Source organism: Drosophila persimilis, unplaced genomic scaffold, assembly GCF_003286085.1.
Source record: "Drosophila persimilis strain 14011-0111.01,24,50 unplaced genomic scaffold, DperRS2 tig00000652-arrow-arrow-pilon, whole genome shotgun sequence".
NCBI lineage: Eukaryota > Metazoa > Arthropoda > Insecta > Diptera > Drosophilidae > Drosophila > Drosophila persimilis.
The window spans coordinates 1,718,596-1,790,684 of record NW_020825329.1 but is presented as its reverse complement, the minus strand read 5'-3'; the positions used below and the strand labels follow the sequence as shown (position 1 = coordinate 1,790,684).

The 72,089-nt window shown below is 40.9% G+C and overlaps 2 protein-coding genes across 4 annotated transcripts; both read right to left on the bottom strand.

Annotated features, from left to right (window-relative positions):
* Window positions 1-23,805: 23,805 nt before the first annotated feature.
* On the bottom strand, window positions 23,806-46,767 carry LOC6603491 (plexin-A2). Of its 2 annotated transcripts, none has more exons than XM_002028437.2 (9): window positions 46,545-46,767; window positions 43,915-45,430; window positions 38,529-39,774; window positions 36,135-38,468; window positions 25,280-25,475; window positions 24,824-25,210; window positions 24,615-24,745; window positions 24,411-24,556; window positions 23,806-24,339 (listed from the first exon to the last, which is right to left on the bottom strand). In XM_002028437.2, exons 2-9 carry the CDS (start codon window positions 45,145-45,147, stop codon window positions 24,172-24,174), a joined length of 5,841 nt encoding a protein of 1,946 aa, XP_002028473.2. In that variant the 5' UTR covers window positions 45,148-45,430; window positions 46,545-46,767; the 3' UTR covers window positions 23,806-24,171. The 2 variants fall into 2 exon arrangements, with proteins under 2 accessions (XP_002028473.2, XP_026846757.1); XM_026990956.1 differs by having other exon boundaries at window positions 24,824-25,159.
* A 4,479-nt stretch (window positions 46,768-51,246) lies between these two features.
* On the bottom strand, window positions 51,247-71,535 carry LOC6603490 (paired box protein Pax-6). 2 transcript variants are annotated; one of them, XM_002028436.2, is made up of 9 exons: window positions 70,706-71,535; window positions 70,126-70,306; window positions 61,659-61,893; window positions 59,347-59,517; window positions 59,203-59,285; window positions 53,793-54,056; window positions 53,586-53,734; window positions 52,063-52,271; window positions 51,247-51,988 (listed from the first exon to the last, which is right to left on the bottom strand). In XM_002028436.2, exons 1-9 carry the CDS (start codon window positions 70,957-70,959, stop codon window positions 51,894-51,896), a joined length of 1,641 nt encoding a protein of 546 aa, XP_002028472.1. In that variant the 5' UTR covers window positions 70,960-71,535; the 3' UTR covers window positions 51,247-51,893. The 2 variants fall into 2 exon arrangements, with proteins under 2 accessions (XP_002028472.1, XP_026846830.1); XM_026991029.1 differs by having other exon boundaries at window positions 59,215-59,285.
* Window positions 71,536-72,089: the final 554 nt, after the last annotated feature.

The window sequence follows — 72,089 nt, the reverse complement described above, 5'->3', positions numbered from 1 at the left end:
GTAGAGGCAGTCTACGAGAGGGCATGCAAAAGGTACTCGGAACAAATGAGATCACACCACAACATAGAGGCAGCCAAAGTGGTCAATGACCCCTACGTACCGCACCGAATCACAAGACCCCGGTACTCCGAGTACCTTAGCAAACACCTTCCCAAGGAACTCGCGAAACAACAATGGAACCGTATTGAGATTATCCCTAACCAGCGCCCGTACACGGAGGAGGACCAAATCAGCCACGACAGGAACCTTGACGAAATGCGGAGGATGCTAATCAGGATGGATCGCCCAGTGTCGCCACCACAAGAGTTTAACTACTACACCGAAGTTATACTGCCAAGACGGAGGTTACTGGAGCCTGCTCCCATAGCCACGATAGATCTGACGGTCAGCAGCAGAAGGCAGCGACTTGAACGATTGGGACTGGCATTGGATGCAGCAATGAACGAGATAGCTGACACACGTTCGCGGCACAGCGATAACGGCCAAGGCAATGGAAGCTCACACACACACACCAACACAAATGCCCATGAGAACCAACCACCGCCAGCAACAGGAATAAGTGCAGAAAATAGCAGCCGAAATGATCAGCAGCAATGAAGACTCACCGCCAGCAAAGTCCCGTACAGCCCCTAAGATTGCAACAACCATGGCTGCCACATTTGCACACAGAATTCACAAACGCACGAAAGAAACCACAAATATATGTGAGCGCGACGAATGCCACGGACAAAGAAGACACCGAAATGGCCGTTATGGAATGAACACACTGATTAACATCTTCCTAAACCGAGCAACTAACGACATAGTAATGGACAACTGCGAATATAAAAAAAAAGAGTAGAAGACTCATGCGACCGACTGCCAAAAACGCGTCCGACCAAGGCGCCGCTGTTCAAAACTGTGAGCGTTAGCATTTCTGCTGCGCATTTTCTGTTTCCTCCTTCTCCTACAGATCTCGATTTGCCGCCAGTGAAGTCCCTGAGAGGAAGAGAGAAGGCAACAACAACTACTGGAAGGTGGTGGATTTCTGCCATCTCCACTGCCGAGACAACTGTCTGCTGCGCACAACCTCATACACATACATACACACATCCATACAGACACTCAACCCAATGCTGGCCGCCCCGGACCAGAGGGCGGAACAACAAGGAAAGAAGAAACGAAGAAGTAAACAAAAGAAGCAATAGCTCTGGCTGCCCCGGACCAGTGGGCAGAGGAGATACAAAAACAAGACAAAAAGGAATAAGACAATAATTAGAATAAATAACATATATACATTATCGCCCTCTCTGCCAATGTAAGGCAACCAGAATGTTTCCCCTTAATTATAGTCTATATATATAAACCTAGTCTAAGTCAAGAGTGTTATGCTTTAACTCTACCCACTCCCCCTCCCCCCTTTGGCAAACGGACTGTTTACCAAGGCGGAGAGATTTACACAAAAGATGATTGCGCCGGCAGAACTGCCGGCAGAGGAGAATTCGCGCTGTGTAAAGCAATGTATTCGCTGCCTACGGCTGCTAAATAGCAGTCTGTAGACAGCTATATACATATTTTTAAGATACAGCCCCAACAAATTGTACCCAAAATGCTAATATGTAGTATTAGTACAATAAAGTCCACATAGCGTAACGTAGCCCTGGCTCCCCTAACCTGCTGGACAGGCCAAGGCTCGAGCCGGGTTACGTTACGTTATGTTAGTTACGTATCGCCTCCGCTGCATACGACACATCAAAATCAGCAGGCCACACTCCTCCTCTCGTGGGCATCAGCAACAGCAGCGAGAGTCACAGAAGCACGCCCCCCAACCACAGCTATACCAGCAGCCTGGGGCCCCATATGTGAATGACCAGCTAATGCAGGTAGTGCACCAAAATCTTCTCCTTGTAAGTGAAATGGGCAAAAAAATGGATGCCCTTATAGATCTATTGCATACTTTTATTATCTCAAATAAAGGACAAACTATTTCCACCGCTAATGACATTGTAAATGAATAATTACGCCGAAATACCGTATACTACAAACACTATTTCGGCCAACAATACAGCCAATTCTCTAGCTACTACCACCATAAATGTAAATACAAATAACTTAGCTCATACCACTACTGCTACTACAGGCGCCCAGTACAACAGCTCTCTCAAAATCGTTTATTGGAACGCCTGTGGTCTAAAAAACAAAATTTTGGAGTTAGAACTATTTATGCAGCGTAATAACGTGGACATAATGATGGTTATTGAAACCCGCATAACCACAAATGACCTACTACCACAATAACAGACAATCTAACCATAAAAGACTACGTACTGTATACTGCCTCACACCCTTCCTCCAGAAGGAAAGGTGGAGTAGCCATTTATGTCAAAACTGGTCTCAAGCACATTGCACTTGAACCAATTACAGAAAATTTCTTGCAGTGTGCTCCCATCGCATTAACCACTAACAATAATGAGGTCATTGCTCTAGCGCCAATATATTGCCCGCCAACTATCACCTGGACGGAGCAGCACTTCAAAAGGTTATTCAAGTACATGAGCGAACTCTGTTATGGCTCCAAATTTATAGTTTGCGGGGACTGGAACGCTAAGCACCCATGGTGGGGAAATGTGCGATCCTGTAAAAGAGGCAGAGTTTTAATGAACACGATCCATGCAAACACCTGCTTAAATGTGTTGGCCACTGGGGGAGCCACACACTACCCATTTGATCAAAGAAAAAGGCCCTCCGCTATCGATTTGGCAGTATATGCTGGCATAAACTATGACAGAATTCACACCTATTCAGCAGTTGACCTGCAATCAGACCATCTTCCTATCTTCATTAACCTGGGCATCAATGGCTCAACGACAGTCCCGGTAACAAAGCGCCGACTTCTACCAAGCAAAGCAAATGTCAAAAAATTCCAAGATTTCCTATCGCAGCGTATCAATCTCAACATGGAAATAAACTCAGGAGAAGACATTGAGGATGCGATCGACATTCTAAATCAAAACATCTACAATGCAGCGGCGGCTGCAACTTCACTAATAAATCCGCGTTCTCACCCACGCACAGGGCAACTACCACTAGATAGGAAAACACAGAAACTATTAAGGCTCAAATGGCAGCATAAAAGGGAGCACATGCGCAGACCCACCTTGGAGACGCGAAGGTTATACAACGCAGCAAATCATCGGCTAAAAAAGGCCCTTCGTAAGGCTATAAATAACCAGATCAATAACCTTTTCAAAAAAGTAGACGCTCAAGATCGTTACAGAATGCAAAAACTATGGCGCTTAACAAACACTTTAAAGAGGCAGCCAGAACCAAACTGGCCATTGAAAATTCCCAGCAGTAGTGGTAGTAGAGAAGGCTATAGGTGGACAAAGAGTAGCGAGGAGAAAGCTGAAGCTTTTGTTTCACATTTAGAAGAAAGATTCACACCAAAACTCATAAACTCTGACGAATTTAGAAATAGCGTAGTTATGGAGTGTAATGAAATAGCGCAGCTCAAACGCTTAACAACTAAACCTGCCTGGCTTCAGAGGCAACAATTTGGGCGGGAATACGATGTAAATAGACTCCCGTTCAGGCCTATTTCCCCCAATGAAGTTATGATGGAAATCAAATCTCTGCAAAACAAAAAGGCTCCTGGCATGGACCAAATAAACAACAGAGTCATTAAAGCGCTACCTCAAAAGGTAATTATTCATTTGACAAATATTTACAATTGCATCTTGAGACATGGCCATTTCCCCAAACAATGGAAATGTGCTGCTATTACAATGATTAAAAAACCGAGCAAAAATGCAAATGAAGTTGGCTCTTATCGACCGATTAGCCTTTTGGCTGGCTTCTCTAAAATCTTTGAAACCTTGCTCATGGAAAGGATGTTTGAATGCGAAGACTTTGAGAAGGCTATTCCCTCTCATCAGTTTGGATTCAGGAGAGAGCACAGCACGGAGCAACAACTGGCACGCGTTACACAGTATATTCTTGATGCATATGAGAAACAGTTATTTTGTTCTGCTGTATTTATCGACGTGAGCGAAGCCTTTGACCGAGTTTGGCATAATGGTCTACTACTTAAGCTAGCGAAGCTACTCCCGTTTACATATTACAACGTTTTAAAAAGTTACTTAGCAGATAGAACATTTATTGTAAACGGAAACAATGGAATACGCTCGAGACCTGGAAGGATTTGCGCAGGAGTGCCCCAGGGTAGCGTCCTCGGCCCTGTACTCTACACAGTCTTCACGTCGGATATGCCGCTACCGCACCTGTCAGAACAAAATGAAAGAATTGAGTCGAATATATACAACAACATGATGCTTTCTACTTACGCAGATGACACAATCATCCTATGTGCTAAAAAAGAAGCCAGTACAGCGGTTAGAACAAATCAGTGCTATCTTGAACACTTCACTGCCTGGGCTTCCAAATGGTGCATCAGCCTTAATACCAGCAAAACGGTCCATGTCCTCTACACAAGGCGATCGATTGCAAATGGCATAGGTGAGCTATCGCCAAAAATGTACAACGAAGCAATCAAAAGTAAGCCAAGGCATCGCTATCTAGGCTTGATAATGGACAGGAAACTTGTGCTACATGCCCATACCACCCAGTTAGCAATTCGAGTGAGAGCAGCAGCCATAAGACTGAACTGGATCATTGGTCATCAGAGCCGGCTATCTAAAAGATGCAAAATGGTTATATATAAGCAATTAATCGCCCCAATATGGCAATATGCCTTACCTGTATGGGGAGCATTGGTATGCGAATCACAATTTTGCAGGGTAGAAAGCGCACAGAACCAACTCCTACGGAAAATCGTGAAGGCTAGCAGGTACACAAGAAATCAAGTTATCCGAGATGCACACAACATTGACTCTGCAGAAGAAACCTTTGATAAAGCCAGCGGCAGACTAGCAGCTTCACTATTTCGCCATCCAAATCTGGAAGCAAAAAGACTCATCATGCAGCCATTCATTCCTCAAAGGCTTGACCGGCCAAGATACACAAAGCAGCTGGAAACTCACTTTCGGCCTCTCCAACAACAACTCCTGCAGCAGGCAGCACAACAACAACTACTGCTGCCAACTTTAATCAGGCACGAGCAGCTTGAAATTGAACAACAGCGCCAACTCCGGGAGTCCCAAGCCAAGGAAGCACTTGTCGAACGGAAACGCCTTGAACAAGAGCGTTGCATAGCCCTTGGTATCCCGCAGGAGAGACCCTCAATAATCTGGGTTAATTGTATGGCGCAATGTCTCAGAAGAGGAGAAATGAATCGATTAGAAATGGCACAGAAGATTCGTTTTGAACCTGAATACATACAAAGGCTCATAATGACTCCGCTTGAACCGCACGAACTCCCTCCGCCTACTCCAGAGCAGCTTCTCGAAGAGCAGATGAAGTCCCTGCAGCAGCAACTTGAGAAGGAACTCGACGACGAGATGGACGCAGCATTTGCCGCCGAAGAAAGCCGAGCCCGCACAAATCCGCACCAGGAAGCCTCATCTGTGTGTGTAGAAGCTGCACAACCAAAAGCTATGGCCACTCCAAAACCTGAAAGAAGACAAAATATCATCAATGCCAACCTGGATGGCAATAATTCTGCTTACCTTTATTTACAGGCAAATATCACAGCTACTGACGGCCTCTTGGTGCATCCAAGGCAAATCTGGCGCCCAGCAGTCCATCCGTTGGCCTGCCGTCCTGCTGTAATTCCTATGGCTGCCTGCAGCGAGCGGCCTCCCACGCCATCTTCTATAAGGGCCTCGCCTACTGCCGGGATTGACCTGCGTATCCGGAATGACTCTCTGGCAACTTCTCCGAATCCGCTTCGCAGCCTGCAGCAGCCTATCTCTACTCCAAAACCTGAAAGAAGACGACAAATCATCAATGCCAATCTGGATGGCAATAACTCTGCTTACTTCTATCTACAGGCAAACGGCACAGCTACTGACGGCCTCCTGGTGAATCCACGACGAAAGCGGAGGCGAGTAGTCCATCCGGTGGCCAGCTATCCTGTTGCGAATCCTCTGGCTGGGCGCAGCGAGCCGGCTGCAATGCTCCCTTCTGCACGGGCCTCGTCCATTGCCGGTGCACACTTCCGTCCCTGGAATCGCCTTTTGACTGGCTCGCCAAATCCGCACCGCAGTATATCCAGCATCCAACGAAGGCCTGTCCGACAGTTACAGCAGCCACTGGTGAATCTTCTTCTCATTGGCCTAATGCTCGATCCATGGCAGTTGCAGCAGTCCAATGACGTCACGGGGCATCTACTCAGACCGCTCCCAGGTCACCTGAAATTTCACCGCCGTCCAGTGCGCCAATGGTGGAAAGGCGCACACCGAAAGACACGCCCTCTGGAAGCATATAAGCGAAGCAATCTATAAAAATCAAATGCTTACTCACTTACGGTGCGGCTTTATACTTCCCCTGAGGTTGCAGCAGCCTGATGAAATCACCGGGTCCATTGTTTTGACACCTGCTCAAGCCAACTTGTACAGACCCAATTCCATCCAGTGAGCTGATGATAGAGGTCCATACCTATATACATATACGTCCGCTGTAATTAAATGGGCAAAGAAATTATAATTAATATAGCTTATATTTGTTAAATTTATAATTTTTAATACTTACAATGCAATTTCCAAATGTAAACAAATGCACGTTGTTGCCGGAGTGTCTTGATTTCTTGTAATGTAAAGTTAAATGTCCCAACCATGTGTAATTAGTGGTTCAGCTGTTAAATAACAGCCGTTAAAAAATATTTGTAAATGCGTTCAAATGTAAATTGCGAAAACAAATAAAATTAGCTGAGGGTCACTGTGGCCAATCAGTCTTATTGTGCTCGCGCCGTCGACACACAACCACAAAAGTGCACGCGCATCTAATTACATCGAAAAAAAAGTGACTTGTGTTTTTTGTTGTTTTATGTGGAACTTTAAATGTATTAAAATACATGTTTAAACCGGGACTAAATTAAATGGAAACTAAATAAACAATATGTGCCAAATAATTGCAAATAATGCAATATAATCATCTGTGATCGCGCTGTAATAGTGAAGCCAATAAACCCAACTGAGGAAAGAGGAAGGAAAAGCAAGCTACTGAGTACCTGGACCAGGCCACCAAATGGACGCACTTGCTCCAAATCTGACGACCAACAAAATGGATGTTATGGATGATATGGACAACTCGGCAAGAGCCGAAGCGGGTGGTGAGTGCGTTACTCAAATAAGTTCTGCCGTCATATCGACCAGGCCCCTGGGAGGGAACCCCTCCGCAAATGCTTCCCTCTTCGAACCAATGTTCGACTCAGAGGGGGATGCGGATCTGGCTGAGTTGGAGACGGACTCGCCAGAGAGTACCCTGAGCTCCTTGGGAGCTACGGTGCTGGAGTTCGAGCGTCGTTTCGTGGACAGGGGTTTATATGTTAGAAAATACCCGCCAATCCCACCAAAAACAGACGCCAACATACAAGAAAAACCGCCATCAAATACACGTACAAACACGCAGACAAAAATAGCCCCCAGCGAAAGTGCAACGGGTTCCAAAAATAGCGGCGCTTTCGCTCTTACCAAAGAGCATTTAAGTGCACATAAACAAAACAAGAACAAATGTTATGCCCATATGTTTTCGCGCCAAAACATTAGCGAAAACAAAAACAAGCAAACAACTCACACAAGCATCAGAGAGAGCGACGCTTGCGCTCTCTCGGCAGCCGAACCCTCGGCGCACAATCAAAACGGAGGCTCGTCACATCAAGCCCCAAAGCGTTTGCCGCCAAACATGCACTCACACACTTATGACAAAAAGAGAGATGCTTGCTCTCTCCCGCCGAACCAAAACACAAACACATACAAGAACGAAGCTAGCCTGACCTACGCCAATAACAAAACAAAGACAAACACACTGACTTATGCCGAAACTGTAAACGGCATAAAGAAAAACAATGACCAGCAACAGCAACAAAGTTTGACGACAGCTGAACGCAATAATTCTAGCAGAAGCAGAAAATGCTTGCTGCCCACTCTGACTCAGGCGGACGAGCATAATACTCAGACAAGGCCTAGTACCAGAACACAACTGGTAAAGGAATGGCTAATTAGCGTTCCCCCGCTACTGGCCAATGATATGCCCTCGCCCCTGCCCCTTACCCCTATAGCAAAGGATAAATTGACTACAAATTCGTTTCGCTCGCCGCTCAAAAGAAGATGCGCGGCGATCGAAACGGATACAGATGACGATGACTTCACCTGCCTCACTCTGGACACGCCCATGTTCAAGAGCCAATTCGCGAAAAGGCTGCATCATGAGACCCGGCAGATGGAGTCAGATGCTGGGCAAATAAGCACACCGCCAAACACTGAGGTTCCGGTCCCACCAAGTGAGGTCCAACATAGGGAGCCTCAAAGGGAGGAGTCTGAACGCAACATCAGCCGCAACATCAGCCATCAGACACAACATCAGCCAGCCATTAGTATAAATTTAACGCCAGTCCAACCGTCATTACGCAGCACCAAGGTCCCAACAATCTTCCTGCCCCTGGTGCCTGCAATTGTACCCCTGATAAATAAATTGACAACAAATCCAAATGTGGGGAAATTCACAACGAAATCGATGGCCAACAGTGGACTTAGAGTCCACTGCGACGACATTTTAACATACAACGCCATCCAGAACGCCCTAGCTGAAGACAGCACCCAATTGCACACACACCAGCCGCGCAGCGAAAGGGGATATCGTGTAATAGTGCGACACTTACACCACACCACGCCCAGCAGCTGGATCTCTGAGGAGCTTGAACGACTCGGATACACTACCCGGTTTATCCGAGGATTAAAACACCGTTTTAATGGGAGGCCTCTAAATATTTTTGAGGTTGAAATTCAGCCCAAGGCGGATGGCGGCCATGAGGCAATACTCGACATTAAAAACCTGGCCAATCAATGCATCTCCATAGTGAGACAGGCCAAGCCACGCGATCCAGCTCAATGCCATCGGTGCCAGGAGTTTGGGCACACAAAAAACTACTGCAGACGGCCATACAAGTGCATGAAATGCGCAGGAGATCACCCCACAACAGCATGCAGGAAACCCAGGCAGGAGGATCCCAAATGCGCCAATTGTAGCGGCAAGCACGTGAGCTGCTACAAGGGATGTGCCGCCTACAAAAAGGCTCGCAGCCAGTTAAGGGCAAACAGGCTCATCGCTGAGCAGCAAAGGCAGCAGTACCAACAGCAACGCCAGCAGCCACAGCAGCCAGCTGACCAACAACGCCCACAAACTCAGCAGCCGAGTCGCCAATCTCAATCCCAGCAACAACAGCAGACAGCAAACACAGGCACCAGAGGCAATGGCAGGCCTTCCTACAGCAGGGTGTTGCGGTCCGGGAATGCTGAGCAGCAGCAGCAGCCACGAGCGGCAGAACGGCAACAGCCGACGAGCAGTTGTCGTCCTTCCCAACAACAGCAGCCTCATATCCCCGCCCCCAAGCAACAGCAGTCATCTCAAAAGAAGCGGCCACAACACCAACAACAACAGCAGCACTCAAGCGGCAGACAGGGGGCCAAAGCAGCACCAACACCAGCTGCAGCAGCAGCAGCAACGCCCAACACCCGCAGGCCCTTGTATAGCCGAGGTGCGCAAGCCAATCCGGCCGAAAATCATTTGGCCAAGTTCCAGAAAAAGCTAAGGGAAGAGCAGCAGCAACAAAAACATCAGCAGCGCGGTCACAATTTGGGTCGGCAGCACCAGCAGCAGCACCAGCATCGCGGCCATCATTCCCAGCCACAGGCCAAGGGGCGCCAATGCCAGCGCGATCAACGGGTGCAGCCAACTCCAAAACGTTTCCAGACGCCGAGAAATCCCCAGCATAAGCAGCAGCCAGCCATCCAATGCGATGGCAAGTGTGTGGGACTCCTAAAAGAGTATGCAGTTAAAATAGAAAACTTGGAGAAAAAACTTCAAGAGCTTACCATACTAATTGCAAGCCTGACGGAGGCAAAGGGCAGTGGCTCAGCAGCGGCCAATCCTCCAACACAGACTCCAGCAGCAGCACCAGAAGCAGCACCAACACCTACAAGGCCCGCCGCCAATTCACAACCTGACGCCGCAGCCGTATCGGAGGATTCTGATATGGACTGCGAAGCACTCAGCGACGATGGCGACGCCCAGTGGACGGACGACGATTCAGTTGACGACGAGATAGCGGATATCCTAGACGACTACGATAGCTACTACTCTGACTACTTTTGATGAGCCCAAAAGTCGGTCCTGAGGCAGCCACTAAAATAGATGGAAATCATTAACTCACATAACCAATACGTACTCACCTGCCACGCCATCGACAGAGCTGCCCCACCAGCAGATGCCACGACAAATAGACCAAACTTTTGCTGCTAATTTGACGACATTCCTGGAATTCATTGACGACGCTCCTGACAATCCACCGCACGGGTCCAGAGCAGCCACTGAAACAAACCAAAAATGACGTCAATTCGCATACCAACAAAATATGGACAAAACTCAAAATAATCACACGTACCTGCCACGCCTCCGACAGATCTGCCCCTCCAGCAGCTGCCCCGTCATCAACACCACACATCTGATGCCAATTGGACGACATTTTGGGATTTATTGACGACGCTCCTGACAATCCACCGCACAGGTCCAGAGCAGCCACTGTAAATAAACCAAAATGACGTCAATATACACATCAACACAAAAGGTCCAAACTCACGCAAAACATACGTACCTGCCATGCCTCCGATAGAGCTGCCTCTCCAGCAGCTGCCACACCAATTTCGCCATCCAATTCCTGCCAAATGGGCGAAATTTGAGGCCGCTATCGCCGTCGCCATCAACATCCAGACCACAGGCTGCCGCTAAAAGGAGAAAAAACATCAATACACACTTCAACACAAAATGGACCAAACACACATAAAACATACGTACCTGCCATGCCTCCGATAGAGCTGCCTCTCCAGCAGCTGCCACATCAATTTCGCCATCCAATTCCTGCCAAATGGGCGAAATTTGAAGGCCCTATCGTCGTCGCCATCAACATCCAGACTGCCGCTAAAAAGAAGAAAAACATCAATTCACGCATCAACACAAAATAGCCAATACTTTTACTAATCACACTTACCTGTCAATACACTCACAGATCAGCCTCTCCAGTACCTGCCTCGCCACCAACTGCAACATTTTGTTGCAAGTTGGGCTCAATTTGGACGCCCCTCCGACAACGCTGCCAGCAACCGATGGCCGTGACGTCACGCCACCACCATCACAAAACAGCAGCGGCAATCCAACGACGAGGCCAGCCAATACAGACGACAATGGCCAGCGCTCCATCTCCATCCACATCGACAGTGCATCCTGGGTGGCCGGACCAGAGCCACTCGGATGCAGCCAATCCGCACTCATATGCGGCCATCTCCACTGCGGCCATTTCCACTGGTCAACACCCTGATTGGCCGGACCAGTGCCAATCCCCAGATCTCCAGGTAGAGGCGGCGTGGGCGGCCGGAACAGAGTCGCTCGCCAAACACCATCACCATCACCATCCACGTCAACTCCTGGATCCAGCCTCTACCAATTCTGATGCCGCAGATGCGTGATCTGCAGCATCACACACACGTGCACATCCAGCGCTGAGGCGGATGCCCCTGTGCCATCCACACTGCTCCAGACGACGATGATGATCCTCCAGTACCTGAAATAGAAAATAAATAGAATTAAATTAGTCTATAAATGTCATTAATGTTGCAATTTGTTCAATACTTATCTCTTTGTGACCACCTGTTTGTATAAATGTACGTCAATTATTGCGAATGCCAAAATAGGGCTGCCAGACTGTAATACTAATAGAATGTAAACATGTCTGTAGATGTTAATGTTAATGTAATGTTAATGTCAATTGCCCGCCAATTTTAAAAATCACATCATTGTTGTAAGTTAAGCTTAAATGTAAATTGCCGAAGTTATGGTAATAAGAAAAGCTGGAAATAAACTCCGCCAGTAGCAAAGCTGGCGGGCGAGTGTGCGCATCGTAGGCGTGCACGCGCATCTAATTACATCGAAAAAAAAAATGCAAAAGGTACTCGGAACAAATGAGATCACACCACAATATTGAGGCAGCCAAAGTGGTCAATGACCCTTATGTACCGCACAGAATCACAAGACCCCGGTACTCCGAGTACCTTAGCAAACACCTTCCCAAGGAACTCGCGAAACAACAATGGAACCGTATTGAGATTATCCCTAACCAGCGCCCGTACACGGAGGAGGACCAAATCAGCCACGACAGGAACCTTGACGAAATGCGGAGGATGCTAATCAGGATGGATCGCCCAGTGTCGCCACCACAAGAGTTTAACTACTACACCGAAGTTATACTGCCAAGACGGAGGTTACTGGAGCCTGCTCCCATAGCCACGATAGATCTGACGGTCAGCAGCAGAAGGCAGCGACTTGAACGATTGGGACTGGCATTGGATGCAGCAATGAACGAGATAGCTGACACACGTTCGCGGCACAGCGATAACGGCCAAGGCAATGGAAGCTCACACACACACACCAACACAAATGCCCATGAGAACCAACCACCGCCAGCAACAGGAATAAGTGCAGAAAATAGCAGCCGAAATGATCAGCAGCAATGAAGACTCACCGCCAGCAAAGTCCCGTACAGCCCCTAAGATTGCAACAACCATGGCTGCCACATTTGCACACAGAATTCACAAACGCACGAAAGAAACCACAAATATATGTGAGCGCGACGAATGCCACGGACAAAGAAGACACCGAAATGGCCGTTATGGAATGAACACACTGATTAACATCTTCCTAAACCGAGCAACTAACGACATAGTAATGGACAACTGCGAATATAAAAAAAAAGAGTAGAAGACTCATGCGACCGACTGCCAAAAACGCGTCCGACCAAGGCGCCGCTGTTCAAAACTGTGAGCGTTAGCATTTCTGCTGCGCATTTTCTGTTTCCTCCTTCTCCTACAGATCTCGATTTGCCGCCAGTGAAGTCCCTGAGAGGAAGAGAGAAGGCAACAACAACTACTGGAAGGTGGTGGATTTCTGCCATCTCCACTGCCGAGACAACTGTCTGCTGCGCACAACCTCATACACATACATACACACATCCATACAGCACTCAACCCAATGCTGGCCGCCCCGGACCAGAGGGCGGAACAACAATGAAAGAAAAACGAAGAAGTAAACAAAAGAAGCAATAGCTCTGGCTGCCCCGGACCAGTGGGCAGAGGAGTATCGAAAACAAACAAAAAACGAATAGAAGACTAGATATAAATAAGATAAACATGTACACATATATATAAACGCCCTTCCCGCCAATGTAAGGCAACCAATATGTTCCCCTTAATTATAGTCTACATTTAAATCTAAACTAAGTCTAGAGTATTATGCTTTAACTCTACCCACTCCCCCTCCCCCCTTTGGCAAACGGACTGTTTACCAAGGCGGAGAGATTTACACAACAAGATGATTGCGCCGGCAGAACTGCTGGCAGAAGAGATTTCTTGCTGGAAAAAAAAAGCATTGTATTTGCTGCCTACGGCTGCTAACAGCAGCCTGTAGACAGCTGTATACAAACATTTATATATTAACAGCCCCAATAGATTGTACCTTAAATGCTATTTTAAAAGTATCTGTACAATAAAGTCCACATAACGTAACGTAGCCCTGGCTCCCCTAACCTGCTGGAGCAGGCCAAGGCTCGAGCCGGGTTACGTTACGTTATGTTAGTTACGTATCGCCTCCGCTGCATACGACACATCAAAAAAAAAAAAAAAAAGTTTTCGTGATTCTGGCTGTAATAATTATACGATCTGGTTCAGATTTTGCACTCTAGAAGATATAGTCATCTTCTACGATTCTGCGTTTTTAGTTTTCTCGTATCGTCAAAATTGTGGATGCCACAGATTTTCGCCCTTTGTGGGGGCGGAAGTGGGCGGGGCAAAGTTTTGAAATATTTTTGGAGCAGTGACATATCACAGAAGTCTGGATCCAAAACATCGTTGCTCTAGCTCTTATAGTCTTTGAGCATTAGGCGCTGAAGGGGACGGACAGACGGACAGACGGACGGACGGACAGACGGACAGACAGACATGGCTCAATCGACTCGGCTATTGATGCTGATCAAGAATATATATACTTTATGGGGTCGGAAACGATTCCTTCTGGACGTTACACACATCCACTTTTACCACAAATCTAATATACCCCAATACTCATTTTGAGTATCGGGTATAAAAAAGGAATAAGAAGACAATAATTAGAATAAATAACATGTACATATATATAATCTCCCTTTCTGCCAATGCAAGGCAACCAAAATGTTTCCCCTTATTTGATAATCTACATTTAAATCTAAGATAAGTCAAGAGTATTATGCTTTACCCACTCCCCCTCCCCCCTCTGGCAAACGGACTGTTTACCAAAGCGGAGAGATTTTCTCACAAGATGATTGCGCCAGCAGCACTGCCGGCAGAGGAGATTTCGTGCTGTCCAAAGCATGGTATTTGCTGCCTACGGCTGCTATTTACATATATTTATAAGTTACAGCCCCAACAATTTGTACTAAAAATGCTCTATAGTATAGGTACAATAAAGTCCCCATAGCGCAACGTAACTCTGGCTCCCCTAACCTGCTGGATCAGGCCAAGGCGTGAGCTGGGTTACGTTGCGTTATGTTAATTAAAAAAAAAAAAAAAAAAAAAAAAAAAAAAAAAAATGCCTACCTTACCCGCCACTCAGGGTTTGCGGCGTCCCCGCCAGCCACCCGTCATGAACCAGCAGGGCTTTCCAGCACTGCAGCAGCCAAGCCGCCGGCGAGCGCGCTCAGGCGCAAGACCTCCTGCTCCTCCAGCTCAGATGAGCAGCTATGCCGATGCACCCCGCACAAGGCAGCCAGCGAGTCATCCCCAGACCCTTCCAGGGAGGCAAGTATGGCAGACAACTCCAACCACAGCGACCGCAGCTGGACTCCAGCCCACGGTGAGCAACCAGAACGCCCGTCCTAGCGACGAACTCAGCCAGAAGCTGGACTACCTCATAACGCTGCTGACACAGGAGCGGATCCAGCATGCGGCCGCTGCTGCTGAATCCGCTCAGAAACTGGAAGGAAAGATGGACGTACTAATTGCGCAGATGACTAGGCTGACGGATTGCCTATATGCTAGCATCCAGGCGAGTTCTTCTGCCAGTAATGTATAGTACTGGTACTAATTTCTTCAATCGACAACCAATAGCTCTGGCTGCCCCGGACCAGTGGGCGGAAGAGAGACGAAAACAAGACAAAAGCAAATAAAAAGACGAGGGGGAACGTTGTGAGTTGCTGCGGACACCGCAACTCTACGGTTATACCCGATACTAAGTCAGTATGGCTCTCCTCCGGCAGACGCCGCTAATATTTAACGACACGACAAAGAGTGCGTGCGAGAGAGACAGAAAATCAGTCTGAGCGTGACGTCGGGCGCTGCGTAGCCACTGCAAATTGATTTGTTCCTTTTGGCTATAAAAATGATCTGATCTGATCTGATCCAGATTCAGCAATCTAATAGATATGGTCATTATCTATGATTCTGCGTTTTTAGTTTTCTCAAATCTGCAATATTGTGGATGCAACAGATTTTCGTTCTTTGTGGGGGCGGAAGGGGGTGGGGCGAGATTCTGAGATATACGTTTTATAGTGACATCTTAATGGAGTGTGTGTACCAAATTTGGTTACTCTAGCCTTAATAGTCTCTGAGATTTGTGGTTGCCTCAGATTTTCGTCCTTTGCGGGGGCGGAAGGGGGTGTGGCGAAATTTGGACAGGAAACGGTCAAGGTCCGATATCACAGGAGTGTGGATACCAAATTTGGTTGCTCTGGCTTTTATAGGTTCTGAGATCCTTGAACTCATATTTTGCAATTGGAAAAACCGACCATGAAACCTGTGTGTTAGAGTGAGACAGAGCGAGAAAGAGTGAAATTGTTTTCGTGATTCTGGCTGTAATAATTATACGATCTGGTTGAGATTTTGCACTCTAGAAGACATAGTCATCTTCTACGATTCTGCGTTTTTAGTTTTCTCGTATCGTCGAAATTGTGGATGCCACAGATTTTCGCCCTTTGTGGGGGCGGAAGTGGGCGGGGCAAAGTTTTGAAATATTTTTGGAGCAGTGACATATCACAGAAGTCTGGATCCAAAACATCGTTGCTCTAGCTCTTATAGTCTTTGAGCATTAGGCGCTGAAGGGGACGGACAGACGGACAGACGGACGGACGGACAGACAGACAGGGCTCAATCGACTCGGCTATTGATGCTGATCAAGAATATATATACTTTATAGGGTCGGAAACGATTCCTTCTGGACGTTACACACATCCACTTTTACCACAAATCTAATATACCCCAATACTCATTTTGAGTATCGGGTATAACAAGAATTAGAATAGAAAATATACATATATAATCTCCCTTTTCTGCCAAAATGTTTCCCCTTAGTCGATAATGTAAACTTAAGCTTAATTTAAAGTCAGGAGTATTTTGTGCTTTAGCTCTACCCACTCCCTCTCCCCCCCCTCTGGCTAACGGACTGTTGCCAAGGTGGAGAGATCTCCCCACAATGATGACTGCGCCGGCAGCACTGCCGGCAGAGGAGATTTCGTGCTGTCTAAAGCATCGTATTTGTTGCCTACGGCTGCTAACAGCAGCTCGTAGACGGCTATTTACGGAAATTTATAATAAACTACAGCCCCAATAATTTGTACATAATATGCTATAATAGTATAAGTACAATAAAGTCCCCATAGCGCAACGTAACTCTGGCTACCCTAACCTGCTGGATCAGGCCAAGGCGCGAGCTGGGTTACGTTGCGTTATGTTAATTGCGTATTGCCACCGTTGCATACGACAAACAAAGTTGACAAACTCACAGGGGATTGCAAATCAAATTTTAAGTTAGGGAGAATTACAAAGAAGAGACAGCATACTTTTGAGCGTGGCCCCACTTTACTTTCTTGACTCACACCACACACACACACACTTGACACCCTCTTGATAATTCGTACTTTTGGAGCCTTTTGCCCCGATCGTGGAGTGGTCTCGAGTTTGGGTCTCTGTCCAAACGAGAAAAAGTCGTGTCGTGAACGTTGTGGAGTCGAGTCGTGTTTGAGGTTTAGTCCCTCCGTCAAAGTGCCGAATATTTTGTCTCTCTCTTTTTCTCTTTTTCCCTTGACCCCCCTGCTGACTGCGGGCCTAGTCGAGGTTACAAGTGTTTCGTTGTTGCAGTTTATATGTTTGTAAATTATTGTGCCATTAAATGTACCAGTGTGTTTGAGTGCCGTTTAAAAGTTAAATTGTAAAAACAAACAAAAAAATGTACATATACTAAATTAAGACATATACTGCCCACAAACTGAAATTAATAAAGCAACGCGCTTGGTTGCTGGCGGCTCACACCCCAGCCTCTCAGTCCCTCCCCTGTATGGAGCACTGAGAGCCCTCAACCCAAAGCGGGTATATATTGGAAAAAAAGGTTATACGGGAGCAGGCACTTATCCCCTTCCCATCCCATCCCATCCTTGACAACAGAGCAGCCAATACAAACGAAACAGAGAACATTAGACATGAGCCATTGCCCAACAACACACACAGCCAATACAGCAAACAGCCATTGCAATTTTCCATTGCCTACTTGTCGGTGCTGCTGCCCTCGGAACACTTTCATCTCACTCAATATTGGGGTGAGTGAAAGTGGAACCGGGGGTGAGAGCACCGGTAAATGACGATCGCCGATCGGACCCTTTCGAGTGGAGAGTATGGGAGTTGGCGGACATGTGAGTGTTCCACCATGAACCTCGTCCAGGTCACTCTCATCTCGTCCGCCCGCTCGAGAGGTCGCGATCGTCGGACGTGCCATCACCGTTTTTCGTGTCGTTTTGCCGTGTCGCCATTTCCGTTTTCTTTTTGTGCTGTCTGTCGTGTGCCGTGCCGTGCTGTGCCGTGCCCCCGCTGACATGACAAAAAGTCCCTTCCCCCCCACCGCCACTACTACTACCGACAAGCTTTCTGCTCCCCAATAAATGTCATTAATTTTAAACGCCAACAAATAACATAAATGTTTAAAACACAAACACAAACCTAATGATAAAAATTGATTATCGGTTTCAAATCGACTTTCAACCCAGCATCAGTTGCCGCCACACCCCACCACTACGGCCTAAATTGAGCCAAAAATGCTAGTCTTCGCATAAAACAACTACGTCCCCTATAAACTGCCCGCCCACATGTACATGTTACATTCCTAGTCGTCTGCCCTCAGCAGGCGGCAAGGGTAGTAGAGGGGACTGAAGACCACATACCGCATTACAGCCAACAAAACATCAAGTTGACAAACTCACAGGGGATTGCAAATCAAATTTTAAGTTAGGGAGAATTACAAAGAAGAGACAGCATACTTTTGAGCGTGGCCCCACTTTACTTTCTTGACTCACACCACACACACACACTTGACACCCTCTTGACAATTCGTACTTTTGGAGCCTTTTGCCCCGATCGTGGAGTGGTCTCGAGTCTGGATCTCTATCCAAGTGAAAAAGTCGTGTCGTGAACGTTGTGGAGTCGAGTCGTGTCCGAGGTTTAGTCCCTCCGTCAAAGTGCCGAATATTTTGTCTCTCTCTTTTTCTCTTTTTCCCTTGCCCCCCCTGCTGACTGCGGGCCTAGTCGAGGTTACAAGTGTTTAACGTTGCTGCAGTTTATATGTTTGTAAATTAATGTGCCATCAATATGTACCAGTGTGTTTGAGTGTCGTTTAAAAGTTGAATTGTAAAAACAAACAAAAAAAAAAGTACATAAATTAATATTAAGACATATACTGCCCACAAACTGAAATTAATAAAGCAACGCGCTTGGTTGCTGGCGGCTCACACCCCAGCCTCTCAGTCCCTCCCCTGTTGGAGCACTGAGAGCCCTCAACCCAAAGCGGGTATATATTGGAAAAAAAAAACTGAAATTAATAAAGCAACGCGCTTGGTTGCTGGCGGCTCACACCCCAGCCTCTCAGCCCCTCCCCTGTTGGAGCACTGAGAGCCCTCAACCCAAAGCGGGTATATATTGGAAAAATCAAAAAAACATTCCACTTGCTATTTCTTCCGAACAGAATTTAAAACACAACCAAAAGAAATTTACTAAGCTAATTACACTAATGACACTATAACATAAAATAGGAATCAGCGGTTACACTGATGGATATAAAAAAAACGACAGTCGTTGCCGCCGGCTTCACATCTGGGCACTCCTCGGCACTTCGTATGGGGAAACGAAAATAGGTCTAGACCCAGATCTATATTTCGGGTAGAAATTGGTTGACCGTTTACATAGCTTTAATAATTTCCGCAGAATTGGACGGCCTCCAATATATCGCGGGTCCGTGACCCATAAGTGGCTCGCGCCCGCAAAGCGACTGATGAGCCGATCTTTTACGCCTCCCGCTTTGTGCTGCTCGGCCTAGCGCTGGGAATTTTTGGTACGGAGCTGTAGTTGGGCGAGGAGCATAAGTCCCTTGTCGCGGGCGGAGGCCCTAATATCGAGGAAATTGTTGTTGCGAGCTTTCGTATTGGGGTTCAGACAGGTACCCAAACGATTGCCCGAAGTTTAGGCCGGTACTAACCGCCAATCTGAAAAATTAATTTCCTACAATAAAAAAAGCACTACCCTACGCCACGAGTGTATGTGGTGTATATTAGCGACGCTGAAATACATACCAATTGAAATTGGCACTTAACACACTTTTACTTTATAAACGCACAATATTTCTTTCTTTTTGCTGTATTCAGCTGTTAAGATCTTTTCCCGGTTTTTATTCCTCTTTTTTTTTTCTTTATACTTGGACTGGACAAAAATAGCACGTTTGTCTTCGCCAACAGTTTTTCTTCCAAGAGACCGAGGCTAGATCTGCACAGTCTGAGACCCCCCAATACAGCGTTAAACTTGAGAATCCTCCATTTTCGAATTGACGCCGTAATTATTTTACAAGTTTCAACTCAAAAAACAGAAGAAAAAAAACCGCTCTCTTTCGTTTACCTTTTAACTTGAATTGAGGCGACAAAGTTGAGTAACATAGGGAGACCAATATCCCTTCTTGGTACTTTTCCAAATGTTTCCTTTTTGTGGATCCCAGTGTTTATACCTTTTTTTTTTACGTTACTCTTTCAAACCACTTCAGAGCATTATACAAATCAAAAGTCTACATGATGTTAATGCCAGAAAAAAAGTGCCTTTAAACTCGTTATATTTTATTTTCGCTTACCCTACTTACTCTTTGGCAGCAAATCTCCAGTAGCTTTTCTTGTTTCAGATGTTTAAAAACAGTTTTTTAGTTTAAATTTGTATATTTTAAAATATTTTACACGCACGTATACACACATAGATTCAAATACTGTAATCATCATTATACATGTTTTATAGGATACAACGGGCGCATCATATGTAATTTCCAGTGTTTATCAGAAAATCAATTGATTACCGAACCAAGCTATATCTCCTATGCATGTGTGTATATACAATAACGCTTTCGTATTTTGCATCGACTTAGCTATACCCTTGCAAATGACATAGTACAGATTTAGCAATAAAACAAATGAACAGTCTAACGTTGACAAACTGACCGATATACTTGCATATACTATGTACCTGTCCTGTTTTGCAAAGATACATAAAGTTCAGATTGACGAACTAAATGCCTCGTAATCAGTGATGTTATTCGCTGAATTTAGGTTGCATGTCTAGGGAAACTAATCAACAATTTTGCCTGATTCCGACCATTTCATTTCTATGTTTCCGTTCTGTGTATTTCCATATTTTTAATGTGGATAAAAGAGCAAACCGATATTTTCCGAATCAAATGTCACCGTCTAATCATGGAGTAATGCAGAATACATTATCCTTAGAGATCCTCCTAATGCAATTCTTAAGGTGTTTTTATAAATTTACAAATAATTGGTAATACATTACATGGTTCAGTTTTTGAAAGATATGTTTTTAAAAGGTAAGGCTTAAAGATAATTAAATAAGGATTTTTACACTGCATATACTATTGCTTTGAGTTTAATAGTATTCTTACGCACAACCACAAATATAGTATACAATTTTAGTTGTATCAAATTGATTTTAAAAGAATTTTCCTGCAAATAAAAAATAAATAGAATCCGAATCTTTAAGAATTATACATTAAGTCATATGCCAGTGCAAGTCTATCTCGAATGTTTTCATGTATAGAATTCTGCTATAATGGTACTTGGTTCGGTGACCGGTGTTTCAAAGCATTAGTAAGAGTGTTTTAAGAGAAACCCCGACAACTAAAAATTTAATTGAAAATTAAAAGAATTCAAAAAGCTTTTGATGCAAATCTATCAATGTTCATTTTAAGAAAGTTGTATCATTATCCGATCGTTATTTCATTTCAGTCTTTAGTCATTGTTTCAAAAATCTACGAATCATGTGATCAGTTCTATTGCATACGAGTATACCCCTGCAAAGGGTGTTGTATCATTTCAACTAAAATTTTATTATACGTAGCAATAGCAATAAGCAACGTAACTAATAACTGCTAATAACTGTATGTATTAGCTATTTATTTCTCATAAATATTGACTGAAGTCTGGATTAATATTGTCTTTTTTCAAACCGCAGTTTTATCAGTACATATTAACCTAAGTCGGAGTTTTATAAATCATACCTTCGGATATCAAACTTTGGATTAGTACTACACATGTATATGCTGTCATAAGACATTTAGAGAACAATTCAGCCGTTTTAATGTGAAACATATATATTTGCAAGGGTATTTCAGCTTCGGCTTGCCGAACTGAGATGTTTTTTTTACATAACTATATTGGGATATTGATTTGGTGGGCAATTTTTCAAATAATCCATTTGTCCTAGTTATGGTAGCACTTTTGATTATTAATGTGCATAATGCATAATGTGCATTTGATTCGGTTTCTTTTCTGTATAGTGATTGCGTGTCCTTGAATTTCTTTACGGCTTAGGCAGCCTAACATAATAACTCTGTTCTGATTCCTATATTATATTATATGATAGCGGACCGCCGCACGCATATAAGGAATCCAATAAATATATACATCATATATTTTAAATATTATTATTATGCACACAGAAATATTTTGTTTCTCTTATTAATTGAAAATGCTAATTTTTACATACATACATACACAGATACATCAAATATAGAGTACTATAACATTTACGTATTACAATTGTATCATCTGGCTATATATTTATAATTATTAAGGGTGTGTTGTTCAATTGACCTGTTTGAAATATCAATTAAAGGATAGCATAAAAAACAGATGTAGAAGCACTGCTGATAAGACATATATTTACTCCTATTAGTTTTTTTACAATGGTTAAATTAAATAAATTACATCACCTATTGTTAAAAGACACAAAAGACATGAACTAATAAAACAAAGACAGAATGCAAATATTTGTTGAGTCTGTTTTAATATTAAAAAATGCTATCTTATGCCCTGGTGCTGAAGGTCGTCCTGTCCTAATGGCTTTATGACTTATAACGGACTTTTTACAGATGCGTTGTGCTTACAGTTATCCGCTGATTGTTTGTTTCAGCAAAAAAAAAATCACTATGTAAAAAAAACACCACAATTTGTTAAACAAAATTTAATATTTTGACTCTCCCGAGGGAACATGCGTTTGAACAGACCCGTTTGAAAAATTATAGCAAACGTTTCTACGTTTGTTTACAAAAAGAATAATAAACCGAGTGTTTCATTAACTTAATCTGTACATGAATTTTAAAATCGCGATAGTCAATTATTACTAACGACAGACAGCGCATCATATGGTTTCCTTCCACATATAATGTATACTGTAAGATATCACAACGCATAAAGTATAAAACTCTGGAGCATTTTACAAACCCTGGGAACCAGGTAACATAGTATTCATTTGTGAACATAGGTGTTTTTGTGTGTGTTACGAGTTGCAGATCTTAGAGATAGTATAAATTACACAAATAATAGAATATTTAGCAGGTGAGCGACATCATATTCCAGTGCTATTTTTCAGTACTATTACATTCAACTAACACCAACTTTGACATCATGTGGGTTTATAAGTTGGGACTGTAAAGTCACAAAATCTGATGATCTGTTGCTTAGATATCTTGTCCAAATGGAATGTGACTTGTTACCATTAAATGCAAATGCAGAAAACTAACAGAAAAGTATATAATAATCGATCATCACCAACGTCAGCTAATTAAAAACAAATTATAAATACAAATTATCTTTATATTTAATTAAAATTAAAATCAGTCGATTTTTGCATTTGGGTTACTTTATGTCGAATATCCGATATCTGATCTTACACAATAATGTTACTTATATCCATACGTACATAAAATACAGTTATAATTATTGGTTTTAATGAGCAACGACGACATATACAAATGATGTTTTATAGATTCTTCTTTCCACTGACATGAAAACTAAAGCAAGGTTTAGTGGGTTTTTTTTATTGTTTCATAGGCGAGTAGCGAACGAGTCAATATCGGATCGAAAAGCTGGTAGTCGATACCTATGGTTTGTATTTGTTTTTGTCTTCATGTGAATATATACTATACATATATATATATATATCAGTTTGTATAGTATGAGTCTGAATATGTTTGGCAGTTTTCTTTTTGGGGAAAGGATTTTACAATTTTCGCATTGCTCAGATGGTCAGTCGACAATAAAAGGGAAAATTGTACCTATAGCATATATTTATTTATGTAAAAATATATGAATCGAATAAAGTATTCGTATATTCGTATGTTAATACACGTTCATATATGTATACATCCACAATAGACACAAATTATATAGTAAATACCATCTAAACATACAGCTTAAAGCACGCTAGCTCACATTCGCATGGGATACACACACAGCACACATAAATACATACACATGCATATATATTTCTAAATTGCGTTGGTATATAGGGAAAGCCACTCCTTCCTTTTTAATGATTCATGATTCTATCAACTAGAAGCTTATAGACAAGCTAATTCATAAATCATTTGCATCGCTTTGAGACATAGCTTTTAGGAGACCCTCTTAGGACTCTCTTATTCAGCTGACATTATATTATGAACTTGCTCCAACTTAAAAGCCAATCGCTGCTTCTGTGAAAACTCATCTTCCTCCAGAGTAACAGTGAGCTGTTCATTGTATTTTACAGCGTAAGTGTACAACTCATGCAGAGCACAATTGGTATTAAACTCTGTCGTATGCAGCTGAAATTAAATGATCGAAATTAATTTTTTTAAATGAATTAATATTGCTAGATTAGAAATAAGCTACTAACCCTTGATTCTTCAGCAAGCATAGCATTCATATCTTGATCTGATATGGGTGACATATCTCGAATATCTCTATAGTAGCGATCTACCCACTTACGATACTCTGGAATATCCTTTGCATATAGTAGTTTCGAGCTTGGAGAGTCTTTGCCTGTAACAAAACAGAGTAGTAAAGAAGAGTTTCTCTCGAAAACTTTACCATTTCATACCCAAACGATGATCTGAAGTAGAGCAAGAGTCCATGAATGTTTGAGCCACAACTGATAGGCAGGAGTCTACAATATTCGACTTGTGTATGTCGAAGACAAAGTTTGGATTTTTGATTAGGTTCACCCAAAAACTAAAAGAATACCAAGGAGACTCAATGTCAATATCTACCTCTATTAAAGTTTTTTAGTTAATAGGATAGGATACGTACCGCAAGGGTAGACTGTTGCTCTTCCACGTATGCACAACCTCAGGATCAGTTATCCCATGCAATTGGGCTTGATCGTCCAGAAAATCGAACATGTATTTAATTGCCAGTGGCAGGGCCGACCCGCGATGTGCAGTGCTGAATATTGTCTCAAACAGATCGTCCACAAACTTCTGCAGCGTGCCCTTAGTCGCTAACAGTCTGGTTAGATAGATCTCGGACACCAGTTTATTGACTCGTTCGCCTTCTTTCTGCATATCACTGTCGTGATGTTTTACCAAATGCCAGTACCTTATACCACTATCCTGCATATCGTTGTTCAGGGGGCTGCCGGCGCGGCTAAATGTCGGAGAGGAGGAGGTGTACTTCGATATATTAAGAGTTTCATACCTAAGATTGACAATAATATGTTAAAATAAATGCATTTGCTGAACGATGTTAAAAAGTTGTTGTGTTTACTTGTGAGATTTTTCATTTTTATCCGATAATATACTGAAGTTATAGATTGAGCTCTGCTTCGGCACCAAGCTCAATCCAGCCCCATCTGGCACGTTGTAGTGCTGCAATGTGTTCAGCTTTTTCCATTCGCTCTCTGTCTTGGAAGTGACGTCTTCATCGTACAAAATGACTCGTCCGGTAGCACCTGTGCGCCACTCTTTTGCAGCAAAATAAATAGATTTAAAATGATAGATATCGCTTAAATTGACATGGACAATCCTTAACTGAAAAAGTTATAATAATAATACCGACTTTTACCAAATCTTACTCATTAATTTTTTCAGAATTATTTTTGTTGTTGTTGTTGTTGCTGTTGCTTTTACGGCAGTACGCGCAGAAGAAAGTCGAAACGACAAGATAGTTCACAACCATAGAAATAAGTACGACGACAAAATACACTAAATGGTTAATTACGATTGATGCGAATTTAGATTGTAGCTGCAGCTGTAGGCTTGATTCTTATAATCAAACCAAACGACAGTCAATAAACCTTGCGTAAAAAAAAAAAAACGAGGGGGAACGTTGTAAGTTGCTTCGGAGACTGCAACTCTACATTTATACCTGATACTTCCTTTTGGCTATAAAAATGATCCGATCTGATCCAGATTCAGCAACCGGATAGATATGGTCATTCTCTATGATTGTGCGTTTTTAGTTTCTCGAATCTGCAATATTGTGGATGCAACAGATTTTCGTCCTTTGTGGGGGCGGAAGGAGGAGGTTTTATAGTGAGATCTAACAGAAGCGCGGATACCAAATTTGGTTACTCTAGCCTTAATAGTCTCTGAGATTTGTGGATGGCCCAAAAATGTAGAATAAACTAGCGGACACGGCGAAAACTCCACAGTGATAATAAAACCCAACCTCTGATTGAAACGTATACAATTAAGACGCTCAGTTTCGAACTTTACGGATATGTCAACGCAGTCTACCTGTAAAAACTGAACAGATGATTCTCATAATCTAAATCATAAATCTGAAATAATTGTAGAATGAAAACGAGGGGAACGTTGCTGCGACCGCAACTCTACATTTATACCCGATACAAACGCTTCCTTCTGGACGTTACACACGTCCATTTTCACGCTCTGATAATGATTTCGAGCTCGTCAGAATACATTGTATCCATTGAGTTTTTGAACAATCTGACCAATTCCTTATGTTAATGCAGGAGAACTTGCAATTGTTCTATCATTTCACGTTTCGTTGCAGTACAAATTTCACAACGCTTATCTATTTAAATTTCGGAATCACCAAAGAAATAGATCTGAAGTAACATATAATATTCGTTTAGTGGTGGTAACAAAGCGCCCTCTTGAATGTGAATATAACCTTGAATCAGAATTTTTGGTAGCAATTTCGACAACTAATTAAAAGAATTTTTAATTTTGATAACCCGGATTGTTGCCGCGTGGCCGGAAGAGTTAAAACGGGAAATTTCGCCTCGAAACCGAGTGCTGTCAATTACGCTTTTTTCGCGTCAGATCTGGCTTGACCTTTTTTCGTCAAAAAAATCTTGTTCGCTGAGAAACATGGAATTAGCACAATTTTGGATTACTTTTAAGTTTAAAATATTCAGAAATTGAATGTAAATATAGCGATATTCAAAAATAAACAGAGAAAATACCATCGACATCACTATTAAGCCAGGATAATCTGGTTAAGACAAAACTAAGGAATTCCATAGAACTAAAAAGGACCAATAGCAGTCTGTGCATAAGGTAAAGTTTTCTTGTCAGTAAAAGGATATTACTAGGTTTTATTTAAATATACAGGTATGGCTTGCGAAGAATTGGAAAATGCTGTTTTGACTACGAAGTGCCATGTGTGCCAGTGGCTACGACCATGTCGTACGAATGCAAATCAGAAGCTAGCCCCACAGAGCTGGATGACTTAATAAAAAATATATATAAAATAGATATTTACTAACATTTTAATACAAAATTCTTAGCACTATTATTTACTCTTTTTGTATTTTGGTTGAAAATTTTCCGCTTTTTTTCCAAGTAGAAACAGCTTTTTTTCTGATAAAAAATTGGCAGCACTGGCCGGGGGTTTCCGACTGCAACTTCAATGCGTTGCAATGCTGGCATATGAAAGACAATGAACAGATATCAAAGCAGCGAAGATCTTTGTATATTCTTTATTTTTGGACTCTTGTGCTTATTCGGATACAGTGACACTCAAATACATATACACAACTGGCCAAAATAATAAGTACACGCTTATGAACTTTCTTTCACGTCCTATAAAACTCAAATATATATTTTATGACCGACTTAAAAACTTTAAAAACAAACAAGGGCTGGCCAAAATAATAAGTACAGCAATTCTCCAAATCGAAAATCTAAAAGCATATAAAAATTTGTCCACTTTTTTCTTATAATTTATAATCTTTTACTAGTATCCTATATAGCAACACTTATTTTGGATGACTTCGGCCATTCTTTTTGGCATACTAGCAATAAGTTTGCGGCAAGTCTCCACTGGAATCTCACACCACGTTTTTTGCACAAATTCTCCACAATTCTTTTTCTTTGCGAAAAGCATTTTTACCAATTTGACGTTTCAAGTCACCCCAAAGGCTTTCAAATGGGTTTAAATCAGGAGACTGACTTAGCCAAGCCATAACGTTTACATTTTTTCCCGTAAACCAAGCCCTGACCACCTTTGAGGTGTGCTTTGGGTCATGTTCCTGTAGAAAGACCGATCTCAAGACCGAATTGGTTCACAGGATCTGTTATGCGATGTACCGGCTCAACGCCATGCCAAGAACAATAGCCTCAGATACCTTCATATACATCGGCCTCCGTTCTTAACCATTTTATTTTTGTCGTTGTAAGGAATGTGCCGAAAAGAAACTGCACACTTTGTTTTTCTTATAACTTCGATGTTTTCGTTCCGATTTCAATTTTTATTTTTTTTAATTTTAGAGAAAAACATTAACTTTCAATTTTGTTAATAAATTTAAAAAAATGTCTAGCCTTTTATTTTTGATTGAATTGTTTGCTTAACACCGCTCATTAAGTTCTGCACACACTCTTTGGAAATCCTACGGGTCGCACGCATCCAGTTTTTTTTTATATCTTCCATGTTTTCGGAGAGACTACCATCCTTCTTTAAATTTCTTTTAACTAATGCCCAATATCGCTCTATTGGCCGGAGCTCTGGGCAATTTGGTGGGTTCTCCTCTTTTGACACGAAATTGATGCCTTTTGAGTCAAGTAGCGCTAACGTTGAGCGGGCATAGTGCGCGGACGCCAGATCTGGCCAAAATATTCTTGACACATTGTGTTTTTCATAAAAAGGTATAATACGCTTTTTCAAACACTCCTTCATGTACACATCGGCGTTGATTGTCTCCTTTGTGAAAAAAGCACTGCTTCTTAGGCCACAGGTGCAAATGGTCTGCCATATTAGCACTTTCTCCCCAAATTTATCGACTTGAATTGTTGACACCGACTCGTCAACAGTTCCACCTTTAACTTTTGTATAAAACTGAGGGCCGGGTAAAGTTTTCGAGTCCAATTTGACATACGTTTCGTCGTCCATAATAACGCATTGAACTGCATCATTGAGCAAGCGATCATAAAGCTTTCGCACTCTCGTTTTGCCGACTTCTACTTGTCGCAGACTTTTTTTCGGAACTTTTTGTTTTTTGTATGTCTTTAAATTATGGCGTTGCTTTTTTTTTTAACCATACTCATACTTGTTCGCGCTTTTTTTGCCAATTCTCGAACGAACATCGTGTTATGTTTGTGGATTAAGGCTAATGCTTTTTTATCAATATTTTGATCCCTTGGACCCTTTTTTCTCCCAGTTTTTGGTAAATCTTTTAAAGAACATGTCTCTTCAAACTTAATTATAATATTTTAAACACTATTAACACTAACTTTGTAGCGTTTAGCTAATTGTCTGTAAGACACACCTTTTTCTGTGCAATAATTGTGCAAAATTTTTTTGCGAACTTGCTCTTTAAATCGAGGCATCCTTGAAACTGATAAGTGAATAGTGAAAAATGAACATGCAAACAAGGCAGAATTTCTCAAGCTTTCTAACGGTGCATCGAACGGCATGATCGAAAGCTCGCACTGCGAGAAATTGACGATTGTAAGTGTGCAGTTTCTTTTCGGCACATTCCTTATACATCTTCTGGAGTCATTATCAAAAAGATTTATTTTTTTTTCGTCTCTCAATAATATATTATTCCAATTCTCTCAATAATATATTATTCCACTTTTAAGACCCATCTGACCCAGACCATGCCAAATGATTTTCAACAACTTTTTGCCCCATCTTTTTACTCGGAGTAAGAGAATTTTTTGGACTATACGTCCTGTTAGGTCTGTATATTGAAGTCTCCGACGAACCATCAGACCTGATGGTTGACCGTTGTTTGTAAAGATTTCTTCTTCCATCCTCGATTTGCAATAAGCACTTTAGATATTAAAGCATTCTTAAAATAAAAAAAACCGAGCGTCCAGGACTTTTCGCGATTTCCCGGAGAATTTTCCTTTCTTTTTGAAGAATTATGGAAAACTTATTTTATTCAGCAGTATGGCCTATCTAAAGAATTTTTTTAACTCTCATGTACTTAAATATGAAAGAACTAAATAAAAACCACCATCCCTTTGACCAAATCGTTATCAAATTCTTTAAAATTTACAAATAACACCAGTGTACTTATTATTGTGGCCAGACCAAAAATGCCCATTCAGCAAAAATTTAAGCATAGAATTTTATAAAGATGGCTCCCCACTTTATTATACCCGATACTCAAAATGAGTATTGGGGTATATTAGATTTGTGGTAAAAGTGGATGTGTGTAACGTCCAGAAGGAATCGTTTCCGACCCTATAAAGTATATATATTCTTGATCAGCATCAATAGCCGAGTCGATTGAGCCCTGTCTGTCTGTCCGTCCGTCCGTCTGTCCGTCTGTCCGTCCCCTTCAGCGCCTAATGCTCAAAGACTATAAGAGCTAGAGCAACGATGTTTTGGATCCAGACTTCTGTAATATGTCACTGCTCCAAAAATATTTCAAAACTTTGCCCCGCCCACTTCCGCCCCCATAAAGGGCGAAAATCTGTGGCATCCACAATTTCGACGATACGAGAAAACTAAAAACGCAGAATCGTAGAAGATGACTATATCTTCTAGAGTGCAAAATCTGAACCAGATCGTATAATTATTACAGCCAGAATCACGAAAACAATTTCACTTTTTCTCGCTCTGTCTCACTCTAACACACAGGTTTCATAGTCGGTTTTGCCAATTGCAAAATATGAGTTCAAGGATCTCAGAACCTATAAAAGCCAGAGCAACCAAATTTGGTATCCACACTCCTGTGATATCGGACCTTGACCGTTTCCTGTCCAAATTTCGCCACACCCCCTTCCGCCCCCGCAAAGGACGAAAATCTGAGGCAACCACAAATCTCAGAGACTATTAAGGCTAGAGTAACCAAATTTGGTACACACACTCCTTTAAGATGTCACTATAAAGCGTATATCTCAGAATTTCGCCCCACCCCCATCCGCCCCCACAAAGGACGAAAATCTGTTGCATCCACAATATTGCAGATTTGAGAAAACTAAAAACGCAGAATCATAGATAATGACCATATCTATCAGATTGCTGAATCTGGATCAGATCAGATAATTTTTGTAGCCAAAAGGAACAAATCAATTTGCATTGGCTACGCAGCGCCCGACGTCACGCTCAGACTGATTTTCTGTCTCTCTCGCACGCACTCTTTGTCGTGTCGTTAAATATTAGCGGCGTCTGCCGGAGGAGAGCCATACTGCCTTAGTATCGGGTATAACCGTAGAGTTGCGGTGTCCGCAGCAACTCACAACGTTCCCCCTCGTTTTTGATTTAAATATTTGGCAATATTTGTAACCTTTCCAAATATAAACAATTGGCATTTACAAAAATTCGAGCTATTCCATAGCAAACTAGCACGATACCGATGTCCTTATTTTGTTGGCCAGTAGTGTAAATACTCCAACCTTTTCCGGACAACCAGACAACGTAATTTTTGTTGTGCTGTGTAAGTGGATAGTTCCATAATTTCCCTTTTAATTCTTTCCGGGGTTCCCTGGGCTTTGGACGTTTACTTCGGTACTCTCAGCAATTTCAACCGAACAAGATTGCAAAAGATTGCAAAAAGCCTTCCTAAAAAAAATTCTCTGTCTTCATTTCTCAATCCGGAATACGAATCGTCGAATCAGAATGCTTAAATACGGAGAGCTCAAAGTTGAGCAGTTTAAGAAAGAATTGGCTGACCGGGGCTTACCGACAAGCGGTTTGAAAGCCGAAATGCAACTAAAAGCTGCATTGAAGATATCTGTTCTCAATGGAAATGGAAATGATGCAACAAGTGATGCAACAAGCAGCAAATGATGCTGCAGATGAAGGGTAAAGGCTACCAGCAGCAACAAGTTAGGCTGAAGTAACAAGATCATGGCGAGATGCTTAAGGGTCAGGACGAACAATAACAATAGGTTATGTTTCAGATAAAAGATAAAGGTGAAGCCAAGTCACAGATGTTGGAAGCTTTGGTAAAACAGATAAACGAAAAATTGGGCAACGTTGACAAGAAACTCCACGAAAACGTTTAGCGTCTGGAAAAGTCCGTCTCTGGGAATAATTGACGGAAGCCAATCCCGGGCGGCCGCTTTGATGCCTTTCTTGAAGTGTCAACGGATTCCCGACGCAGACAGACTGAATTACGAAGCCGTTAAGCGCACTCTGGAGAGTCGATATGGAGATGCCCAAATGCTGGAAGTTCTTTGCCTGGAGCTAAAAGACAGGGTACAATGTTACGGAGACTCTCTTTAAGAGTTCGCGACAGATATAGAGAAACTATCACGCCTGGCTTACAACGATGCACCAAACGACTTACTGGGGAGATACAAGATCAATGGTTTTATTGACAGTATCAGAGATATGGACACACCCCGCAGTCAGTCAGGCTCTTAATGTGTATCTTTTACGGACTGAGTTGAGTGATGGTAAACGACTGATAAGCAACCAGGGACATAGAGTATTCATAGCAAGTTGCTTCGTCTGCAGAAAGCATTTCCAGAGAAAGTAATGGACTCGAAATTTGGTAATCTCACTAAAACTAAAGGTTGAGATGCGCAGATAATGGGCAAAATTACAAAGAAGCTTGGTATTGCGAAGACAATCCAAGAGCACGATTTCATTTCAGCTGACGTCATGGAAGACATCAGATGTAGATTTTATGACCCGCAATGGTTTTACACTTGACTTGAGATATGGGAATTCACAATGGCCTATATGTAAAAACGGTGACAACGGGTACGGCAGAAAGATCTATGCATCGTACAAGGAAATGACAAAGCAAAAGATTGACGCTGCAGGTCAAACCGAAACTGCATTATAATTCCGGGCTATTCACTTGCCTCGTGCTTTGAGGAAGAAAGGTGCCAACCGGGTTAGAAATACAGAATAATTGTCTTCCACGCACAAGACCAGTGCGACGAGCGAAAACATCAAATGTAAACTCTCTGCAACGAAAAGCTAAAAATAATGAGAGGTTGATGGAAGCAATTATCAACGACGTGAATGCTTCGGAAACGTAACAATACAATTTGTCAGAACCACTTTAAAAATGACTTCTAACGTGCGAAATCTCTTATTTAAGAGTACACAATGTGATCCCAGCCAATTAATTTTGGGTACAGAGCTATCGGGCAAGGCAACGGCAGTGCGATAGACTTTTGAGTTTTACCCCTGCAATAGGGTATTTGAAGTGAGAGGCAGCTCCACTACGTCTGACGACCACGTTATAGAAGATCTAAAAACTTAGCTATAGGCAGCGTACTAAGGGCAACATTGTCTGTCCTATACACAGCGGATATCCCCACAAATGGACGGCTAATAACTTATATGTTTGCTGGCCATGCTGCGTTCACAAGTCGCTTCAGATGTCCAGTTCAAGCTACAACTAAACTGGCTAGAGTACGGGCGTATTTATATAAACGAACAAAAAGGCAAACATATGACACTTACTCTTAACAGGTAAAGCTATACTTCGCAACCTTAAAGCCACATTGAAGCTAAACATTCTATCCATTATAATAAGAAATTCTGCTTTACCATAGCTTCGAATCGCTTGATCAAAACGGACCGGATGAAGCGATTCCTGTAATTTGTACTGTGTCAAATCAGAATCGATTCGTTTTTTCTGACTCGTTCTCTACTCGATTTTGTGGTAGAGTGAACGGTTTTTTGCTTCGCGATGACGAATGTCATCTACAATGTCATCTAGGCGTTGACGCCAGCCAAATCGAACCCTTTGTTTTTTCTTTTGTTTCTTTCTTTTCCGCGCGTGCCGAACTTAATTCGGTTCTGCCGATCGTGCGCAGTAGCAGAGAACTTCGTTTTATCTTTTCGTCTCCTTTGCGCCTGCGTCGACAGAACTCCTTTGGTTTGATCTTTGCTATTTGCAAGCATCAAACGAAGTTTTAATAAGTGAAATTAAGTAATCTGTGATTATTATTAATATCAGGTAAGTGCAGTTTTTAAATATTTAATAATATGTGTTGTGCGCGTGTTAAATAAAGAAAATTCAATTGTATAAAAGGTTGAATTTATAAAAAAAAACTGCGTTAAAATTATATTAATGTTTCGCTGCATTCAAATTTTATATATCTTTATTCTACTCTTATGCTCGGGAATAAAAGAAGAATAAAGAAACAGAATGTAGGTTTAAAAAAATAATGTAAAAAAAAAAAATAATTAATTAATTAACATATCCATATTATTTCAGCGGCGGTGAAGATGAAAATACCCAACGAGCCAGCAGATAAAGTGATTAGGAAGGCTATTCACAATATTAAGAATAGCTATTTTCAAAAGGGCGCAAGGGGAAAAAAATACAAAGCTCTGGCATCCTTAGACAATAATTAATAATTTTTAATAAATAAAACTAATTAAAAAAATAAACAATTGAATGTATTACTTTTTTATGTGAAAAATCATCACTTATAAAATGCATGATTTTTCGGTTAAAATCATCGCTTATTAAGTGCATGATTTTTCGGCAATGCTCGATGACAATGTCATCGATTATGCCCTAGGACATCTCCATGTTAAACTAAACAGCTGAGCGTATGGCCGGTCATCAACTATGTCATCGGGGGTAGTGAAACAGTCACCGACGTGTCAGCATCTGAGTCATCGATGTCCCGTACTGCAGGGACTCTACAAATTTCCATGTGTGTAATAATTTTGTACATGAATGCTATACATGTTTACGCATACACAAGAGGAATTCTTCGTAGTATGTGCCGAAAGTTTAGCTTGAGCAACCAAATTTGGTATCCACACTCCTAATATATCGGACCGAGACGAGTTTGTTTCAAAATTTCGCCCCCTTCCGCCCCCACAAAGGACGAAAAACTGTTGCATACACAATATTGAGTATACGAGAAAACTAAAAACGCAGAATCATAGATAATGATCATATCTATCAGATTGCTGAATCTGGATCAGATCATTTTTATAGCCAAAAGGACAAATCAATTTGCAGTGGCTACGCAGCGCCCGACGTCACGCTCAGACTGATTTTCTGTCTCTCTCGCACGCACTCTTCGTCGTGTCGTTCAATATTAGCGGCGTCTGCCGGAGGAGAGCCATACTGACTAAGTATCGGGTATAAATGTAGAGTTGCGGTGTACCCAGCAACTCACAACGTTCACCCTCGTTGATTTTGAGATTTTGGTTTTCTTGTATCTTCAAAATTGTGGATGCCATAGATTTCTTCCCTTTTTGGGGACTGGGCGAAATTATGAAATACACTGGTAACAGAGTGATGTCACAGAAGTCTGGATACACAATTCGGTTGCTCTAGCTCTTATAGCCTCTGAGATCTAGGCGCTCATCGGAACGGACAGACGGGCAAGGCTATATCGACTTGGCTATTGATGCTGGTCCAGAATTGAAAGCCGCGAAGGTGAACAGCTACATGCGAGGGGTAAATGCAACATACAGGTTGTGCGGACCATCTCGGACGTCGCAGCGCTAGTCATCACCGGGATAGTTCCGCTCAGGGAGCAGATAAGGGAGAGGAAGCGAATTCACTATGCCACGCAGGATAGTGTAGCGCAAGTACGCACCAACGCCAAGTTAAATTACGCCGTCAGAAAAAAGTATAATTGACAGATGGCAGACCCGGTGGGACAACTCACCCAAAGGGCGTTGGACCCAAACCCTCATCCTACGGATGGCATGCTGGGTTGGAAGGAAGTACGGCCAGGTAGACTTCTACTTCACCCAAGGTATTTCTATAAGATTGTAACGACGGTATATCTAAGAATAAAGACGCGCTTTTGATTTTGAACCGGTAGCGAGACAAGGGTCCTCCCCGGGAGAGCAAAAAATAATAATCTATATTCTTACAAAATTATATATCGACAATTTCACCCACGGACCCGTGAAACCCAATCTGGGTGATTTTGTGTGCAGAACTACATGCGATCATTTCGTACAGCGGCGTTTATTCACGTGCGTACGCTCCTGCACATACCACGCACATACGTACAATTGCGTACAGTTCTATGCGACTGCAGAGGTGACTAAGACTTGTAAGGCGCGCTAAGACTTTTAACCGAAAACCCTCGGCACGACGGATTAACAAACTAAGAAGGATTTCTAGAGAGAAATGAGGAAATCTTTTAGTGAAAAGGAAGAAAGCATATGGAAATAAGTTTCTATTAGCTTTTTGGCTTATTAATTATTTGGTCTATTTGGTTTCGTCGAATACGCATGCCGGTAATCTACTTACCTAGATCTAAATCTTCTTTCCGAGGTCTCTGGCTGGAGGGTATGTTTCTGTAGATTGTCTCCAAGCATTTTTCCTTGACTTGGCCAATTGTATCGCAGTCCAAAACTTTTACGGACACATTCTCTGTGTGGGAAGGCAACATGTCGAGGTTGTTGCAGAAGATTGGCTGCTGTATAATGCTGGCGTAAACATTCATTGGCCGAAAATCGATAGACTGTCGTATGAGTTTCTCCTCACTAAGGGAGTATCTGGCCTCGTGAGTGCAAGCATCAACTGGCCCTTTGTCCACTTGCCCCTTCACAGCACGGAAGAGCATATATAGAGGCTCTCCTGCGCACTCCTTCAAGAATTTGTACAGCAGAAACGTAAACCAAGCACTCAACATTTTCTCAGCCACACTTTCGGTTCGCCGTAGTAGCAATTTCGGATGACTTTTCCCCTCTATGCACTTCTCGATCAGGTCGCCCAACAAGGTCTTCAGAATATCTGTGCAGTATTCCAACTTTGACTGTAATGTAACCATTATTAATGAGGCCACATTGACCCGTTCTCGCATCGAGAAGTATCGATTCGACTCCAGTGTACGTATGAAGAGAAGTAGGAACGTTTTGTTCATTATAAGTTGGCCAAATATACGTAGGCCCTTCTCCTTGCGCAGGAGTTCTGGTCTTTCCCACTGCAACACAACGTGATCTTCGTGGTTGGGAAAGAGAATCTTCATAGCATACGATCGGTAATCCAGGAAGGGAATGCCTCCAGAAGTAAGGTCGCCCGTGAGGTCAGTCATTTCCGTCTGGAGTTCAGCAAAGGCTTCTTTGCATTCGGCAGCCACTCGCAACTCCAGTATGTCCATCTGCTCCTGCATGTTGCGCAACACTCGGTTCGACTCGGAACTCTTTTTCTTATAGGCCACCAGCAAGGCCACGAAGACGAGCAGCAGGATCACAATGCTGGCTATTACCGCAACTATGACGTTCTCTCCCCAATCCAATATGATGTTCGACGACTCATAGCTCAGTATCCCAATGCGGTACTCCAGCGAGGATCCGATGCGAACAATCACTTCGGGGCCGTTGGGGCTCTTAGTTGCGGTGGATTCGGGCGGAGGTCGACATGTGAGTTGCTGGCGGGAAAGTGACGTGATGTTGCAGAAACCGTTTCCTATTCTCACCTCCACATCGCTCTCCTTGCATGCACGGTCTAAATTGCGACCGTTTATGGTTAGGTACTCGCTCTTAAAGTACTTGACCCTCTCTTCAAACACGAAGTACTCTGGGTTCGGATACAGCTCAAAGTGGTTGTTATGTATCTTCGACAGATTCTGAACACCCAGCACATTGTCCATAAGAAATCCGTACTCGAGGAGCATTGGGCTCTCTGCGTCCAAATACTTGCTGTCTGTCTCAATAATAGGTGATGCACACTCCATTTCCAAGTCCGACTGAACTCGGCACTGGCTTGCATACATCTCCGTATTGTACACCACATAAATGCTGGGAGACTGTATGCTCGTGAATTGGGTGCCAATCACCGAGATTCGAATACCCCCGGCCGGTATGCCCTTGGGAACTTTGATCTGGCCAGTAGGTCCGGAGCTGACGTGCTCAACGGTGGGGTCAAGCACATATTTGAAATTGTAATCGTTAAACTCGCGGGGGCCGTTGTCAAACGACATCTTCAGTCGCCCCTCGATGATCCCTGGCGACGGGGAGGTGCGACATATGGCTTGCGAGGTATCTGCACTCAGAATTTTGCAGGGCAAATGGTCGTTGATGGAAGCTTGGATGCGGGAGCCGGCATTCAAATGCTTTCCAGAAATGTGCACTTCGGTGCCACCGGATGTCGGGCCAAACTTTGGATTAAAGTCTAATATTTTCGGATCAACAAACTCGTAATCCTCTTTTGACTCGCCGCGGTAGTCCCCTATTTGGACCACTATTCTTCCGTTTCTATACATCTGTTCGCCTGGACTATCCACCGTGCACACAATTTGCTTTGTGTCGATGTAGAACTGCGGGAATGGCATACAGTTAATGCCAGCTATGCGAACTCCCGAGTAGATGTCGTTGTAGTTCTTGCCCAGATTGATTCCTCGTATCGTTATGTTCGTGCCGCCTTCCCAGGGACCCGTCTTCGGGTCAAATGTGTGAATCTCCGGGTTGGGACAAATCTCGCTCCGATTCAGCCAATCCGTTTTGCCCTCATTGTTCTTATTGCACTGCTCTTCCACCTCACACGTATTGGTGGACGAGCACCAGCCGCAGTTGTACTTGTCCGCCAGGGCCAAGCAAATGCCACAGCTGTCGGCCATGTCCCGGCACCGATAAATTACAACTGAAATATTATATATAATTTTAATACATTGGAAATACACCGCATTCGTTGGACACTTACCATGGATATTGTGCGGATTATCAAGGGGCTTCGACCCGCCCCAAATAACAGCGAAGGTAGCCGTCAGATTAGGCGATCTAGAGGTATACTGAAACTCCATGCTGTCACAGTAGATGGTGTCGCCAAGCAACTGAGCATTCAGGCTGGTAACACGGCCCTCGATATTGAACTGGCACACGAATCGGGTCTGCACAATAAACTGACCGATGATATGCACCTTGACCTTGATAGATTTACTCGTGCCCGCAGCCACAAGCACTTCGCTTCCGTCGCCTGTTGCATTGATCGTGGGACAGAATCCAGGGCCCGATCTATAGCTAGGGCCTATCCGGCTCACCCCTGTCACCAGTATGTCGTTCCGGCAGTTCTCAGCGGTGTCATGCGTGCACCGATGTGCCTCCACGCACCAATCACATGGGAACTCTGAGGACACACAGCGCGTGCACGAAGAGTGGGTACTGCAGTCAAAAAAGGTGAAGTCAGTGGACACCAAGTCCGGTCCGTTCCTGGTGCGCACAGATAACTTAGCTGTGAAATGGTGTTTTCCCTGCTCAATTTGTGGCAGCATGTCTGTGCGGGGTGTGGTGCAGTTTACTCCGTTGCGTTTCTTGGTGGCGTTGGTGAAGAGCGCCTTATCCTCGGTGGTAAAGGCACATATTAGATTCTCCTTCAGCTGCGGCAAGTGATCGATGATTAGCTCCAGGGTGCGAGCTGTAGTGCGTTGCAGCTGGTGCGGGACAACACTCGTTATTGTCGTGCACTTTCCAGTCTTGTAGCTGACCCAGTACAGCGGGTCGTTGGCATCATCCTGGCAATTGGAGCGCGGACTGCACTTGTTCTCCAAGGAGCACCAGCCACAGTACGGATCTCTGGCGCCCAAGCACTCTCCACAGGTCTTATAGTCGGAGCAGTCGAAGACCTTTACCTTGCTCACTCTGCTCTCAGACATGGCATAGATGTAGAGATTCTGGTTGTCAAACTTCATGTCTTGATTGATAGCCGAGCCCACATCCACGGGAAAGCTTGCATATTCGTTTGCAACGGACGACGATTCGACCACAACCTTCTTAAGGTATCCGTCCACTGTTCCAACAAAGACAACCGTGTATCCGCTGGTGCTAGTGGCCGCCACTGAGGTGAGTCTTGTGCTAAACATAGCCACGGGTACGGATGTGATGGGGTTCTCTCCTCCCAGCGGAGAATTTACGTCTAATCCACAGAAATCCTCGCCAATAGTTTGCAGTTTCTGGAATTGCGAAACAAAAAGATGTAAAATATTTAGTAATTATTTTAATTATAATACGGTTGGTACGGCCGTACCCGTATTTACACCGGGTTTCACAATTCGTATTCGTTGCTCTCTCGATATTTTGCGCACTATTCGAAGCCTCGCTTGTATTTGGGCACTGGCAATTCGGCCCGCATGACTATGTATAGTCTGGATCTTGCAGTTGAGTATTGCATATCGAATAGGTCTTCAATCTGACACAGTCGTCAACCACCCGTATTTAATCTGCCCCGACTTAAATCGATTTAAACAAATTCAGTTATTCTTTAAACGGAGCTGAGTTTATTCGATTTTCCGAATATGTTCAGACCTTTTCTGTCTTCTTCTGAGCTGTCACAAAAATAATATGGAGGGAACATTATATGCGTATAAACCTTATAATAAATTCGGTAAACAGTCGTATCATTGATAAAGAGATCTTTATTGACCCCTGTGGCCATACAGGCGATTCTGGATTTACGGGAGGAAAACAACGGTTTCAAGGGGCACGGAAAGACTTACCCATATACATAATATTGGCAGAAAATTTTAGGAATTTGCTCTTTCGCATTCCGAAATAAAAAATTTAATTGAGAGTACAATTTTTCAATGGGTTGATGTTTTAAATTTGGTTCCTATCCGTATTAGCATCAAAACACAAATCAGCTGTTTTTATAACGCTATAAGCAATAACTCAACTATATTCCACTTGAAACTATCATTCTGCGTTATTCAGGCAGGCTCCGTTTTTCACTTACTTTAGCGTTTTCGGTTCTCAGCCAAAATGGTCCTTTTTTCATATGCTTAATTATACCCGATACTCAAAATGAGTATAGGTATATTAGATTTCTGATGAAAATGGATGTGTGTAACGTCCAGAAGGAAGTGTTTCCGACCCCATAAAGTATACATATTCTTGATCATGTCTGCCTGGCCGTCCCTATGAGCGCCTAGTGCTCAGAGACTATAAGAGCTAGAGCAACGACATTTTGTATTCAGACTTTTGTAATGTCACTGTTACAAGCGTATTTCAAAATTTGGCCCCACCGCCCAAATTCGTGCTGTTACGCGCAAAACATTTTTGCCAACGTTCCGATAACCGAATCGGGCAGCATCAGCTATTAGCTCGAACACGAAAAGTATTGCTGCCAATTATCTCAGAGCCAAATTTAAGATTTAAGAATTTAAGCAAAATTACCCTGGTAATAGTGTAAAATTTATGTTAATGCATCAAGTGTAACCCGCAGGCTGACTGACTGATTTTTTCTGCGCGGCAGCAAACATGCGTTGTTGTAAATTAGTTAAGAAATAAATAAATAATGGCCCCGAACCGCCATTGGAAATGGATCAGCGATCAAATATGTTTGTTCTGATAATAAATAATACGTCTATAACATATGTATATAACATCTATAACGACCACATGTGGATACATGTTTATCATTTTTCACTTTAAGCGCCTGTAAAATCTTTAAAAATGAATCAATTCTTTTGATTTCAATTAATTTCAATTCAAAGAGATCCTTTTCCTTAAGAAATTTTAATTTGTTCAAAAAAAGAGCATGTATCCACTTTAATTTTTTAAATATATTTGTTCCAAAGGGCCTTAGCTTTTATCATATTCCGAATAAGTATTGGCATACTCTCGACTAAATATAGTAGCTGCTGGCAAGGTATCATGCGCTACTCCGACCACTCGCGCTCCCAAAAACTCACCCAATCCCTTTGGTGCAGACTCGTACTTTTCCAATGTTTTTTATACAGAGCCCATCGATTTTCAATGGGATTTAGATCTGGGCTATTGAGCAGGCCACTGGATTAAGTGAAAACTCGAGTTATTCGGACGATTTTTCACGAATTTAGCCTTGTGCGTCGGGCTACCATCTTGCTATAAAGTGATCTCGGATGGGGGGGAAGACACATTTGTCTATAAAATTTGACAAAATAGGTTCCTAAATATGAAGACAATATTCTTTCTTCATTATTCCATCGATTTTAACCAATTGGATAACTTTCCACCAAGTGTAGCAGCCCTACACCATCAGGCTTCCTCATCCATGTTTTATTGTTTCCTTGAACTGATGATTTTTCAGCTTTCCACTTGAGCTGTGCCAGTAGTATTCATTTCGATCAGACTGAAAACGGTTTATTTTGGTATATCTGACCCAATTACTTTCTTACAATCTTCCGTGGTCCAGTTCCTATGCTCCTCGCTAAATATAAGATGCGCAGCCACTTTTTGTAAGAGAAGGCAGGTTTTTTCTGGCTAACTGCCGGTGTCAGGCCGATCGTACGCAGAGCGTCCACTCATGGAACGTTCTCCAATTGGTTAAAATCGATGGAATAATGAAGAAAGAATATTATCTTCATATTTAGGAACCCATTTTGTCAAATTTTATAGACACATGTGTCTTCCCCACATCCGAAATCCCTTTATAGCAAAACGGTAGCCGGACGCACAAGGCTAAATTCGTGAAAATCGTCCCAATAACTCGAATTTTCACTTAATCCAGTGGCCTGCTCAATAGCCCAGATCTAAATCCCTTTGAAAATCGATGGGCTCTGTTTAAAAAACATTGGAAAAGTACGAGGCTGCACCAAAGGGATTGTGTGAGTCTTTCGGAGCGCCTGAAGTCGGAGTGGCGCATGATACCTTGCCAGCACCTACTAAATTTAGTCGAGAGTATGCAAATACTTATTCGGAATATGATAAAAGCTAAGGCTCTTTGAAAAACAATTTTTTTTTAAATTATTAAAGTACACAAATTTAGAACGTGTGGATACATGCTCTTTTTTTTAACAAATTAAAATCTCTTAAGGAAAAGGATCTCTTTGAATTGAAATTATTGTCTTTTTTCATTCTCACCAAATTAAAGAATCTTAAAAAAAAAAATCACAAGGCTTGATTCATTTTTAAAGATTTTACAGGCGCTTAAAGTGAAAAGTGATAAACATGTATCCACATGTGCTCGTCACTACATGCCTTACTACCGGGTCGATCTTAAAGTTTTATTTGTAAAACATTAATCTCTCGAGTTTATGATCTCCTTCTCGATCGTCACATTTATAATGAATCTTCACTGACATATCGATACTTGTCGCAGACCAGTCGAATACATTCTCACATTACTATCGATAAGTAAATATTTAATATATATTCATATCTTACATGTTTTTATACCCGATACCAGATACCCGAAAAGGGCCAACATAAAAATAAAACGAGAGGGAACGTTGTGAGTTGCTAATAACGGCGCTAACATTGAACGACAAAAAGTGTATGCGAAAGAGACAAAAAAATAGGTAAAACGTGTAGGGCGCTATAATAATGATCCAATCTGATCCAGGTAATCTGGTAGATATGGTTATTTTCTATGATTTAGCATTTTTAATTTTTTTGTATCTGAATAATTGTGGATGCCACAGATTCTTTTTTTTCGGGGCGGGGCGAAGTTTTGAAACACACTTGTAACACTGAGATATCACAGGAGTTGATATACCAAAATGGTTTCTTTAGCTTTTATAGTCTCTGAGATCTAGGCGCTCACCTGGAGCGACAGACGGACAGACATACATGGCTGTATCGATTCGGCTATTGATGCTGATCGAGTATATACATATACTTTATGGGGTCGGAGCCGCTTTCTTCTGGACGTTACACACATCCACTTTCCCCACAAATCTACTATACCCCTATACGCATTTTGTGTATCGGGAATAAAAACTAGAGGCAAGAGGGCTTTGTCCTGTGTCTCGACTCTACTCTGTGACTGTCCTCAAATTAGCTGTATTTTTCTAACTACAGCGTGATACGGGGAGAGCGTGTGGCCTCACTGTGGCCACCCTACGTTTTAGAACAACCAGGTATTCATGGAGAAAAACAGAAGCGCTTCTCAAAATATCAGAAGTCAAGCAGCAGTCAGCAACAAGAAGTGTCGAAATCACAGCGCTGGAATTTGTCAGAATTCAATAGTCGCAGCGGACAAAGGCAGTCGACGTCGAACTGTTTAATACCCTACCCTATTGCTAACACTGAAATACAATTAATGATTTATATTTAATTCCCATATATATAAGAATAGGTTTATTTTACAAACTAAGTACATATGTTTTACATACCGTTAAAACGCACGGCATACTGGGCGATATAAAGTCCAGTCCGCGCATTCCATTGCCATTGAAGCACGATTTGATATTTTGCATAAATTTACGACGAATGGATTTCAATGAGTAAATGCAGAGGGCCGAGATGTTGGTGGGTGCGTTTCCATCTCCCTTGGAGAACACAGCAAACAGAACGTCGTCTTGGATGGATATGCCCAAGCTTTGGGCCAGATCCGAGCTTGGCTTTCCCAAGAAGCCGGCCTGCACCAGATTAAATTTTGTGCCGCCCTGGGCCTCGCTGATGCACTCGACAGGGATCTCAGTGTACGAATAATAGTTGGAGTCCTCCTGGCATATACGTACCAGTTTCGTTATGTACTCCTTTGGGGACGAATGGTGGTTGTGCTTCAGTTGGGTCGTCAGAAAATATGAGAACCGCTCTGAGCTGAAGCCATATACATAGTTCACGAAATATGATTCCCGGGCGTACGAATTGATGAATGTTCGGGTTCCGGTTGTTACCGCTGATGAAGCGATCTGGAACATCTTGGTCTTCTCTAGAGATCGTGACGCCACAGCGGGGATTTCGCTGCGGTATGGCGAATTGTTTGTGTATGTGACTCCAACATACATTACATTGGTCACAGGATGCTGGGGAGGTCCCGGTGCTATGAATGCCACTGTTGAAGACTTGGCGTCATTTGCCACCACTGCATCTGGTACCTCGTGCTCAATTATACTGACGTTCTGCAGATTGCGCACTGTACACGTGCCCTGGAATAGGGAGCCGCACGCGATTAGGCGCGATGTGGCTCGGTCTATTAGCAGCACTTTGTTATAGTTGTCTGTCGGACTACGAACGGCGTTTAGCGGACAGTCGAGTATGCTGCACTCGACAGAATCGTTCTGGGGTCCGGTTTTCACTGTCTCGTGGAGGTCCAAGTCCGGCGACAGCTGATACAAACGGTTAACTCCGCCCACAAACACCCGTCCAGTAATTGTGTCCACCAGGATGTGGTTTAGGCGGGTGTCGAAGTTGGCCACATTTGTAATGGTGGTGCTCAGATTCTTAGCTTCATTGATGGCGACATTTGCGTCAGTTAAGCTTATGGAATCGTTTTGCAAAGACGCAACCATTCTTTCAGCCCGAAAGCGAGCGGCGACGGTCCGTGAATGTCCTGATCGTAGCCAGTACTCATGATGATCTCCCAGAGTTGCTAGTAGCAGAAACCATAGAAAGAAATGCATCTCCTCAATCGCTCCTTATCTCGGCGATTCGATGCACTTTTTGTATTGCAATGCAAAGGGTACCCAATTAGCAAATGCTAATATTCCTGGATTTAGCTAGTCGTTGGGTCTACTCTCAGGTATTATTCGTTGATAAATGCAGGATGTGCTTTTATTGTACTCTGTCTGTGGGTTCCTCCTTCAAGTGGTTTCTTCTTATCTGTTATCCATTTGACATCGAGTTGATCGCTCTAGTGTCTTTCAGGGAACTACTATGTGGTTATTAGCGGCATCATAGTTTCATCTTGTTTATGGAAGGATACAAAAATAGTAATTACAATTTAACTTCAGTGAAAAGTGTTATTGCATTTGTTTTCGTTTCCTCAAACATATATGTATATAAATGCTTAAATATATAATGTATGAGTTCCAAAATGAAAACTGAAGAATATATAGAATAACTATCAAGTTCAAAATGTGGTATGGGTTATTTATGTACATTAGCTAATGCGAGTATATACGGATATAGCCGAAAATTCCTATCCTTTCTGTACAGCAAATGCTAATATTCCTGGATTTAACTAGTCGTTGGGTCTACTCTCAGGTATGGTATTATTCGTTGATAAATGCAGGATGTGCTTTTATTGTACTCTGTCTGCAGCATTGGGATTCAAGTGGGAAATTTTAATAAAAAATTAGAACCATGAATATTTGCGGCCGGCGAACCCAGTCACAATAATGGTAAGGGTCCTTATGTGAGGAATGGAATTCTGGACCGGAATCAATCTGTATTCTGAAGCAAAAATAAAATTTAAAAAATAAAAGAATTTCGCGGCAGACGGTATCGGAAATTAACAAATCATCCCTTAAAGATAGACATGATTATTGTTTATTTTTGGGATTGTGTCTGGGTGTTAGCCTAATGACATTTTTTATGTACAAATTAATGTTCATATGGATGCATAGTCGAATGTTATTTATTTTAATAAAATGCAAAAAAGTTCAGTGCATATAATGCAAGTATGTACATATGTATGAGGGCATGTGCATATGTGCACACGTACATACAGCCAAACTACGATTCTTTCCTGCATCTACCACGCCCCTTACACCAACATAAATTTCTTTCTTTTTATGCACATATGTATGTGCATGCATACATACATTTACAATATTTGTTGTATATACATACATAAATATGTATTTAGTTGCGGAGCATCGATGCATTTTTTCTACCCAAATTAAAAAACTTCACTTTTTATGTATGATTGTTCATCTATATGTACATTTGTATGTAGAACTCGCAGTTTTTATGTGTCATAGATACGTATATACATACATAAATTAAATAACAAATGTAGATAGATATGTACAATTTTAGCTACGAACATGCACGAAGAGAATAATAACGCACTAACCGATTTGAACTGTAATTTTCAATTAAAGTCGAATTATCTGAGTTTATGATTTAAATTTGCTTTACTCTCGAGCAGTCTTCGATTTTCACTTTTCACAATGGGTTCGGGGTTCGGTCTTTGGTGCACTTTTGTATGTATAACTGAATCAAGCGAGGATGAGCGGTGCTTGTTTTAACTCCACGCCGGATGGATATACATACAAGATCTAATTATATCACAAATCGGTACCTATGAAAACTACATCCTCGGACAATACACCATATCGTTTTAATTTACTTATTTTTTTGCAAATTTACACATTTTCTCTGAAAGTAACAACTAGAGATGGGACAAAACAATTTTATTTCACTACCGATACTTTACCATATTAGTACAAACAAACACTAGTCTAGTATATACATATGTATATGTGCCAGTTCATACAAAACAGAAAACGTACCAGCCGAATTTTCGGCGGCAGCTCCCAGGTCTTCCGTTGTAGTACTTGTCTCGTTCGGCTCGCGCCTTGTCACAAGACAGGCCATATATATACATAAGAATATATATGTATATATATTTTAGTACACAGATGATATGTGCAAATATATCATTATTTTCATTTAAAAAGATTAGATGCAGTTATGGTTTGCTTACATGGTTTGCTTATGGTTGCTTACAAGAGTGTAAGTTTTAAAGGACTCAGGGTCTAAAAATGTTCCCTTTGGTATGAAACAATAAAATATAAAGTTACTAGAGGGTCAGACGCATATGAACTCGCTTCGCCAACCCTCGCACAATGGGGCCTCAGTGGAAAATAGGTGGAAAAAGCCAAAGAATATATGCATCTAAAAGCAAATTTTCCAGATCTCTCAAAAATCGAATTTTTATAAGAGCTGTCGCATTTATAATATGCTACTTTTAGTATGCGGTTGCGTCAGTTAAGTCGATCTAGAAGCCAAACCGCTTATGAACTAAATACAGGAATATTTAAAGAACATTTACAAAAAATAAAAATTTATATTGTTGTCAAATTAAAGTTTAAATATAATAAAAAACGAGGGGGAACGTTGTGAGTTGCTGCGGACACCGCAACTCTACAGTTATACCCGATACTAAGTCAGTATGGCTCTCCTCCGGCAGACGGCGCTAATATTAAACGACACGACGAAGAGTGCGTGCGAGAGAGACAGAAAATCAGTCTGAGCGTGACGTCGGGCGCTGCGTAGACACTGCAAATTGATTTGTTCCTTATGGCTATAAAAATGATCTGATCCAGATTCAGCAATCTGATAGATATGGCCAGTATCTATGATTCTGCGTTTTTAGTTTTCTCAAATCTGCAATATTGTGGATGCAACAAATTTTCGTCCTTTCTGGGGGCGGAAGGGGGTGGGGCGAAATTTTGAGATATACGATTAATAGTGAGATCTAACAGGAGTGCGGATACTAAATTTGGTTACTCTAGCCATAATAGTCTCTGAGATTTGTGAATATCCCCAGATTTGCATCCTTTGCGGGGGCGGAAGGGGGTGTGGCGAAATTTTGAAACAAACTCGTCTCGGTCCGATATATTTGGAGTGTGGATACCAAATTTGGTTGCTCTAGCTTTTATAGTCTCTAAGATCTAGGCGCTAATGTTTTACTCTAAGCAAAGCCGCCTATGCTACTTGTGTGTTAGAGAGAGACAGGGCGAGAAAAAATGAAATTGTTTTCTTGATGCTGGCTACAATAATAATACGATCCAATTCAGATTCTGCAGTCTAAAAGATATGGGCATTCTCTACGATTCTGCGTTTTTGGTTTTCTCGTATCTTTAAAATTGTGGATGCCACAGATTTTCGCTCTTTGTGGGGGCGGAAGTGGGCGGGGCAAAGTTTTGAAATATTTTTGTAGCAGTGACATATCACAGAAGTCTGGATCCAAAACATCGTTGCTCTAGCTCTTATAGTCTTTGAGCATTAGGCGCTGAAGGGGACGGACAGACGGACGGACGGACAGACAGACATGGCTCAATCGACTCGGCTATTGCTGCTGATCAAGAATATATATACTTTATGGGGTCGGAAACGATTCCTTCTGGACGTTACACACATCCACTTTTACCACAAATCTAATATACCCCAATATTCATTTTGAGTATCGGGTATAAAAACCAAGGGGAACGTTGTGAGTTGCTGCTGCGACCGCAACTCTACATTTATACCCGATACTTAGTCAGTATGGCTTTCCTACTGCAGACGGCGCTGACATTGAACGATAAAGAGTGCGTGCGAGAGAGACAGAAAATCAGTGAGAACTTGATGTCGGTTGCTGCGTAGTGACCGAAAATTGGTTTGTTACTTTTGACTATTATTATAATCCGATCTGCTCCAGATTCGGCAATCTGGCAGATATGGTCATTCTCTATGTTTTCGACCAACACCACCACCCCCAGCCAGTACGGTTATGCTACACCCACCGATGGGCAGGTAGGAAGTGCGACGCTTGCGTAGCTTTCATCCAACACTGAAAATGTCGCCATAAATAAAAGGAAAATTAGCCAAATTGATTCCAAGCAGGTTAAATATAAGATTAAGAAAAATCGATCAATTGTTTTGTTTTTGCTTTTAATTGTTGAAAGTTTTTAAAAATATATTAGGTTTGTTTTGCGAAGTAATAGGTAACGCCAAACCTGTTCCGTTGCTATACTTTCATGAATTGGTGCCTGAATTAAGTTGTGCAGTACAAATTCACAATTTTATGTTTCTGTTATTCTTTACATATGTATGTACATAATTTTTCATTTATTTATTGTTTGAATTCTTTAAGCTTTGTAGTCTCTCATAACATTTACCATAATTTAAATCTTAAAATTCTGTATGTGGAAATAGCAAGTGATGTGCAAACTATATTTCAGTAATACGGGGATATATCCTTTCCCCGTATGCATGTTTCTATCTAATTTAATTTTCTTACCAATTGAACACTCAGGCCACGTCTTGCATACGTTTACATCTTAACGTTTTATTCCACACCCCCGTCCGCTAGAATGTCCAGAATTAGTAGGTAAATTACTTAAAATTTCCAACACAATTGCAGCAAGTTTTTAAAGGGTTTTAATATTACCCAGGACTGAATGGAACAGTTTTATATCTGTAATTATTGATCCGAAAATATCGTTGTGCACTTATTGTTACTTGCAGCACAATTAAATGATACTGTGGTTATAATGTAATGCCCTCTGCACACTGAGAGGAATAGCTTCCTGGGGGAACAGTGGGAATTTTTGACAGATGTAAAACGCCGATTCACACTGGCACCATTCACCGTCCGCCAAAAACAGCTGATGACAATAACAATAACAGAGTTTTAGCATGGCCAATTTGTTTGGTTGGTTGAAAATATGAATAAAACTTTCACAATCTTTTGGCTGTGGTTCAACAGCAAGATATTTATTCAACATATGTTTATTCGGATATCGATAACTAAGTCGTGGCAGTGTAAATAATAGCAATGACGCAGGTCATCGGTCCGGTAATTTTCCAACAACAAATACACAGTCTTGAGCGACGCACAACGTCAAAACAACATGATTTATGCCATGAAGCATCGAACGAAAATTAGTAAATTAATAATACATCCTGCTTTTTCATATAATTTAAACAAGTTTGCAATGATTTCTCAACAAGACCCTAAAGCTTTTTGGTCCTTGTATTGTATATTTTTTGTACTTGTCTAATGATACAATTAGTTTAAAGTGTTTGTTTTAAGAATTATATGTACATATGTATGTATATTTTTACCTTTTCCCACAGCCATAATTTTAAGGCGTCTAAATTGGAATTTGTATCTGGTTTTTTGTTGTTGTTATTTGTGATGATAGTTGCGCTGATAGGCAGAGAAGTGCAAAAAGAATCGAATATTTGGAAAACACGTACCAGCTTTCGAAAAGGTCGTCCCGTCACTTTTCGCTTCCACTAGGTCCCTATTTGTATCCTATGTAAAAAAACTTCGTATTCGGCTAGAAGCAAAGACGCCTGCCGCAGCCGTAGTATAAGGGCATTTGTACCTACATAAAAGGTAATGTTACATTTTGTTTGAACATTGAAGACATTGAAAACATGTATTAAATTTATTTATTAAAATAACACTGAAACGGGTAATGTACGTGTACATTTGTAGTATTTTATTAAATCTTTTTTAAGAACGTCAGAAATACAAACATATGCGTATGCATGTATGGTCATATGTACATGTGTATGTGTGTTAATATGCAACATACATGAGTAAGTTCACTGGCTTATTACATACATCGACTTTTTCTATATATAAATTCGAACCATATGCTAAATACATACATAAGTTATTAAATACATAAACATATACATTATTTAAAACTGAAGACTTATATTCTAGGGAGGTGTCGGTGTCTCTGTCTTAATGAGTTGTCTTAAATACTCGTATGTTATTGGAAATTAAGTTCGTTGCAATTAATTTCGATTATACACTCATATGTATGTATGTATGTTTCCACACACTTCATACAGTTGGATAGCAAAGCAATCCCAATAAATAATAATAAATACATTATACATACATATGTATGTATGGAGAGATCTATATTTAGGCTTGATTCGCCAATGGTGTTGCATTCCCATATTCATTATTATCTTCTTATATATGTATGTATGTACATATGGCATATATGTATGTACATATATGGCATATGTGTATGCCATATATGAAATTTGATGAATTTTCATAAATTAAAATAAATATGTACATCCATATGTACGTAACTGAATAACTCTGCTTAGTTAGTTGAATAGTATCCTATTTATGCAACTATATATGTATTTATGTATGTAAATTGCGTTTCCAAAAATAATAGATGTACTAGGGCACTGATCTGATCTACTCAATATGTGTATCGCCTAAGCCGGGAAAGAGATAGGGAATGGCATTGTGTCGAGTTGCTCATTTGTTATATTATTTGCAATTGACAGTCTGGATGTGGCTCGCGTCAAGATCAGGACCAAGACCATCCGGATCAAAAATCGGTGATGTTGTAGACACTGATGCGGATAGCGATGTTGGACGCGTAAGAGCTTGACCTGATATAACTTCACTAAGTGAAATGCATACACCCATTTTCATCATACCCATACCCTTCTTCGCACCCATGCTCATCTTCAGGTGTGAACATAGTGCCATTTGTGGAATAAAATTTGGTGGGCTATTGATATCGCTGGTGTTTGTAGCTTCCTCACTAACAACCGAATGCGCTTGTTGATACTTATCCTGCTCCTCAACTGCATGTACGGAAGCAACTGCTACCGCGGCGGCTGCTGCCTTGGATAGGAGCGCAGAAGGCAAATTAAAAATTGACGATCACTGAAGACGCGGCCAGTAATTACTACCCGCTAGATCTGATACATTCTGCGTTGATATCTGCACGGGAACAGACACACCGGCAGAGATAACACCTGTACGAAATAAAAGAGGGAGACTCTTGATTAGTTTACTGTCGTATAACTCAACGTTCACACCTGTACCCTACCTGTGTTCGATGTCATTGAAGAACTGTTACCATAAACTCCGTGTTGAGGAGGTTGTTGGTGTGCAGCTGCTGGATTGCACGGTGCGTTTCGATGGTGGGGCGGAGCATACGGAGATCCTAGAGACAGCGGATCGTGAAACATATAGGGATAGCTGTCCCTTTGTTGCAGGCATGTGGGCGTCATCGAGCCTAACGAAGAGGTCATTGAGCTATCGAAATGTTTAAGTTTCTGTTAATACTTCTCCAAAGCGCAGCTTGATCAACTACTAGAGCTGCATTGTAAATTTACATATATATGTATACATTTCATATAAATATATACATTTTACAAAAGGAAATTAATAAGGACACCTTGGCGCACCGAAATTCATTATTTATTGTTACGTTTTTGCTCAGAGTCGGCTTTATGGCGGGTGTTATTTGTTTTCAAGCTTTAACATTTTTTGGGCCGAATTCGATTGTCTTCCCTAAAGTGCCTGGTTTCTCATATTAGCACGTTAGGTGGCCAATGCACGTTTGGGTTAAGTACTAAATTATTCTTTATTTTATCCATTAATTGAGTTGGATGTACAATCTTTACACCAGAAGAATAATTGAGATCTTATTTTTTCACTATTCTGGGTAATACTGCTCTCGATTCTGTCAAGTAACGATTTAAGCAGCTAAAAAATCACGATTGTATCGCTGTTCGCAAAAGAATAAATTAATTTTATGGTGAAACAAATGTAAAAAAAAATCGTTTTAGCCATTTGGGAGATTTGTGTATATACATATTAGATTTTATTTGTTTCAATATTTTTTACATTTTTTTATTTACATCAACGTCCGTTTTTTCGCGCCAGAGGGCGTACAGAAAATGAGTAAGCGCGTGGCTGGGGGTTGCGTAGCTACTGAAATTTAATTTGTTTCCTTCTGGCCATAATAATGATTCGATCTGTATCAGATTAAGGCCCTCATCGGGATGGACAGAAAGACATGGCTATATCGACTCGGCTATTGATGCTGATCAAGAAGATATATACTTTATGTGGTCGGAAACGCTTCCTTCTGGGTTTTACACACATCCATTTTCACTAAAAAATCTAATACACCCCTATACTCTTCGAATACCGGGTAAAAAAATAAACGAAATGAAACAAATTATCAAAAAGCTGGCTCTTATTTTGCTATGCCTAATACACGAAAAGCTCTGAAAAGCCTTCTGTTGCTAAGCTAGTCTTTGAGAGAAGAGAGGGAATGAAGATCGAAACCAAAACCAGAACAACAACTTATTGAGTACTGGGCTTAAATACTGTGGTATCTCTAATGGATATATGGAATGGGGATCTAATATTAATACATTTTTATAGGGTTATAATCCACCGATGCGCCCAAATTAGTAGCGATCAAAAATAATATATTATCCGATTATAAAACAATATGTACATAGTATATAGATAACTGTATCGGAGATCCCAGTGCACTTGTTTAACGTGTGTTGCTACGTTTAGTGCAATACAGGTTTCGAATTTTAACCAACTTACTTGTAATTTTCTGCCATCGTTGCTATGGGCTGCGGGATAGAGGAGTACATAGCATTGAAGCCAGCGTTTAGGGGTATGCGCGGTGCTACAGCTTGAAGTGGTGGGCTTTCCGAGCTTGTATGCGTGGCATTGGCGTCACCTCCGAGAACCTATCACATATGAAAATCGAGCTATTGTGAAACCATATTAAGTGCTATAATTACTTACAGTTGGGGCATTGGATGTATCGGGTAGGGTGTTGTTGCTGATTATAGCTGACGATGCTCCTTCCGAACCAATGCCGTTGCCCGCTGAGCTAACAATACCGGGCGTCGAGTTGCTCGACGGTGTGACGGAGGAAGATGCAGCTGTACTTGGTTGATTATTTGTGCTGGCTCTACCGCTACTGCCACCTACATTATCTGCGGACCGCCTTTGAGTGCGCATCTTTTCCTCTCGCCGCCACTTGGCCCTCCGGTTAGAGAACCATACCTGTTCATGAAAAAGTTGTATTATATTGCATTATAGGTTTAAATCATATTACTAAATTCATGATGCATGAGTGTACGTTAAAACTAAAACTTAAGTTATCATCATATGCCTTATAAGTTTGATCACTATTAAAAGTAATTAGAATTAAAATATGCTTCCAATTTGCAAATTAACAGATGACCCTGAAAATCACACGAATATTAATCGTTAGCTGACACACCATAAACAACTACACGAAATGTAGTTTACTTACATCTTCTTGTTCTTTATGTCCGATAGTCTAAAATCAGTTTTAACAGTCTAAAAGATATCGAGAAACCCGAAAACACAGAATCGTAGAGAATGACCATATCTTTTTTATATCAAGAAAGAAAAAATCAATGTGCAGTTGCCACGCAAATCTGCACACGCGCTTACTCATTCTCTCTCACACACACTCTTCGTAGTACAATGTGTGTGCTCTCTGGCTGAGAGGAGCCATACTTACTGATTATTGGGTATAAATTTTGAGTCGTGGCCATAGCTGCGACTCACAAATAGATTTATTGCCAAACAAAAATTCATAAAAACCGATCGAAACGTTTGTTAGATTTTCATTTATTATATTTGATTGGTATCGATTTTTCTTTAAGCTTTCTTTTACATCTGTATTTTTTCCTATTCTTACACCAATATCAGCCGTTTTATTCCGCTCTCTTCCGACAGATCACACACATTGAATGAGGTATAGTGCGTGAGTGAGGTTGTGAGCGAGAGAGAATTGGTTGCGTAGCCACTACAACGCGAGTTTTTATACCCGATACTCAAAATAAGTATATAGTATAGGGGTATATTAGATTTGTGATGAAAATGGATGTGTGTAACGTCCATAAGGAATCGTTTCCGGCCGTATATATTCGTATATATTCGTATATATTCTTGATCAGCATCAATAACCGAGTCGATAGATCCATGTCTGTCTGTCCGTCCCTATAAGCGCCTAGTGCTCCAAGACTATAAGAGCCAGAGCAACGACATTTTATATTCGGACTTCTGTGATATGTCACTGTTACAAGTATATTTCAAAACTTCGCCCCGCCTTCTTCCGCCCCCACAAAGCGCGAAAATCTGTGGCAGAATCGTAGAGTCTGCCTTCTTCTAGAGTGCAAAATCTGAACCAGATCGTATAATTATTATAGCCAGAATCAAGGAAACAGTTTCGGCTTTGCCTATTACAAAATGTGAGTTCCTAGATCTCAGAGACTATAAAAGCTAGAGCAACCAAATTTGATATCCACACTCCTCTGATATCGGACCTAGACAAGTCTGATTCAAAATTTCGCCATACCCCCTTCCGCCCCCGCGAAGCACGAAAATCTGGTGCATCCACAAATCTCAGAGACTATTAAGGCTAAAGTAACCAAATTTGGTATCCACACTCCTGTGTGGATTTCGCCCCACCCCCTTCCGCCCCACAAAGGACGAAAATCTGTGGCATCCATAATATTGAAGATACGAGAAACCTAAAAACGCATATCTACCAGATTGCCGAATCTGGATCAGATCGCCTTATTATTATAGCCAAAAGGAACAAATCAATTTTGAGTGGCTACGCAGCGTCCGACGACACACTCAGACCGATTTTCTGTCTCTCTCGCACTCACTCTTTGTCGTTTCGTTTAATATTAGTGTCGTCTGCCGGAGAAGTGCCATACTGACTAAGTATCGGGTATAAATGTAGAGTTGCGGTCGCCGCAGCAACTCACAACGTTCCCTCTCGTTTTATTCTGGCTATAATAATAATAATCCGATCTGATCCAGATTCGGAAATATGTTAGCGCCACGACACTACAATACCCCACAATACAAACAAACGGACATAGTTGCATACATCTGATAATGGTAATCAAGAATATTAAGAATATATGTACATATAGTTGCATAAATCTGATAATGGTAATCAAGAATATTAAGAATATATGTACATATGTACATACTTTATGGGTTCGGAAACGCTTCCTTTTGTCTGTTACTTAAATATATATGTCAATCTGTATATGTATATGAATAATAGGATAACCTCATATCCTTTAATTAGAGGGTGCAACAACCCTTATCAACGAGACTCGGAGTCGAGCAGCGATCAGACACTACGTTCACACAAAAGAAAAAGGTTTTCAATAAGACTGCAATTGCAGAATTACTTTTACAAACTTAAATTGTAAAGAGAAGATACTCGTACAAATAAACAAAACGGACTATGAACTTTGAAACCCGATATCTAGCCATCTAACAGCCTTCTGTTGGTTTCACACGGGCCACTTGACGGTGCAGTAACTGCATCGCCTCTTGAAAGATGCAGTCAACGTCCAAGATGAAAACTAAGAATGATTTAATAATAGCTCTATAATAATTATATTTGAGCAAAAAACAAATAAATAGAAATAACAAATATGTATTGAGTTTCTTGCTTTGTACTCTTGAATTACATTTTTTCTGTTAACCTTGAACTTCTTTAACTGATTTCAAAAATTATTTGCGTTGAAAAAATCAGGAATATTATATTACCTTTTGAATGGGTGCAAAACCAATATTTCTCCTGTTCTATATAATTAATAGCTTTGCCCATTTTTTTCGAAAAAAAGATAAGGTATGGATGCATGGATCGTGGACCTCAATCTTAATACAGATACAGATAATACAGATGCTATGACTGTGTAGAGAGTACAGACAAAAACGAAGCAGCTATGAAGTGCCTGTTATTGCTGAGCACATTAAAGTCATAAACACTCAAGTGTCACAGAGGACTACAATTCGTTCAAGTCTTCGCGTCAAACGAATTGATTTGAGCACTTTTGCGTCGGTGTTTGAAAATTTGCAGTTGAAGTATAATGAAGCTATTACTTTGGTCATGCAGTCGCGTTCGCGTTCGCAGTTGGAGACACACCCTTCACATAGTAGCTATGCAGAGAATCAAAATTTAGCAATATGACAAAGGGGTGAATGTGAATAGGGATTACAATATTTGCTGGGCCTTAATATTTACACCATGACATTTATTACTTTGCGTTATTGTTGCCGCTTCCACTTCATCCGACATGTTTCCCCTTAAGTTCGTCAGTGTCCTCCAATGTGCCCGCGTCATCGGCTACTCAATGCAAAAAACAAGAGATGTTTCAAGTGTTTTTACAGTCAAATTGTTTTTATTCACTTACACAAACAATCCGACTGTGCCCGACGACAAAAAACCATTAAAAATGAACGGAATTCGCAGGGTGAATTGTAGTGGGTTGATTTTTGACTCTGTCTGATTGTATCCCCTCGCTTAGGACTGACTCGTTTAGTCAAAATACGAAAAAATTACTTGCATTAAGAGCTAGAAAGTACGAAGACAAAGCTAGCTACAAACACAGACTGGTTGTAGAATTTACTGTTCGGATACTTTTCTGCAATGTGCAGGAGATATAGTTGTCTGAGTGTCAGGGTGTCAGAGATAGAGTTGCAGCGAGCTGAAAGCAAAGGGCGACTGAAGGACCCCTTAATCATAGCTGCAAAGCACAGGATTGTGTATTGATAGCATCTTGCCTTTGCAGCCACAGAAAAGACAACAGAAGTTGAAGGAGAACAAGTCATGCATATATTTATGCACAGATGTACATATATATATATTGTATAGCGTGTACGCCTATTTAGCATTATTTCACATTCTTTTAAAACACATTTTCCGATGCCAACTTATTTATTTGAAAATTAAAATAAAATCCCAAAAATATTTTGGTCCAATGCTTCATAGAAATGAGATATTTCGTGCATATATGTATGTACTTGTTTTTAAGCGATTGTATCTTTTGTAAAAAGGAGTAGTCTTAGATCAATTGTTTTTCTTAAAACGATAAACTTAATATTTGTTAAAAAGCAGACCTTGGTGAATCCGCGTCTAGTCATTAGAATAATCATTTAGTGCGGACAGCCCCATTTTACAGTTGGATGGCAGGCGTGTCAAACTCAGTCTCATACGGACTGACAGATCGTCCCCCCTTGTCGGCAAAGCAATGACAATGCTGAAGGCACTTTTAAAAACCACCCTGATGTGCGCCGTGAGCGGTGAAAAGAAATTCTTTCAAGGGGGCCTAATCTAATGCCTGCCTGCAACACCACCAACGCAACTTAGTGGGTATTGATACGATACTGTTTTGAGGAGTTCGTTAGAGCTCAGAATAAGGTACATATGCAATACACAGTAGAATTTCAGACCACTTTTACATCCATGTAACTTCTGTTACTTTATCTGCAGGACAAGCCACAGGGCTCGCTAAAAGATAAGCCTTCTTCTAGGGTTCTACCGATGGCCCAGTAACGTGCGTTTACACTGGAAGTGGCAAAAAGAAGGAGCCGTAATACATGATTTCGCAGAAGCTAAGGTTACAAGGACTCCAGGCAAGGCGACTCTGGAAAGACAGATAAAGGATACTTCTGGCAAGTAGTATACGATGTCCAGTTAGTAATAATCTTTCCCTTTAAAAAAAAAGTATAGGGTGCTAAGTCTCATTCAGATAGCTTAGGTTTACATTCGATTCATGGGAAAGCCTTTATGTGGAGGAATTACTTTCTTCTTTGAGTTAAAAAACATCTAACCAAAATTATAAAAACCGGCAAGGCTTTAAAAATCTTTTTAAAAGATAAAAGTCTGGTGCCAAAAAACATTTTAAAGTCTCAGAATAACTGATATCAAAGTTTGTGACGAAAGACAACATCCAAGTTAATAGATGTACTATAAAAAATCATACATACATGCATAATGTCTCTTAAATATTCTCGGACTAGCAGATTAGACTTGACTGAACATTTTCCATGATTATTGTTTTAGCAATTTATTTTTCCAGTTTCTTGTATGAATTTAATTAATTAATAATCATTGAATGAATAAAAGTTGTAGCGCCACATTAGAGAACACTAACGTAGAAAAAATTAAATCGTTAATCAGACTTATTTTCTGTACAAGTACGGACAAAGTAGCTTTTGAAAACCCGGTGCCGACTATTAAATCGACCCTTTTCGTCACAAAATGAAAGATAAGAAATTTTGGGACTTCAAAATTTCTGTGTTACCATACATTTACCTCGTAAAAAGGTCTTTTTATATAATTAAACAAAACTGAAAGACAAACCTGAATACGTGCCTCTGGCAAACCAATTTTTTCAGCAAGTCTCTCTCGCGCAAATACGTCCGGGTAATGTGTTCGCTCAAATTCTGTAAATTGCACGACAAATAAATATGGTTATTTATACTATAGGATTAAATTAATAGTTACCTTTCTCCAGGCTGTCAATTTGTTCATTGGTAAAAGAGGTTCGATTGCGCTGAAGTTTTCTTTTCAGCCGTAGCCGCATTTGAGAGTCCTCGTCTCCAGATGAATTGTGATCGGAATTGCCATCTGACGTACTCTCGTGCGAGGGGTGAGATACATCACCGGGATATATATCTAAAGAGAATATAAAATGGAAATTTATTATTTGAGGCGGGATGTGATACAGTTGTGTTTGAGTTAGATTCTGTGTTTCTGTGAGAGATAATTGGAAAGGATACAAGTTATAGTACAAAGTTTTCCTAATAAAGAACGTTGTTATTCGACCGACCTTTCTCCAATTATATATAGTATATACATATATACTCAGCAAAAAAAAAACAAAAAGTTTTCATTTTGATTTAACACTTTTTTTTGTGAAAAAATATTGTTATATATGAACTTTTACCTAGAAAATTCAGCCATTAATCTTTGGTATTAGTAAATTTAATTAAATGAAGTAACTGGAACTAACAATTGACAATTGGTATCGGAGCCGATGACTGCCGAATGCTCTCTCTCTCTCTCGGTCTATCAAAAGATGCTGTTCGCAATAGGGACGAATTGAATGGTTCAATAATGCGGGAAGTGTGTACAATCATAGATTTTTTTATTAGAAAAAGAGGGACCACGACCGCTAGTTATGTTGTTAATGTTAATTTTTGCACTCCATTTATCATCTTTTATCACCGGTTTTCTCGTATCATCAAAATGGTGAAGATTTTCGCCCTTACTGAGACAGTAGGGAGTGTGGCAAAAATTTTGAAACAAACTTGATTTCAGTGTAATATCATAGAAGTCTACACCGAGAGAGAGACTTTCACTACACTTTCACTAATATATCCCTATACTCTTTGAGACAAAAAAAATATCGGGTATGAAAATATATTCTATTTTTCTACAATTCAAACCATTCGTTTTAGTCATTTAATCAAAATCTAAATGTGGTCAATCGGCTAAAAAATTGTTCCGGATATGAATCGAAAGTCAGGCGGAATAAGAAAATTGGTTTAGTTTAATTAATTTTGCAGATGGTTTTTCGTATTTGATAAAAATGCTTGCATATGCCTTAATGCTGTGGGCCTGCGTCTGTGTGTGTGGTTGATACAGCAATCAAGTTGATTGGACGAGATAATATGAGATAAGAGTATAGGCACATGGGCAGGGGTATGTTTATTGGAAAAAGGACATATGTCATTCTAATTCATTGATCGCAAAATAAACAAAAACAATTGAAGTTAACAAAAGAAACAGAAGCTAAAGCCAAATAACGAATGCTATGCCTCAATTAGATTTAATGGCAAACAACAAATGACCAACAAATTAACTTTTTGTTTGGCATGCTGTTTGATCATCTGTGACAAAATACTATCAAGAGAGATTTGAGAGATTGCATTGAAGGTGGAGGGTTACTGATGCTATTCTTTTAGCACACACACACACACACACAGAGCACTGTGTTTGGTCCGAAGCGTCTTACTCATGCATTCATACTTATAAATTTATATACATACATATATACATATATTATATATGTACCTGTTCAATGAAGATGTAAATAGGTATTATCGAAGAATAATAAAAGCAGATTAGTTGCTGTTGGCAGAAAACAGCAAAATCAAGCTCTATAAGAAGGGTTTGGTAGTCAATAGTCCCAAGAAGATTGTATATACATACATACATATGTATGTAATCTTATGATTTATGGTAAATAATTGCGTAAAGAGCTCGACTTTATTTGACAATATTTGGCCTCTAAAATACGATTCCTTCGGTGAGGCAGTACTCAAGAGTACTCAAGGGTATATTAGATTCGTGGAAATGCATGTAACAACAAAAGGGAAGCGTTTCCGACCTTATGAAGTATCTATATATAGCTATGTATGTCCCGTTTGACGCCTGGTTCTCATTGACTATACATCAGAGCTAGAGCAACCGGATTTTGCAGACTCCTATCGTACACACTAAAACAGGTTTCCAACACTTGGACTGGTTTTATACTCGATTGAATTTGTTAAGCGGCTGCATCGTGTGATTGGGCAATTTCTTATTGATTTTTTGATCACTACACGAATCTAGCCTGTAGCAGCGTGAATCTTTTCGTCCGAATAGTATTTGATAGCAGCATTCATGCTTGATTAGATAGGACAACAATGTAACTGCAAGTTAATACTTAAATGTATTCTTTTAGCCTCCACTTCCACAACCGATTGTTTCTCGACTATGGAAATCAACTGTTTATTATTTATTTGTAATTAAGAACAAGGGTGCTTACTTACCTCGCTTTTGAACTTCGTCCCGGTTAATTTGTCCAGATAAATTCGTTGGCGTCGGCAGGGCCGTTGGTGTTGGCGGTAGGGCCAAGTGTGCCGTTGTGTTGCTTGGATACCATGCCCAACCACTGGTTTGTCCATTGAACATGCGGAGCTTTTCATAGACAGACTCGTTTTGCTGCTGCGCTTGCTGCTCCTTTTGCGATGCCAAATTGCGCAAGACTCGATTTATAGATGAAACCTGCAATTAAACAGAGTTCACAAAACATACATACATATATCCACATGTACGTACATACATATGTACATAAACATAGTATTACTGAAATTAATTATTCTGATCTGTTGTATTCTGCCATTCAAATATATTTTGTAGATTTTGTATTTTGTATTGTACCTACAATACACATGTACATACATGTGCACAGCTGTGTGTACATGTGTATTACATACGTTTGTGTATTGAAGAGTAACTTTCGTAACCTACCCTCTAACGAAACATTGCAACGGTAACGACGAGACACGATTGGCTAACGACGATAGCCAATCCCCGCGTTCGAGAGCGGGAAAGATATAGAAAGCCGAGAGCGATTAGTACAGTCTACTCTTTTTCTTAATTTTCCACAATACGAAAACAAGAAACGAAGCGGTAAAATTCTTATCTTTCAATTTGAATTTTTGATTTCACAACTCGAATGATTTTTCTTTTCGAAGATATGTGAAATATATGTATATACATACCTATGTATGTTCATACATATGTGTATGTGCAAGTACTAAAAACCCTCGGGAATCCACAGTAAAATTTAAAGCTTGGACAATACATATATATAAATATGTAGAACAACTTTGTTTTCCCGAACTTTCGAACCATTGCAAAATTTTGCGAATCAATCTGAAAAATACTGAGATTCGTTTGGACCTCTCTATTAGAGGTCTTAAATTGCTCACTTTTCATACTCATGTCTTTCGTATAAACTGGGATACATTTTAATTCGATCCAAACCCGACCATTCTCATCTTCCATTGTATAGTCCCCATTACCATGTTTTCATTGGTGTTGCAGTTCAAGACATTGTAGGGCTGAACCATACAATTTTGATGTGCAAAGACTCAAACTTTAAAACAAAAAGCAAACAAGATTTGTAGCACAATCATCTTTACACTTTTGCGAAGACATTACCGTTTCTACGTTACTGCGCAAAATACAGATAATCTATATACCCCGTACTCTATGAGCATAGTGTAGATGTGTCTAACAGCAAGAAGGAAGCATTTTCAACCTCATGAAGGGGATTTAATCCTGATCAGTAATAGCCGAATCGATACAGACATGGCCGTCTTAATGAGCGCCGAGATCTCAGAGACTAAACAAGTTAGAGCAGACTTTTATGATGTTACACTGCTACAAGTGTACTTCAAAAATTCGTACCCACAAATTGTGAAAATCTATTTCATCTACAATCATAGAGAACGCCCATACATAACTATCAGATTGTCGAATCAGGATCACATCGATTTATAATTATAACCAGAATGAATTGCCCGTGGTTGACCCACGGTCGCTCCCTCTCTCTATCTCTTACTGTCAATCTTACCATGGATATATGGATAATATGGTCATTCTCTATGATTTCGCATTTTGAATTTTCTCGTATCTTAAAAGTTGTGTATGCCGCAGATCTTCCTCCTTTGTTGTGGCGGGGCGAAATTTTGAACACACATTTTTAACAATGAGATATCACAGAAGTCTGAATAAAAAAGTCCTTGCTCCAGCTCTTATAGTCTCTGAGAACTACAGCGCGTAGTATGAGCGCCATAGGGACGGACAGACAGTCGGTCAATCGACCCGGCTATTGATGATATCAAGAATACATGTACTTTATGGGGTCGGAAACTCTTTCTTCTGGACGTTACACACATCCAATTTCCCCACAAATCTAATATTCCCCTATACCTCATTTTGATCATCGGGTATAATAATCGTGTTCCAAGATGTTTGTGGTTGATGCCGGAAAAGGAGGGAAAAGACTCAGCATTGCGAAGGATACTCTTTGCTAGGGTCGGCACACTTTTTCAAGATTTTTGCAACGCTCGGAAAAAGTATCTCCGCTATTTTTGTAAGCAATTGTTGGGCCACTTGCTTTATCCTTTTCTGTGGTGTACGCAGTATTCATACATAAATTTAAGTAGAAACCGCCAAGTATGCGCGACTGCTGTCATAGAATTAAAAGAAGCGAGGGGGAACATTGTGAGTTGCTGCGGAGACCGCAACTCTACATTTATACCCAATACATAGTCAGTATGACTACATTAAACGACAAACAGTGCGTGCGAGAGAGACAGAAAATCAGTCAGAACGTGTCGACGGGCGCTGCGTAGCCACTGAAAATTGATTTGTTACTTTTGGCTATAATAATAATCCGATCTGATGCGGATTCGGCAATCTTGTAGGTATGACCATTCCCTATGATTGTGATGAAAATTAATTTTCTCCTATATTCAAAATTGTGGTTGCCGCAGATTTTTGTCTTTTATAGGAGGCGGAAGGGCGGCGGGGCGAAATTTTCAAAACACACTTGTAGCAGTGAGCTCTCTACAGTGAGCAAAAAGAAATACACTTGTAACAGTGAGTTCTGCAGTGAAAAATTACAAATAGTTTTGTAACAGTGAGAGCTCTACAGTCAGATTTTCGTCCGTTGGGGGTTGGGGTTGTGGGGGGAGAAGGGGGTGTGGCGAAATTTTGAAACAAATTCGTCAAGGTCCGATATTTCAGGAGTGTGGATCAAAAATTTGGTTGCTCTAGCTCTTTTAGTCTCTGAGATCTACGTGATACGTGTGTGTTAGAGAGACACAGGGCGAGAAAAAATGAAATTGTTTTCTTTATTCTGCAGTCTAGAAGATATGGTCATTCTCTACGATTCTGCTTTTTGGTTTTCTCGTATCTTTGAAATTGTGGATGCCACAGATTTTCGCCCTTTGTGGAGGCGGAAGTGGGCGAGGCAAAGTTTTTAAATATACTTGTAACAGTGACATATCACAGAAGTCCGGATATAAAATGTCGTTGCTCTAGCTCTTATAGTCTTTGAGAACTAGGCTCTAATAGGGACGGACAGACAGACAGATCTCAATCGACTCGGCTATTGATGCTGATCAAAAATATGTATGCTTTAAGGGGTCGGAAACTATTCCTTCTGGACGTTACACACACCCATTTTCAGCACAAATCTAGTATACCCCAATACTCATTTTGAGTATCGGGTATAAAAATGTTGCTTCTGAATATGTTCTTCATATAACCAGATTTATAATTGGTACAAAAACAAAATTGGATTATATCTATCAGCGTGACATGTATGTAAATAGGTACAGATATTTAGATACATACATATACCCAACGTCATTACCACAAACATACAAAATGCCACTTTTGCAGTTGCCTTAAGTGTCGCCACGTGCCATGGGTCCAACATTTCTTTGGACACTTTACTCCTCATTTAGCACAATTGAGTTGACGCTGGGCCGAGTATGGGTATAATGAATTACTGGTCGTTATTATTTGTACATAAAAGCATCAAAGAACATCAAAGAAATTGAATCAAGTGACCAAGAAGCTTTTCGTGTAATTTTTTTCGTGCAGAGCGTACTTACATTTTGTACAAAAGTTTTTAAAGCACACAATAAAGCATATCCGACGCTTTAAAGTGCATATTTGCATACATACTAGTATTATCATCGCACTTTGTATTTTTATACCCGATACTCAAAATGAGTATTGGGTTATATTAGATTTGTGGTGAAAATGGATGTGTGTAACGTCCAGAAGGAATCGTTTCCGACCCCATAAAGTATATATATTCTTGATCACATCAATAGCCGAGTCGATTGGGCCATGTCTGTCTGTCCGTCCGTCCGTCTGTCCGTCTGTCCCTTCAGCGCCTAGTGCTCAAAGACTATAAGAGCTAGAGCAACGATGTTTTGGATCCAGACTTCTGTGATATGTCACTGCTACAAAAATATTTTAAAGCTTCGCCCCGCCCACTTACGCCCCCACAAAGGACGAAAATCTGTGGCATTCACAATTTTAAAGATATGAAACAACGCAGAATCGTAGAGAATGACCATACAAAAGTCTTTAAAGCACACAATAAAGCATATCCGTCGCTTTAAAGTGCATATTTGCATACATACTAGTATTATCATCGCACTTTGTATTTTTATACCCGATACTCAAAATGAGTATTGGGTTATATTAGATTTGTGGTGAAAATGGATGTGTGTAACGTCCAGAAGGAGTCGTTTCCGACCCCATAAAGTATATATATTCTTGATCAGCATCAATAGCCGAGTCGATTGAGCCATGTCTGTCTGTCCGTCCGTCCGTCTGTCCGTCTGTCCCTTCAGCGCCTAGTGCTCAAAGACTATAAGAGCTAGAGCAACGATGTTTTGGATCCAGACTTCTGTGATATGTCACTGCTACAAAAATATTTCAAAGCTTCGCCCCGCCCACTTACGCCCCCACAAAGGACGAAAATCTGTGGCATTCACAATTTTAAAGATATGAAACAACGCAGAATCGTAGAGAATGACCATACAAAAGTCTTTAAAGCACACAATAAAGCATATCCGACGCTTTAAAGTGCATATTTGCATACATACTAGTATTATCATCGCACTTTGTATTTTTATACCCGATACTCAAAATGAGTATTGGGTTATATTAGATTTGTGGTGAAAATGGATGTGTGTAACGTCCAGAAGGAGTCGTTTCCGACCCCATAAAGTATATATATTCTTGATCAGCATCAATAGCCGAGTCGATTGAGCCATGTCTGTCTGTCCGTCTGTCCGTCCGTCCGCCCGTCCGTCTGTCCGCCCGTCCGTCTGTCCGTCTTCCCTTCAGCGCCTAGTGCTCAAAGACTATAAGAGCTAGAGCAACGATGTTTTGGATCCAGACTTCTGTGATATGTCACTGCTACAAAAATATTTCATAGCTTCGCCCCGCCCACTTCCGCCCCCACAAAGGACGAAAATCTGTGGCATTCACAATTTTAAAGATATGAAAAAACGCGGAATCGTAGAGAATGACCATATCTTTTAGACTGCAGAATCTGAATTGGATCGTATCATTATTATAGCCAGCATTAAGAAAACAATTTCATTTTTTCTCGCCCTGTCTCTCTCTAACACACACGTAGCATGGGCGGCTTTGCTTAGAGTAAAACATTAGCGCCTAGATCTTAGAGACTATAAAAAGCGAGAGCAACCAAATTTGGTATCCACACTCCTAAGATAGCGGACCGAGACGAGTTTGTTTCAAAATTTCGCCACACTCCCTTCCGCCCCCGCAAAGGACGAAAATCTGGGGATATTCACAAATCTCAGAGACTTTTAACGCTAGAGTAACCAAATTTGGTATCCGCACTCCTGTTAGATCTCGCTATCAAACGTATATCTTAAAATTTCGCCTCACCCCCTTTCGCCACCCCCCCCAAAGGACGAAAATCTGTGGCATCTACAATTTTGAAGATACGAGAAAACTAAAAACGCAGAATCATAGATAATGATCATATCTATCAGGTTGCTGAATCTGGATCAGATCAGATTATTTGTATAGCCAAAGGGAACAGATCAATTTGCAGTGGCTACGCAGCGCCCGACGTCACGCTCAGACTGATTTTCTGTCTCTCTCGCACGCATTCTTTGTCGTGTCGATTAATATTAGCGGCGTCTGCCGGAGGAGAGTCATACTGACTAAGTATCGGGTATAAATGTAGAGTTGCGGTACGCAGCAACTCACAACGTTCCCCCTCGTTTTTTAGCTGAGATACAAATGTATTGTGTATTATACCCGGTACTATGTAGATGGCCCACATATCCAACCAAATAAAGTATATATATGTTTAGAATCAATAGCCCACTCGATATAGCTATATCTGACTGTCCGTCCGTCTGTCCTTCTCGTTTGTTGCATAGTATAACTATATTTTGTGTCAATACTCCTATGATATCACACTGAAACAAGTGTAAGCCATTCATACATGGCATTAGGTTGCCAGCGAATAAACGAAGAGCAAGTCGCGCCCCTTTATTTCTCTCCATGTTTTTTCCATCTATCATGACAAGGATCAAACTTAATAGAGAGACAAGCGCGGCCTTTTTTGACCATCATACCCAGCACGACTCAAGTTACGACTCGTTATAACCTCTCATATAGAAAAAAACCTAGCTATCGATCCGTCTGTTAATGTTTCTTAAGAACAGACCAATTCTACAAGTACATATATATGTACATACTGCTTCTTCGACATTCTTTTCGTTACAAACACCTTATAGAAAAAAGGCTATTTTTAAACAGATCTCTTGCTGAAAAGCACACCACAGTTTTCCTAAGACTACTCACCCTTCTTTCTACCGCATTGTGCTGGTAATATCCTTCTGGTCAAGAAGAAATATATTATGTATGTATCTAAATACGTCCTATTGAAATTTAAACACCAATAAATCTATCTCTCTCTTAAAACAGGCATTATGTAACCAGTTGGTACCAACTTATATGTATATATTTCGATACTAGGCCAGTGCTCTCGTTGTCTGTGGCATATATGTATAACTATACTACAAAGGTCCGATCTTACTATTCATAAAATAAGACCACTTAAATGGGACGAAATTAGTTGCGAAAATTTAAAAATGACTTGACTTTTGATGTTGATCAAGAAAATATCTACATTGTGGAATCTAGAATGCTTCCTACCACTATCAATCTGGCGATTAGGAACTGGTTAGGCCCAAAGAAGCTTAGTCGGACGGGACGGCAATCTGGCGGTCGACCTAATGTCATTACCTAATGTCGTTCTTAATTGTATTGGAGCACAGTTACACTTATTAGACGCATATGATATCTAAACGACACTAGAAGTCGGGCTTTCTTTATATTTTAAGATGAATATTCCACATACTCGTATGTTGAATGTGCTGATTTTACATTCTGTGGCCTCAGAAACCCTTACAACCTCCAACCATCTAATCTTCCACTATGAAAGAGGGCTAGCTCTTCTGTGGGATTAGACGAACAATGCGGTTGTTTACCTGATGGAATAATGAAATTGTATTCAGTCGGTTGAGACCATTGAAAATTAGAAAGATCTCCGAAACTAGACCAAGGTCTATGTATCCATTCCCTAATCCGTTTTAAGTGCGATGGATTCTTTTTGTTTTGAAATTATTTAATCCTTTGTGCGTCCTAGCCTTTTGTTTGGATATACATACTTTACTGCAATCTTGATCGCAGAAACTTTTCCTGCTACAGGATTAAGAATTAGTTTTTCTGCCAACCCTACACACAAAACCTTAATAAATCTATTCAGAAATACAAATCAACTTGTTCTAATCAACCGACACACATTTGTCGTATCTTTCAACTGAGATTTGTAGGGTAGTTAGACTATAGTAAAAAAAAACTAAGATATAGTTAATAAGGAAATTCATTAATAACGAATTAATAAGTTTCATAATATTCAAAAATATATTTCTGATCGTGATCTGGCTGAAACTTTGCTGAGACCGAAACCCAAATTTGGATAACTATATACATCTCTTAAAACAAGACTTTGTAAAAAAACCTGACTGAAATATTTTGGTATATTATACATTGAAATTTTCTATATGCTCATTTCGAAAATAAAGCTTTCTATTTCCGTCTGTCGTCACATATTCTTTATTGAATAGGTAGATAGGATCAGCCGAATCGAACTACTATATTATACGAGAATTATTTTTAGGTTTACATAAACATCCAACCCAGCCGAAAAGGAATGAATAAACTATATACCTTTCATAGAGACTCCAAGATATACGTAAAAGTATTCAAAGCTTCAGCTCCATAAACTGAAATGCCAGATTCCGGCATTCCAGATTTTTCCGTGGAACTCAAATCAAGCAGCATTATTCTGCGCCGCGAATACTAGTTCTTAAATTTATATTCAAGAATGTGTCAATAGAAAAACGATCAATGAAATTCTTATATCATTCGTGGAAAGAGTATTGTTTAAATACAATCCATATTAAATATTTCCTCTTTTAAATATTTTCCTTGGCACGGGTAATGTCATTACTAAACCATTTGATCGCGCAGCCTTGTTAATCAGTCATTGAATGGTTAACTTGAACAAATAAATATAAACTATTAAGGGGGAGATTTTTTTTTTTATAATTGTGAATCCCATTAAATTAGGTTGCTATACCTCTTAAGAGTATCGAATAACTAAATAGGTTTTCATACAGATACACAGACTGACTTCTAGTATATCGCATAGGGAGTTGATACAACAGTGGCCGGAAACTGCTTGTTGTCAAGTTTTTATCTTAAATAGTCAAATCAGTTTTAAATCTAAAGACGTGTCATGTATTTCAAACAGATTTGCTTTCATTACGAGCATACAATTTAATTTGTACACAATTCGATACTTACACTTGGAATGTTATCACTATTGCAAACTTGCTCCGAAAGTAGTCGATCTCGAATTTCCCAAGCAAATATGCTGGGACATTCCCGCTTGTAATCTGCAATTTTTTGTACGACCGGCGTTGTAGCTACTCGTGGTTTGGAACCACCTATTGCTCGAGGTTTGATTGATCCCGTTTCATAGTATCTAAAACGAAAAGAGAATAAAATATTAGTGCATGATAACACGATTATGTTATTTAAGAAGACTCAAAAAGAATAGCTTAGCTGTACTCGTTGTTTAGAATAGTTTAATATTCTGATGGGCGCTGATCAAGATAAAACATACATCTTATACTATACTGTATAAGAAATACTGTACAGTACACCTAATACACAAACAAAGACTAGCTTCGACTAGAAATGAATGTGCACTGTAAATATATGTATAAGGTTTACGGTTTTGGAGGTTATACCAGCTGTACGTAGAACTTTAAAGAACCACTAAATATTACGTCTGATTCGTTAAACACTGCAAGCTATATTTCAATACAAATATTACATATTTTTAGAACGGGATTGGGGATATATCGGGGTTGAGTCTCACCTGCCCAATATTTTGCTTACGCAGCCATTTGAAACTTGAAGTATTCTCGAAATATCACATGGACGAGCGCCCGAGTGAGCCAGCTCGACTATCTTTTGACGCGTTGAGTCGGGCAGTGGACGGCCATTTACATAGACGCCGCCTAACTGATTAATACCACTATGACCCGCAGTGGAGCATCCGAACAACGCACTCTGACCGACCGAAGAGTGGGGATGATGCCCATGCATTATGTGTTCAGTTGTTAGCATCATGATTGCTGATTGGTGTATTGGTTGTTCCAATTTCGATGCCAATTTGAACGTACTTGATACAAGTTCAGTTTAGTATTTGTTTTCGCGCGAATCACTGCTTAATGGTTGCAAAAGAGTGGGATTTCGTTTCGTATTTTTTACTTGTGTATACATATATTTTATATTTTTCACTTGTTTATTCAACACTAGACTATCACTATACGATACTCGGCGGGCTAGTTAGCTTTTCTTCAATTTTAATCTTTGTACTCTTCGCCAGCTCGTTTCGCATTTAGCAATTTTTAACACTCTGTACAGTTTAGTTTTTAGCGTAACAGAATAACGGAATATCCGATTCGTAAGTCGGAACTAAAGTTTAACTAAAAATTGGTCCCGATATTATCTGCCACAGGTGCAGGCAGGTGCTGCCGTGCCGTCAGCGACCCGGCGGCAGGCAGGGCCACGGATTGCGTTCACGTTTATTAATCTAAGTACTAGTATGTGCATTCGAAATAATCAAATCGCAGCCATCGTGACGTCGGCGTCGGTCTTAGTTTCCTCTGAACAAAATTTTCTTCTACTAACTGGTTTCAGTGGCGAGGCGAGGCGCGCACTTAGCCAAGCGAAACGTTAATGAGCTCTCATGCGAAAAAACACTGGCAAGAGCAACAGTACAGTAAAATCATCATTGCCAGCCATTTTGACAGAGTTATACTCTATCTGCCTCTTTCGTTCTGGTTGCGGTCTGTGGGTAACGCGTCCATGGGATGTATGGGTATGCGTTTTCCATATCAAAAACAGAGATGGCAGTAGCTACACAAGAGAGATGAGCAACACAGAAACAGAGCATACAACTGACGAGAGCGAATGGGAGTTGAGTAAAAGAGGGATGGCAACAATAAACTGTCGGTGTAGAACAACTTCGTCCTGACCCTTTCTATCATGATGAGGGACTTTTGGTTGGTTGTTTGATAATTATTAGTTGAAAACGAGAGGGCTTTAACTTTATGAATTCAGATGATAATAACGATGGCAAACAAAACTGCATTCATTCATACATATGTACATATATATGCTTATGTATGTATGTGTATGTACATAAGAGAACCCATTTCCATCTTTCGTTTCGTCTGCATATGCATATGAATGAA

Bases quoted from the DNA above. Each gene is read 5' to 3' on its own strand.
- LOC6603491 (XM_002028437.2), bottom strand. From the start codon at position 45,147: ATGCATTTCTTTCTATGGTTTCTGCTACTAGCAACTCTGGGAGATCAT. The intron at 25,476-36,134 runs GTAAGTAGATTA...TTGCTGCAAAAG, and splicing joins GAAAGAAGATTTAGATCTAG to AGTGGCGCACAGGTGCTACC. The intron at 25,211-25,279 runs GTAAACACAACA...TGTCAATCTTAG, and splicing joins AAAAATGAAAAATCTCACAA to GTATGAAACTCTTAATATAT.
- LOC6603490 (XM_002028436.2), bottom strand. From the start codon at position 70,959: ATGATGCTAACAACTGAACACATAATGCATGGGCATCATCCCCACTCT. The intron at 70,307-70,705 runs GTGAGACTCAAC...TTTTCGTTTTAG, and splicing joins GTAAGCAAAATATTGGGCAG to ATACTATGAAACGGGATCAA. The intron at 54,057-59,202 runs GTTTGTCTTTCA...TTTCATGAACAG, and splicing joins TGCCAGAGGCACGTATTCAG to GTATGGTTCTCTAACCGGAG.